We start from the raw sequence: 72,089 nt of genomic DNA on the forward strand, positions 1-72,089 counted from the left end.
TTGCTCTCCTCCAAGTCACGAATACAGAGTCGATGAACACACATACTAACCATTTCATCCTGCTCCTCTGAAGTGGAACTTTGCTGCACGTGGACATTGCCCCTCACGTACTGTATATGCCCATCCCCACAAGTAACCCAGACGTCCTTACCCTTGATTTGTCTGCTACTTCTAATCCTCTTATCTCCCTCATTTTAGCTTCTGGCAACAACTTTGTTCAAAAGACTTCAGGAAGAAGCCACCCAGAATCCCAAGGTTATGGAAGTGTGATTGGTCTTCTACAGGCACCTCCTGGCACTCCTATCAGTGCCCCAGGCACGGCAGTTAAAAGGGATTGAAACACGAAGACCTAACTCTATCATCTAATGGCGCTGCCTGTGTGCCTGTTCCCTTGGCTGTGTTAATTGCTATATCACAAGGCAAGCTGGGGACAAAGCAGAAGCTGACATCCCACAACCTGCTCCTCCCCAGGTGGGACCTATTTCTCAAGCATTCCTGGATGCCCTAAGGTTAAGGAAAGGAAAAACAGATAGTTAACTTCTGAGATCACAATCTTGCAAGACAGAAGTCTCCCTCAGTTTACAAATGTCTTAGCAATTTACAAGAACAAAGCATTTCTATCCATGGCCTAGCTTCTGGAAGGAATGTTGATACAGTTAAATGTCCTTACAACCTGCAGCCCATTGTCAGATACTTGAACCAGGCAGAGCGTCACATTCCTCCAGGAAGTTCCCAGTATCTTCATATAATGCCTTGCTAGAGGGAAAAACAAAATTAACTTGACAAGGTCAAGTCCTCCTGTGAGTGTTTTTGAACATATGAAAATCCTTTTGAAATCTCCCTTTCCTTAGCTCCCCCAATCCCATAGTATATAGTCGGCCACCCCTCACCACCCCTCACCACCCCTGGGCAGCAGCCCTTTCTGCCCACAGGTCCTGTCCCCTTGCTTTAGTAAAGCCACAATTTTGCACCAAAAATGTCTCAATGAGTCTTTCTTGGTCGTCAGCTCTGTACCTCACCCCGCTGAACCTCACCTATATTCCAAAACCCCATCAACAAGACCCAGGGATCTGTTATAAGTTAGCTATTTATTTGATAGCATCAATTTCATTAAGAGATATTTATTTTTATCTTGAAAGCAGAGTGCAATTTTTAAAGTGAATCTGACCCTTTACTCTTTAACTAAAGTAGGGAATGATTCCTTCTCATTCCATCAATCAAAGCCTCACAAACAAAGCTTTGATAGATGAGCAGCCAAGACAGATTAGAATTATGTCATTATTAGAAAACGTCTCATCATCACTTTTTCCAAGTGTATATCAGTGATAGAGTCTTAGAATTTAGATGTAGTGGCCAGGAAAACATCTTCCTGTCCACACCCTTCACACAGATTTGCACCTTTAGCAGTTCACTCTTTCTTTGCTTTGTCCTTAATGGCTGTGATTTTTATACCATTGTATCAACTTAAATAATAGCTTGTGCTTCCTCTAAAGACATTCCTTTTGACAGTCTTCTTAATCATACTTCTGGATTCCTCTAGTACTTTCTAATACAGTGCAACCAACTGAAACTGAAGTGGAGAGAACATTTCATTCCACATCCAAACAATTGTCACTCACGCTAGTTGACGTTTTGAGTCTCATTTTACTGCTTGAAGAATAATTCATGCAATTACTATACACCGTCTCATAATATTTTACCAAAATGCTTCCAAACTGTACGATACAATAAAATTCCTTGGTACTCCACCTGCCAATACTTCCCTCGTTTCAAAGAAAAGCCAATAAAGGAACCATTCATTGCAATGTGCTCCTGAGGGAGGCAGCAAAGCCTGGTGGTGTTTATGGAGGTTGAGCCATAGTGAAAAGTAAATGAGTTTCTGAGTCAAAGAGAATTGTTACATCTTTGATGCTTTTGACACCTTCTCTTTGCAAATTCTCAAAGCACATTTATTTTATTACTGACATTTTTGAGATCTGAAAATTAAAATATCAAATATGTATGAATGCCCAGCATGATTGAGAAACTAGATTTTGCCCATTGAAGTTAATGATAAGGAAAAAAGGAAAAAAAATGTTTTTCTTGCAGGACTCAGTATTAGTATACACTATATTCTTAAATGTTTCAAACTGGACAGTATGTACATTGCATTCCTTTGGTAGAGATAAGTGAAATGCTAAACATTGATCTCTCTTCAACATCTGGGAGAAATTAAAGAGGAAAAGCAGAAAAAAAGTTATAACAAAGTTTCATTGAAGTAGAAATTGTGGAATAGAAAAGAACATTTTCTTTCTGGTTAGATAGAATTTTATTTAACAATATTGAAAGTATTATTTTTTATTTATTTATTTAATTTTCTTATTTGTTATAAACATATATTTTTATCCCCAGGGGTACAGGTCTGTGAATCGCCAGGTTTACACACTTCACAGCACTCACCAAAGCTCATACCCTCCCCAATGTCCATAACCCCACCCCCCTTGAAGGTATTATTTTTATAATGAAAAAATATAGAAGCTATAAAATAGAGCACATGTGCCTTATCACAATGGTAGAAGATAGTTTAATCATCTAAATGCCATATTCTCTCTTTTCAGAAAGGAAAAATAAACCCCATTTATAGAAATCACAAGCTTTATTTTTTTTGTAACTGTTTTCAAAATTACATTTTTAAATAGAGTTTGATGGAGTAAGTTGCCATCAAATAAATCTATATTTATGTGGAAGTTTTGATTTCTCTAGCTTCCTGTAAGCAACTACCTAATTTCATAATTGCTGGGTAAAAAAATTGCTGGGAAGAGGATTCCAGTCATATTTTCAAAGTTAATGAAATTCACTGAAAGGAACATTCTGCTAAGGAAGGACAGGACTTTAGTCTAGTTCCAGATCTTTTAGAAACCTGATTTTCCTTTCCTTTAATTTGTATGTAATATCACTTGCCCTGAATATCTCTCAGGATACTTACAAGCAAAAAACCAAAAATGAAAAAAATATATATAAATGCTCTTAAAAGTGTCTTGTGCAACTCAAGCAAAATTATTTTAATTGCAGAGCTCATCGCCGTTGTTCTGGATTTTCTAACTTGTATAATATCCTGCAGAATGGTTTTAGCATTTATATTTAGCAAGAGTAAAGAAAATTAGATGACAGATAAATTCTAAGGGAGATAACATCCATGCCACACAGCTCTTGTCTGGCTGTGACAACAATATTACATTAGTTGGTGTGGCAGACAGACTCCAGGCCTGCTGCCCAGGGTCCCTGCCTCCCACTGAATATACATCCTTGTATAATCCTTCTCCCTGAGCATGGGTGGGGCTTGTTACTTACACCTAGCCAACAGAACATGGCAATGGTGATGAAATACTACTTTTGTGATTGCATTACTATATATAAGACTCTGTCTTACCAATAGACTCTCAAAAGACACTCCTTCCTGGACTGATGAAGTAAATGGCCATGTTGGAAAAGCCACATGGCAAGGAACTGGGAGTGGCCTCTCTGAATTTCGAGCAACTTCTAGGAGCCTGGTACAGCCTCCACCAGATAATTAGCAAGAAGCCAAGGCTCTTGTAGCTGTACCAGAAAATAAATTCTTTGAATAGCCTTTATGAGCTTGGAGGTGGCTTGACTGTTCCTCATCCCCAACACAGGAATGCAGCCCATCCACATCTTGATGCAGCTTTAGGAGACCTGAGCAGAGGTCTCCACTACTCTGAGGCTGCTTCCTGAGGCCCTGGAACAGTGAAATAATAAATGTGTATGATTCTAAGCTGCTAAACTTGAGATTGTTACACAGTAACAGAAAACTAATACTGTTGGCAAAGGATTTATTATTAACTTGACCTATCTAATGACAACTATCAAACCAAGAGGTTAAATGATATTTTGGGAAGCTACAAACTTGTACTGATTATTATTCTCTCTGAGATACGGATTATAAAAGGAATACCTAAAATATTTGCACTAAATCAATTGACTAAACCCTAACATTTGGAAATATAAATCAAACCATGATTTGCCTTTAACCGTAGCTACATGTTGTTTCTCACTCTAATTGTAAGAGATATCAAATAATATTGTAGACATATGTGAATAAGAAAGAATCCATAAATTATGTCTATTCTTTCCTTATCACTGTCTGTTTCATCACCAAGAAAGCCACCATTAATTGTCTTTTGTAGCTGAAACAATAAAAATTTGTGCTTGTGATTTAAGCAGAGCATGTTAAGTACCACTCAGTACACCTATTTTCTTATAGCAAAGACACGATTTTTATTTCCATTCTCCATTATCTTCTATTATTTTACTCATCAGTGGAGTCTTTACTATTAAGAGGATAATAAGGAATTATCTAACACTAATAATTATTCTTCTGGCCCAACGGGCTCTAAAGAAGTGAGAGGAAATCTTTTGGGTCTTCTTATCTGAGGATTCAATGAGATTAAGTTCCTATCTTTAATGTTAAATGCATCCCCCACCGTCCAAAACCACGTGAGTTAACCCCCTACAACTAAAATAAAAACAGTCATCTAAAACTCCTTTTTTATCGAAGAAAAAAAAATGTAACTTATTCAATTATAAGAAAAGTTTGTTATAATTGGGCATGTGTTGCATGTTTGCAATGCCCAAGGATAGTTCCGACAGTCTACTCACTGACCTATTTTCATCATATGTTCTATCAAGCTGTATTCATCAACCCTCGCTAGTGACTGGTCCCTGGGAATGCAAATGAAGAGTTCAGAATTTGAATCTTTGCCAGTTAGTCAGCATATGGACCTTACTTTCCCAGCAGAGACACCAAAGAGAACTTTAGGTCACTCAACTGGAATGTTTCTATTTAAGTCAGGGTGAAGTAGTGAATAACAACAACAACAAAAAAACCCCTCTTCTCTTCCAAAACAAAACAAAACAAAACAACAAAAAACAAAACAAAACAAAAAAAACCCTCTTCTCTTACAGTAAGAACTCCTCTCCAGCAAGCCAGACAGTGCTCTCCTGAGTCATCTCCCTACATGACCCCCTACTCTTATACCAGACTAAGGGCTGAAACTGTTCAAATGCTACTTTCTAGTGTTTTCCCCCCCCATGGTTTTATGCAGATTCAACTCATGAGTGTCCAAATAAGGACCCAGGCAAGGATTACAGAGTCACCTGTTTGTGAATCCCCAGATCTCCTTCTCGCTCTTCTCCTGTACTGTGCCCTATACCTTCTAGTCACCCTGCCTTCTGATACTCTGACTTCTGTGTTCTCACTGGAGTGATTGCTGGGCTCCTTAGGATCTCTCCCTCACTTGGGGTGCCTCGGTGGCTCGGTTGGTTGAAGCAACTGTCTTTGGCTCAGGTCATGATCCTGGAGTCCTGGGATCAAGTCCCACATCAGGCTCCCTGTTCGGCAGGGAGTCTGCTTCTCCCCTCTCATGCTCTCTCTCATTCTCCCTCTCTCTCTCTCAAAAAAATAAATAAAATCTTAAAAAAAAAAAAAAAAAAAAAAAGGATCTTTCCCTCCTACCTAACCTCCCTCCATGGCAGTCTGGAAACTGCTTTTAGGCACTAAAGTAAGGCAATTGTAAACTAGCCCAATGTTTTACCTTTTCTTGGATATGATAGGTCTGTATTGCCTGTGGTCTAATGTTAAAAAATAATTGTTTCATATATGTCCTTCGGTTCTTCTGGTTGAATCAAAGAAGCGCAATCCTTGGCCAATACCACAAGTCCCCATTTCTTCTTTATCCTATCCTTCACAAAATGCAGGGTATCAGGTGTGACTTGGCCTTATCATAGACAGTGCCAATATCACACAATTGAATCCCAAAGAAATGATAAGCTGGAGAGAGAGGTTTTCACTCTGAGGAGCAATTTGGAGGCTTAATGAACAAGAGCACACATTCTGGGTTTGTATCTTGGCTCACTCTCTATTAGTTACATGACCTTTTGCAAGCCATTTAAATGTTCTCTGCCTCAGTTTTCCAAGATGTCAAATGTGTGTAGCAGTAATTACTCTCACTGGAGTGCAGTGAAGATTAAATGACTTGATATATATGTAGCACAGGTTTATTATTATACGTTACCTATAATTATGAATATTTTTACCACTAGTATTAGTTTGAGAAGATAAGAAAAATGGTGTTGAGAAAAATGGGTGACATGGCTGTTTATTTGGTTGAAGGGTAAAAAAAATACTCTTAAATACATATGAGCTGTTATGTTACCCAGGGCCCTATAGTACTTCGTAAGGATAAAGTTTAAGAAAATGTCTTGAAAGTATACACAGTTGCAGCCAGAGAAGAAACAAATTCCTTGACAGAAATGATGACTGACCATTGAGTCAGAAAGTTTTGTGAGCTGCCCTTCTCTGATGACCTTAAAATAAGGAGGATCCAGGATTCTCTGAACACAATGATAAAGTTTTAATTTTGCCTGACAGCAGAGGGTTGTCCATTCACCATGTGTTTGTTTCTTTATAAAGGGTGATTAGCATCTTCTATGGGAGTTGTTTGAGGTCCTCTTTGAAATGGAAATGAATCAGGTGACCTTACCCTTGAGGAGCTCAAGGTAAAGAAAGATACAGAAGGTAAAGAAAGATACAGAGGTAAAGAAAGATACAGAAACATAACTGCAAGGCTATATAATTAGACTCCTAGCGAGAGTAAGACCAAAATGTAATGAAAGAATCAAAAACTGAAAGGGGAATCCTCTTGCATTGTGAGTTAGAATGCAAACTAGTGCAGCCGGTCTGGAAGACAGTATAGAGGTTCCTCAGGAAGTTAAAAAGAGAACTATCCTATGACCCAGCAATTGTGCTATTTATCCAAAGGATAGAAACATAGTTATCTGGAGGAGTGCATGGAGGAGTGCATTGGAGGAGCACATGCACCCCAATGTATATAGCAGCAATGTCTACAAATTGCCAAATTATAGAAACAGCCTAAGAGTCCATTGACTAATGAATGGATAAAGAAGATGTGGTGTGTGTGTGTGTGTGTGTGTGTGTGTGTGTGTATAATTCAGCCATAAAAAAAGAATGAAATCTTGCCATTTGCAATGACATGAATGAAACTAGAGTGCATTATGCTAAGCAAAATAAGTCAGTCAGAGAAAGACAAATGACATATGATTTCATTCATATGTGGAATTTCAGAAAGAAAACAATCAAGCAAAGGGAAAAAAGAGAGAGAGAGAGGGAAGCAAACCAAGAAACAGACTCTTAACTCTAAAGAACAAACTGATGGTCACCAGAGGAGGGGTGGTGGGGGATGGGTGAAATAGGTGATGGGGATTAAGGAGTGCACTTGTGATGAGCACTGGGTGATGTACTGAATTGTTGAGTCACTATACTGTCCACCTGAAAGTAGTATTACACTGTATGTTAACTAACTGGAATTTAAATAAAAACCCTTTTTAAAAAAGAAGGAATCAAAAACAATCATCTGAGAGGACTTATAACCTTATTTTAAGGTTGAAAGAGACAGTGTTGATGGTCTATTTTAAAAACTTTACTTCACATTATTTTCCTACAATTTCAAAAAAAATAAGGAAAACATGTTTTGATTCATTGATAATGAATGAGTAAATGTATACCAATAAATGTATTTGGTCATCAGCTAAAATTTAATCTCCAAATATTCAAGGATAGCATAAAACAAAGATGAACAATGTTTTCTCCCACTTTGGTATCCCTCAGCATGGATTGTGAAACTCTAGGATTTCAAAATATGAGAATGGTAACTAATTCTAAATACTCCCATAATGATCTTGATCTTCAGGAAATCCATTTTACTTCATTTGTTGACCTAATTTTCATCATGATGAACTGAAGTGTCAAGGTGTGTCAAGGTAATGGGGAAGAAGAGATAAAAAATAATAATTACTATTTTTAAACTCTATGTGTGCCTGGAATTGTTCTAGGTACTTAAGATCACTGACTGCATTTAATTTTCAGTCTGCATTTGAAGTAGGCACTATTATTTTTTCCTTCTTAGGTAAAAGGAAACTAAGTCTCAAGGGCAAGAAATGAATATTGGTTCTGTGGTTCCTAAGTGGTGAAGCTGGAATTTGAAACCAGAGCCATGTGTCTCTAAATCCCAACCTCTTAACCACAGATCTTGCTACTTCCAGACCTGAGTGGCAAATTTGGCCCAAACGACTGGATTGAGTGATAAGTAATGAAGCCCTCAAAGGGACTCTTTCCTGTTCCTAAGGTATTAAGGTACAGGCATAATGGAGTTCTCTAAAACAACAATTCCTTAGGGGTTTTATTTAAATATCTTACAAAAATTAGTTTCTTCCACTTTATTTCCCCCCATCATTTTTCTCCACCAAAAAGATTTAGTATTCTTGTAGAGGAAGAAAAAAATCAAATTACTTCAACGGACAAGATTGATGGGTCCTTGGAAAAAAATAATGATTGAAATTCTCAGCTGCTCTCCAAGATGATTAAATCCTAATTGAGGGAAGGGCCTTGTGTGGAACCCGCAGGCTATAGCAGGATGGTTCTGTGGGCTCTGAAGGAGATACAGTTGGATCTATTGCATTCAGCAATTGCTTTAGGCAGTTCCATATCGAGTGGTTACAATTCAATAATGGGAAGGGCTGACATTATAATGATTTCTACTCTCCCTAATTATTCTGTGATGTTTGTTGATGTGCATAAGCAATGATTCTGAAGCACCATTTAAGAGGGCCCAGAGGACCTTTCATTTAGGTACACAGAGCTCAATTGCGGGGGGGGGGGGTGACATTCTATTCCCCTTAAAATATATTGTATATCCAACATGTGAGCCTAATACCTTCTGGTTGTTTTCATCACTTATCAATAAAAGAAGTCTGTTCAGGTGAAGGAATGACAAAGTCCTCTTAATATTTGAGTAAAAATTTATCATTTAAATTTCCTCCAGATTCAAAAGTTTGGAGAACTTGCACATAGGTTTTCAGGGAAAGGACTTTCCATTTTGCAAACTAGGAAAATGAAGTTCAAAGATGTTGTATGGTTTACTCAAGATAACACAGGACATTAAGAGCAAAATCTGTAAGTTCCATTTGGTTTTGCTTTTGCATTGTGTGCTTTACTGATTTTTAAAAGAACAGTCTTTTTTCTTTGAGTCAGTTTCACTTTGCCATTTTCCATGTAATGGGTAACTAAAAAGTGCTACATTCCAAACCTATTTAACAGATGTTTTTGGATGCCCACTATGTACCAGTGGTACAAACTCAAATGCTATTGCCATCCTTTGGGAGCTTATAATTAAGTGTGAAGAATAACACTGAGCAAGTAATCGTAAGCAAGATTTGGGAACCTTTAAAAACTTCTTATAGGTAATGTGGAGAAAAGCTGAGAGAGAAGGATATTACTGTCTTTTATCAAACTCTTTTTGAGTTTGAAGAAGTAGGGAGAAAAAGGAGAAGGTCTTTGAGGGGCAATCTGGGAAAACATTAAAATTCAAAAGTTTCATTAAATGATCAACTTATATGATTAAGAGTCTGACCCTGTTTTTTATGTTTGACCACTGGCAGCTTTCAGGACCCAACCCTTTTCCATTCCCTCTCATCCCACATAAGAAAGTCTGGTGTTCCCTTGCATGGCACCAACAGGAAAGATCAACATGCAAACCCTGGTCTGTGTTTAAGAATATTCCCTCCACCCTCACTCCTTAACCACAACACAAACCAAAGCCATCAACTGTGACATAACTGAAGCAATCCAAACAAGCTTGGGTACCTGTCCTGTCCCCTCCCATAAAGAGGTCCATTTGGTGAGAAATAAACCTTTTTATCTCCCCTTAGTTTATGGAGGCATCATCTGTCTTCACATCTGAACCAATTTAGGGAAAGAAAATTTGACACCCCCCCACCCCAACCATGGGGGCAAATATAAAACAACTGCTGCTGTGGACAGGTTGATCAGCATCACCCCACCACCTGCAAACTGGTTTTGCTTTCTGCCAGCGAACATGACCTTGGAGTGGCTATCTGCTAGCTAGTGTGCACTTTGAGCTGTGCTGCCACCTGCTAGTAAGCATGGGCTTTGTGCTGCACTATGGTGCTTTTACAAAGTCCTACCAAGTCTTGGTTTTAGACTTATAGACCCAAATTGTAAGTTTCAACAACTGGCATTTAGGGACAGGAGTATGGAATTGAGGCACTTCTTAAAGGGCGGTGTGTCTTAGCTTGTACCTTGTCTCTTGGATTCCTTGTGTCTTGTATTAAATCATGTGTTTTGATTCCAACATAAGTCATGACTGATACCATGCTCAAGGGAATTACCCTCACCCTGTGACCACTGGTTGTTTTAGTCAGGCATTCATCCATTCTGTGGAACTCTTGGGAAATAGACTGATCCCCTGTGCTATATATAAGACTATTAAGTAGCCATGTTTGTGGAAGAAGAGATCTGCACTCCTAGATACATATAAGCTTGGAATCCTGAGAGGACCTACATGCTTCCACTGCTGCTGCCAATGCCTCCATCACCAAAAAAAGGATTTGATCTTTAGAGTTTTAGAAAAAAACACCTATAGCATCCCATGGAACAAAATGTTTTAGTCCTATCCTGTTAAAGAACTGGAGGATACCATACCCTAATGGATAACTGAAATGGACTGACAAAGCCTCTAGGTTCAACTGAGTGTCACGGCTCAACAACATGTCAAGGAGTTAATTCCAACTCAGTTTAAGCCTAAAGGATACCTAAATCTCAATAAAATAATAAGCACCATAGAGAAAGTTCCTAATCCCAACAACATTTTATTTAGGACATTGTGGAGAAAGAAACTTACAGATATGGGAAGGGTAGAGAGGACTTCCTGATGTATTTAGCAAACACATATATCCACACCCTGATACCAAAGGAGAAAACAAATATTGAAAGAGGTCTGTTACTTGACCTAGTTGGAAATCCAAAATTCACTGCACTGATTGGAGGAAAATTGCTTTGAAACCACCTTTCCAAATCACTGGGATCTCAAGTCCATGTTCTACTCAATCTTATTCTATTAGTACCTTAAGAAAGCAATCTTAGAGATGATGGGTCCTGTAGTTCTTACTATAGCAAAGTATGGGTAAGTCCATGTGCTGTGCTTTTCTCTAATCAACTATTTATTTCATATAAAAGTCTTTAATTCCATACAGAATGTGCATGAGTTTCTTTTTTTCATTTTCTTCTGTTAAACAAGGATTACCTTAAACATTAGCTAAACATGTTTTCACATTTCAAATATATGAAACATTGGGTTACTTGAGAGACAACTTTAACTTCAGATAAATTTTCCTAAAAAAAATAAAATATTTGTTAAAAAACTGCTTTTGTTACAAGTTACAAAATAACTGCATGTTATAAGTAAGGTAAAGTGTCCATTATTTTTTTTTTTTCCCCAGAGAGAAAGAGAAAGTACAAATGCCCACAAACTGAGGGCAATTGTGGGAGTGGGGAGGCGTAGAGGGAGAGAGAGAGAGAGAGACTCTTAAGCAGGCTCCATGCCCAGTGCAGAGTCTGACTTGGGGCTCCATCTCAGGATCCTGAGATCGTGACCTCTGAGCCAAAATCAAGACCCAGAGGCTTAACCAACTGAGCCACCCAGTTGTCCCTATTTATTCTTTAATATATATTTATTATTTGCCTACATGTGTCAGGCATTATACTAAGTACATAACCAGTCAAAAGAAGGTCTATGCCTTTAGGAGTTTATGGTTGGCTGCAAGTAAACTAGCTATACACAAGGTGCTATTTTTCCATAGATATGATTAGTGCAGCAAGGTTGCTTCTTCTAACTACACAGTCATGGCCACGTTTTTGCAAATTTAGGCAACCCTAATAAATTGCATCTGTGAGCTTCCCATCAGTGGGTCTTGGAATCCCAATTCATTCCCTCATACATGTACTTCAATACAATGTATTGTTTGCTTTAATAGAGTGGGGGTGTAAAAGAGGAGCTTAAGTCACCTGGTATGCCCGGGAAGACTTCATAGATAGTTGCCTGTGAAGTAGCATGAGTTTATCAGGGATCAGTGTTGCTGGGATGTTATGTGAAAATCAGAGAGGAGTAGCAATTTGACTATGGTTATATTTTCAGTGACTATGATTTATTCTTTCATGTAGATGAATGAGAACCACTGAATGATTCTAAGCAAGTAACATAGTCTGATTTGGACATGTGAAAGGATATTTTGGTGATGTAATAGGAGAATGAATTACAAAGCAATATAGATACTGTAATAGTCTGCTTAGTATTTTTGGCATGCTTTGTGTGTAGACTTTCTATGGTTATTTCTGTATATCACAATTTTAAAAGAGAACATAAAAAGTGTGCTGATGACTCTATACAAAATGGTCACATTTTTATTTACCCAAATTTAGGTGTAACTGGCTTATCTAGATATCCCTCTTATATGACTAGCATTCTTTTAAGAAATAACAGTTCTGCAAACTAGCTTCTCCATTGTACAGATGAAGAAACTGAGACTTGGAGAGGTTAAATCATGTAATAAATAACAAAACTAGGATGTGAATCCAGGTCTATCAAATATGGCTGACACGAAGTCCTTACCTCTCACACTCTGCTAGCTCAGACCCACAGTATACCATACTGTGCGCCAAACACCACCACACTCACGGCTTTTAGATCAGAGATGACAGCTTTTAGATCAGATTCCTAGCAGCTTGGCTGACAGATTTGATGAATTGAAGTTATATACTTTAATGAAAAAGAGAAATGAGAAAAATATAATTACTAACTCATTGTTCAGGCATTCATTGGCAATTGGGTATGATTTATTTTCTTTTTCTAGTAAAGAATGATTAAACTCACAGAGATTATAGAAACAAGGTCTGTGAACACGGCTACCCCCAGTTAAATGGAATTTGCTAAAAACTATCAAACACAGCACTTAGGTTGGAAATTCGGAGAAGAAACAATTACATATACACATAAAAAAGTTGAAGTTTGGTAAATGCTTTGAAATTGAGTGCTTTTCACTTGCTACTTCAAATCACTGCCCTAGAGGCCAAGAACTGACTGTTGGAAATATAATGAAATATCAACATGCACCTGTTTCTTTGGTATATTATGTTTTTGTTTGAGAATGAAACATCCCATTGGGAAACTTTCTTTTAAAAATTAGGCACTGTGAATTTGTCACCTGTATCTCTCCTCATTCCTGTCAGCAGGATGATTTTATCAGTTAGGAAAGGATAAGTGGATTCGAGTTCAACAAAAATTCACACTGAGTGACTAGATTTCAGCAGTGTTTTATGAATTATTTTGAAGAGTCTTATAACACCTGTTAACACCAAGAAAAATATAAATTATTTTTATTTTGCACAAGAAAGGTATCCGGGGAAAAGAGATGTTTTTCTCTCATATAATAACTTGCAGAACCCTAGTTTATGATATATAAACGGGTGACATTTGAGTGCCACAGAAAGATTTATCTAGCAATATATTAGTGATTAATGATCTTTTATTCTTAAAAAGGAAAAAGTTGCCTAGGAAACAGAGGTATAAGATTCATGCTCGGGATACAAATAAATGCCTCTTTAGCATTCACAGAATAATCATGCAAACAACAAATATGTTTGGATTATCCAATATACAATAGTGTTCTTTGTTAGATAATGAGTAGATTAAAAAAAAGAATAAATTATTTTAATTCAAGGAACTGACCTTCTAAGTCAATGATTGAAAAATCTGTGTCACTTCACCCTTTTTGGCCCTAGGCAGTCATGACTCATGAAAGACACTCTGTCACAGCCTTGACTAAGCCACCTAAACTATCTCAACACAATGATTCTTCTTGGCCTCAAATGAATTTAAGAGTTGGCTTACAAACTGGATTCCATTAACCAGCCTAGTGAGTATGTTGAAGATAAAATGATAAGAAAATGAGACCAATATTTGAGGGATTGTTGCATATAACATGGAATTTGGTTGAGTTTAGGTAAAGAAAAAGGACTAGTTCTAGATGCTATCCACTCATGCAGTTGAGGAATGAGTAAACAGAGTCAGGAGAAAACTGCTTAATCCAATACCATCTTTTAGGTAGTCAAGAATAAACCAAAATAGAAATTAATGGGCTTCCTATTAAGTTAAAATAAAAACACCATTGCCTAGTATTTAGCTCAGTTTCCTAAACAATGCCTCATGAAACATTAGCACTGTGGAATGTTCCATAAGGAGAGCTATTAATTCAGCTAATAAACACTGAGCCACCTATTTTGTGCCAAGTACATTTTCAGGTACTGAGGTCCAGTGTTGATACAGTAAAAGTACCTAATTGGAGTATGTTGAAAGTATACAATAACAAAACCAATACACATATATAATATTTTAGGTGATGATAAATGCTATAAAAAAGGCAAGTGGGAATGATGAGTGAAATTTCTATTTTATGTAAGTTATTTAGGAAATACCTTTTTCAGAAGGTGACCTATGAGTATAGAACTGAAAGAAATAAGTTGAGAGCAAAATGCAGATATCCAGGATAAGTTTGTACTTGGCAGAGGGAGCAGCAATTGCAAAAGCTCCAAATTGAGTATGTGTTTGGTGTATTCAAGGCACTACAAGAATGGCAATATGACCAACAGTAGAGTGAGGGATGAGATTAATGATGCTATCTTATGTAGGAGCTTTTAAGCCATTTTAGGAACTTTGGTCTTCAACTAAGTAATATGAGGAAACAGTGGAAGGTTTTGAGCAGAGGACAGATGTTACCTGTTCTACCCTTAAAGGGAGGCAATAAAGACTATGTGGAGAATACACTACAAAAGCAGAAGGTGTAGAAGGCAAGAAACTAGTTTGGAGTCTATTTCAAAAATATAAGTGAGAAATTATAATGGTTTAACATTAATTCTTTTATTATAAATTATGGTATGCATTAAAGAGTTTATAAAATAAATGAACATTTAAAAAAAATAACAAAACAATCACCTAGCTACCTTCTGCCCAGGCTAAGAAACAGAAGATCACTATAAATCTAGAAGCCTCATAGATGTTCCTTTCAAATGCTTCAAATCATCAAAAAGAGTCATGATCATGAATTTTAGGTTAAGCACTTGCTCATGTATAAAGAAACAGATTATCCCTAAGTAATATATTACTAGCCCTGCCTTCTTCTGAACATTAAATAAATGGAATACACACACACACACACACACACACACACACACACACACCTGTGCCTGGCTTCTATTTTGCAACATTATGATTCTGAGGTTCAAGCAAGTTAAAGCATGAAAATGTAATGAATGCCCTTAACCCATGGACCAGCAGTATGTTTTGTAAATAAAGCTTTATTGGGACACAGTCCCACCCACTTGTGAACATGTGTGGATCACACTCACCCTACAACAGCGAAGCTGAGTAGTACAACAGAGACTATATGGCCTGCAAGACTAACATGTTTACCCTCTGGTACTTCACAGGAAAGGTCTACAGACACCTGTTAGAGGAGAGGAAGCTTCCAAAGAGAGTAAATTGACAGGACCATTTTGGAAAACAGTTTGGAAATATAATGCTTTATAAAGGGTTTTGAAATGGATAAGGAAAAGAATGATTGGATTCTGGATATACTCTTTTTTTTTTTTTTTTAAAGATTTTATTTTTAAATAATCTCTATACCCAGTGTGGGACTCAAACTTACAATCTCAAGATCAAGAGTTGCATGCTATACTGACTGAGCCAGTTAAGCATCCCAAATTCTGGATATATTCTGATGGAAGAGTCTTAGAATTTGCTAGTACTTTACTTGTGAATTTAAACAAAATAGAAGCATTAAGGATAACTACAAGTTCACTGGCCCGGGGAAAAAGAAGAATTCACTGTGTAGTGGTGAAGAGTGTGCACTGTGCAAACTGCTCTGGTTTCACTTTAGAGCTTCCACTTACCAAGTGGGAAAAGCTGGATAAGCCATTTAATTTCTCCATGTGTCAATACTCCCATTGATGAAATGGGCGTAATAATAGTGCCAACCTCACAAAGATATTATTAAGGTTAAATGAATTGATATTTAATAAATACCTTGAAATATGTCTGGCACATTGTATGTCCCACTTAAGTGTTTGTTACAAAAAAAAATAATAACTGAGAAATGGCTACTTGGATAAAAAGTTTTGAGGTAGAAGAAGTCAGTAATTCAGCTTAAGATGGCTGTTAGATATCCGAAAGAAGAAGGTGTGTAAGCAGATGAATATAATCACTTAAAATTTAGAGGGAAAGTCTGCCAGATATAAATTTGGCAGACATAAATGTATAGATGCAACATAAAGTCAAGCCCTTAAATAAGATCACCAATAAGGACAGATAGATAAGATGATGGAGCAATGAGCCTGGAGTCATTCAAACTCTGGAGATCAAAGATTTTAGGACTGCAAAGAAAGGACAAATCAGGGTGGCCACGAGGAGAAATTAAGTAGGTTCTGGAAGCCAAGCAAAGAAAATATTTTAGAAAAAGAGAGTGCATTTACTCAGAAAAGGATGTTCTACAAATTATGACACCCATGCATATTAAAAATTCTTAACAGTAGGAATTGCTGGTCACCACCTGAATGTAATGAATTATATGGCAAAATGTATATTAATTAATCCAAGAGACAAAATCTTACTTAAAAAGGAAACAATAATAGCTTTCTCACTAAAGACAGAAAGTAAGGAAAGGATGCCTACTATTCCCACTATTATTTGAAATAGTTCTGGAATGTTAGTCAATGCAAAGAGAAAAGAGAAAGCAAACAGAAGTACTAAAATGAAAAGAAACTGAACTGTCTCTACTTTTAGATGACAGAAATACCTACTTATCATCTATCTATCTATCATCAATCATCTACCTATCTCAATAAATCTTATATTTGTTTATGGATATGTGTATATAGACCTAAAAAATTAAAATTCAAATATGCAAACAGAAGCCAATTATAAGATATTTTAGAAATTAAGATGCCATTTAAAATGGCAACCATAAAAACACAACACTTAGACATAAACTTAACAAGATATGTCTAAAATTTGTATTTATAAAACCATAAAATACTCCCAAAAGAAACATAAATAGACTTAAATGAATAAAAAATGTGTGATATTCTTGGATAGAAAGACTAAGCCTCTTGAATATATTGGTTTTCTCTATGCTAATTTATAAGCTAAGCAATTCTAATTTATCAATTTTGTTGACGTTTTATATTTTTGAAACTAAACTGATTATAGAATTAATTTGAAAAACAAGAATAGCCGAGGAAATCAGTGAAAAAATAAAATCACTGCAATGATAGTCATACTAAAATATCAACACATGCTATAAAGCCTCTGTACTTTAAAAATAAAATCTGCTATCAGTGCATGAATAGGGAGACAGAGCAGAATGGAAAATCCAGAAATAGTCTAATTGTGTATGAAACTCATACACAAGGTAGCACCTCAAATCCCTAAGGATGATTACTCTTTTTTTTTTTAAGATTTTATTTATTTATTTGACAGACAAGAGATTACAAGTAGGCAGAGAGGCAGGCAGAGAGAGAGAGGAAGAAGCAGACTCCCTGCTGAGCAGAGAGCCTAGTGCAGGGCTCAATGCAGGGCTCAATCCCAGAACCCTGGGATCATGACCTGAGCCAAAGCCAGAGGCTTTAACCCACTGAGCCACCCAGGCACCCCTGATTACTCTTTTTAACAGGTGGTATTGATATAACTAAAGATCCTTATAGGGGGAAAAATAAAAAACACGATACAATTGGATGAATTGTAATTTGCAAATCCCTTTGCACCAGAGAATGGAAGATAAGTAAATGAAATTATATAGTGGAAGAAATTATATAGTAGAAGAAAATATGTGATTTTCTCTGTTATTTGAGTAGAGGAAATTTTACTAATTATGACATAAATCATAAAATCCAAAATCAATAAAAGATCAATTTTAATTACATAAAGTTTTAAAAAGAAAATTTCTAGTATGCCAACACACATGTCAGCAAAGAAGAAAAGATAACTGGAAAACTGGGAAATAATCACAACTTCTATCACAAAGAGATGATATCCTTAATATGTAAAGAGCCTCTAAAAACAGAAGACCAACACTACCAGAAAAATAGATAATTCACAGAAAAAGCAATGCAAATCGACCTTAACCTTGAGAAAAAGATGTTCAGTCTTTTTGTAATAAGAGAACTGCAAACTGAAACTACATTGACATACCTGCTGTCAGGTTGGAAAAGTCTACATATTCTCGAAAACATATTCTCTAGGTAAGAAAAGCAAACACTCTTGGATATAGCTGGTTTGTCAACACTTTGCAAAATGAATGTGTCTACTCTATCTGTTGAATCTGCAATTTTTCAGAAATCTATCTAAAATACACACTGGCAGAAATGTGAAAAAGATGTATGTAGAAGGATGATCTTGGCACCATTTACAAACAAATTGCTGACTTGTATATTCACACTGGGCAATGCTGTGTAAACGTTAGAAAGGACTGTTAATTATCTCTGTATATCAGTATGGATATCTTTGTGACACATCGTTAAGTGAAAAAAGAAGGGAGTAAAAGTGGGTGTATAGTATTCTGTTGTTTATAAAAAAAGATATTTGCACTCTACTCTGGAGATGATTGCACTGTAGTGTACAACAGAATACACACACATGAATTCCTGTGAAAGAGTAGCTCAGAGTTCCTCAGAGTTCCTATGTGCATATAGTGTTCAAGTCTTTCCTGAAAGTTGAATCAGGCAAGTAAAGAAATAAGAGGAACTGGGGTGAGACATGCTCTGTGGTGAGAAAATAAGTCATTTCTAGCTAATGCAACAGTGTGGAGTGAAGAAACAGCATTAAAAAACAGATTATTGACTTTCTTAAAAGATCATTTCTGTTTGGATTTTTGATGTATGTACATTAGTCTGCAGGTTTTTATTATCTCCAGCTTCTTAGAAAAAAATAACATTTAAAAGGGTAAAGCAATCCTTTTGCACACTTAAAGAAATCTAATATTTTTTAAAGTTGATAATTATAACATTTTCATTAAAGCAAAGACTTCTCACATGCCAGGCATTAGCAAAGTAATGTTCCTTTATTCTATGTTCTTTTCTCTACTGAATAAGTAATACCTTCTTTACAGTTTTGATAGTTTGCTGGTTAATCAGCTGGAACTAAAATATTTAATGTGTATATAAAAATGATAAAAGTCAGTCATAACACAGTCATATAAATAAAGTAAGTAGTGCATTTTGGTCCCCAGTGGTTAAAGATTTCTTTAGAAATATAAATGAGATAAAATACTGGTGAAAAATTCTTCTCTAACTTAACTGCAAATGAACCTCCTTAGAATAATCTGGATTTCTGAGTTGCATGAGGTAAGTACCTTAAGGAGTGGGGCTTGCCCTGAAATTCTGAAAGGCACCGTGCATTTAATACCATTACATTGGATGGAAATGTATTCCTGTGATAGCTTTGTAAGGGTTAAATTTTATATCATAGGTGTAAAAGAGCTCACAATTTTTTCCCTCAATGTGGTATATTTCCCATACTAGTTGTCCCCTGGTCCTGAGTCAGGCAGTCAGTTGATATTTATTTAGTATAAATGTGTATTTATGCCGGGCACAGTGGCAATATAACGGTAAAGAAGACAAATGTGGTGTGTGTGTTAGTTCAGGTCCATTCCTATACCAAATAACCTCCTGGAATTGGGCACAGGTCTGTAGGATTCCTTTTGGGTTTACCACGCTGTCTTCTGCTGTGCAAATGCTCAACTTGCTTTCCACCTGCCGTTCCACATACTACCATGTCACAGGCCTTTGTGGTTTAATAGCCTTTCTTGTGTACACTGGGGCAGAACTGATTAATTACATCCGGCTTTGTACACAGGTAGTTCCCTAGATTCTGAAGAATCTCACACTGGTTTATTTAGAAGCCTCTATTCACACTATTAAAAGAATCCAATTAAGGCACAGTCTTTGTAGAACTAACATCCTTGATTTTTTTCCCCGTCACGTTAAGTACAAATGCTCTGAACCTGGTTAATGACAGGTTTTGTTTTGTTTTTTCCCCAACTCTTCTTTCTCCACATTGCATTCTGCGACTGACTGCTTCTACCTGGATTCTCTACAAACATGACTTTCTTACAGAGTTCCACTTCAGAATGTTACGACATGGAAGTTGCCAGGAACTCAGTTACTTCCTTAGTCTCACTTTATTATTTCTTATGAAATATAGGAATCCTCCTTTTATGTATGTTATGTACATAGAATCAGAACGCATCTATTCTATTTACTAGGTATGTGCTGGGACACCAGTTAGGTCTGGACCAAGCTCCTGAATGATTCTTATGTAAACTAAAGTTTGAGAATTATTATCTTTGATTGGGGAGTGTCGAACTATGGCCTATGTGCCAAATTTGACCCATTACCTAAGTAAATAAAGTTTTATTAGAACACAGCTTACACTCATTCATTTACTTGTTATCTATGGGCTGCTTTTATCCCAAGATGGCAGAAGTTGAGTAGTTGATACAGGAACATAGGATCCACAAAGGCTAGAATATTTACCATCTGGTGCTTTATAGGAAAAAATTTACCAACTCCCAGAGCATGGCAGGGAAGTGACTTGTCATGTGGAAGAGATTAAATTATCTTTTGCCAGTCCAGATCATAGGAAATGGAACCATTTTCAAAATTTCCAGTTGCATTAATTTTTAAAAAGCTATACACCATGAAGATCTTCTTCCAAGAGGAAAGAAATGAGAAGAGTCCCCTGCAAAGCCATTTCGCCTCATTCTTAAAGGGGAGATTGCAAAGTAAAACCAAATGGGAAATCATAGCTTTATGTTATTTTTCACATTGAAAATTTTTTAAGTGTAGAGTATCTATAAACTTCATTTTCTTTAAGGATAAATTGGCAATAATTGAAATCAAATATAGAATGGGAGTTAATAGGGGGCATTGTGCTCCAAGATTTTAACAGTATTTTGACTGAAGCTAGATGTTAATGACACAGTGAACTATGTTTCAAAAATTATACTCCATCAAAAAAAAAAAATCTGGGGGGACAGGGCACGGGAGAGGGTGGTGGGGATATGGACACTGGGGAGGGTATGTGCTATGATGAGTGCTGTGAAATGTGTAAGCTTGATGATTCACAGACCTGTACCCCTGGTGATAAAAATACATTATATGTTTATTTAAAAAAAATAAACTGACTAATTTCAAAATTATTGTTTCTCACAACATTTCTAGCATTATTCTCTGCTTGGATGCACACAAGAAATAGTTCTGGATGATAAAATAACTGCTCCTGTTCCTTCTGCTCCACACATTTCACCTGAACCTGAACGCTGCTTGGAAAGTCAGAATTCTATGAGAGAAAGTATTGATTTTTATCAACCTGGAAAGTGAAACGAGAGAGAGAATGACATTGCTAGCCATAGGGAGTTTAGTTCAGGTCAACAACCCCTAAGTTTTATGGGAATTGTTCAGAAATTACAAATGTTGCAGTGCTAAAGGACTCTGACATAGAACTGGAAAACACATTTTGACATTGGGTAGTGTTCAGCCTCTGTTCTGCCACGGTCACCGAAATCCAGAGCATATGAAGTACACTGCAGAGGTTCAAATGAGGCTGCTTTTTGGAATGGCATTTGGCCTAGATGGAGCAAAAATTCACATGCAAAGTTAATTCCAATGCCGCAAACTGTATTGTGTAAGTCAGCCAGTTTGCTTCGCTGCTCTCTGTGCGCTTGTCCGTGTTATCAAAGATGTCATTACATTAGGACCTAATGTGTCAGACCCCAACAGATGAAAATGTGAACCAACGGAGCATGGGAAATAGCTTCATAAGCAATCTTTTTATGTTTGTTTCTCTTTAAATCTCTTGGTTTGTCGGTTTGTTTGAACTAAACCTAGTGTTATTGGGGAAATGATAAAGCCATGTTTTAGTTTTGTTTGCTTACATTTTTCTTGTATAATTACAAGTCAGCCTCTGTAATTGGTTACACAAAAGTAACTGACTACGAGACACATTATTTCTACTCTTTTCACTTTGGTGCATTTTATTGTTGCTGTTGTTATTATTATTATTATCACTATTATGATGCAGTGCTCTAACATTGTTGGTTTTTCTTAAATGCTGCCCGTTCCAAGTTTATACCAAAGGAAATTAACACCTCAGTCTGGAAAAGCTTTTCACTCTAATCGGCTTGTAGGATGTCATATTATTTAATCAATGTGCTCTTACTATCTCCTAGTTCATGTGCTACCAGCTCTGCCAAATAATACACTTTCTTACTTATTATAATCTCACCCACTTATCAGACTGTATTGAGTTGATAGCTGAGATGTACAAAAACATTAAGAATGAAAATGTAGGCAATAAAAAAGAGTCAATGCATTTGATGCATTGAGGACAAAAGAGGACAATGCATTTGTCCTTCTGTAAAGGTCAGAATTCTCAAATTTTCTAATCAACCAATAATTTATTTGAGTTAAAGCAAATCATTAAGTTAATGGAATGTGTAACAGGTGGGCTAAATCAGAGAGGGCTCAGAATGGGGATTTGTATTGGAAGCTTTATACCTGTTTAGTGAAAGGGTGATAAGAGTTGCTCCTGAGAATTGGGATTCAGAATTGCTAATTTTTTATTCTAAGACCAACCCTCTCCAAGGAATGTCAGTGTCAAAAAGAAATTGTGTGGTAGATCTCAGGGGCTTTAAAGATGCTCTGAAACCTGGCCTGAGGTTAAGAATCCACATGTATCGTGTGTCCCACAACATTACATAGTACATAGTACAATAGCATATTTGATAGTATATTAATTCAATCCTACTTTGATAATGAATAAAAAAAAGTGCACATTCTTTGGAGGCACTAATCAGTCCAGCCTAGAAAGAAGTGTAGGTAACTACCTAAATACATGCATTTGTTCATTTACATCATGAAATAAAAGAAATGTCTTCAGAGTACTAATACAATTTTTGATGGAAAATATTATATAATTGTTATAATAATAAGTATTATAATAATGAATAGTGGTTATGTTCCATTATATTCTACCATATCATTATAATTTGTGAAGGAAGGTTTTGACCAGAATAACCACTTAAAGAATTACATCACAAAGCTGAGAATTTCTTTTTTCCTTTATACAGGTATTTTAGAGACTTCAAAGAAAGTTGCTATATGGAAATGCAAGAACAATTACTCTTATTCTGATAATGTAAATAGAATCACACTTTCTTCATTGCAATAAATTACCCTAATGATCACGTTTAGATTTGGGTTTTTATTCAAAATTAGTAAAATTTCCCCACAAGAGAAGAAAGCACAGTGAAGCTGATACACGAATAAGTAACAAATACATTAAAAGTAAGAGCATGAAATATGTCAAGCAGAAAGAAAATTTAGTAAATATATTAATTGTTTGGCTTACTTATTGTGAGGGAAACAGCTTTTTTCAGATGAAGTAATTCTAGGCTAAGCCATTTGTTATAATTCCCATTATGAAAAGCATTCACTGATCCTGAGATATTCATTATTAGATTCACTAATTCATTGGACAAATAATAACTGAAAGCTTACTTGTGCCAGACACCATGGTAGAAGCTGAGGATATGAAAATTCAAATGACAAAGAGCCCACATTCAGGCACAGGAAGTAGGTATGTAAGCAAATAATCTAATATACTCAAGTGAGATGATAAGGATGAGTGCTACACATAGAGAGAACATGTCTGGGCAGAGTTGATTTACTCAGATATGACAGGTCAGGAGTGGGAGGGCTCCAACCAAGACTTCACAGAAGAGATTCTGCTGAGAAAAAGAAAACTGATATTTTCATATACTTATAGAAATCTAAGCCTCATTTATCAAATTGACATGCCCAAAATACTGAATATATTAAATATACCTCTTTGCCAGTAAAAATAATTCAGTGGAAAGTTGAAAATTGAAATATGAATATGACTTGTTTTGTATGTTTCCTAATAGTTTCATTTTTCACTGCTGAATTTCTAACAAATGTCAGCCTCTTGCAATATTAATTTTAGTTCAAAAAGCATAATTTAAAGTCTGTTATATGTGAAACACTGAGTAGAGTAAAAGTAAATTAGCCATTCACAAGCTTATTCAACCTGTTAGGTATTGACTGTGTTCTAAGTGCCAGGCATTGTGCAGAGCATTAAAGGTAAAAGGGAAAGTATGAGAAATACAACCCCTGCCAGTAGAGTTAAATCCTCGTGGAGAAAGATAGGCATTAATAAAATAATCAGAAAAACATGTAATTACAAACTGATATGAAGAAATAGTAAAAGGGGTATGTAGGGAATATAAGTGAGTTAGTGTAATTTTAGGGTCAGGGAAGCCTTCACTGAGAAAATGGTATTTAAAGTGAAGCAGAAGTATAAGTTTGAATGAACAAGGAGAAGGAATGTGTGTGTCAGCTTTTAAGAGGAAACAAGAGAAGAGGCAGTGTGGGAGAGGCCATTCCAAACTGAAGAACAACATCTGCAAAGGCCTCAAAAAAGGAGATCATGTGGATTACTCAGAGCCTTAGTGGTCATCATAAGGATTTCACTATCCAGCCTCAGAAAAATAAGTAGCCATAGAGGAGTTGAAGGAAAAGAACTTCTTTGAGTAAGGCAGGAAGAAATTCTATAGGTAATAAAATAGGTGACATAAAGAAGTTCTGATGAGGGCTAAGAGAAGCACAAAAGGGGACACTTAGCTTAATCTGGGGATCCCAAATGCCTCTCTGGGGAATAAAATACCTGAATTGAGTCTTAAAGAATGACTAAAAATTATCAAGAGAAAGAAAGATGGATAGGTATTCCAGACAAAGTAACAAAATGAAAACGTAAAATAAATGGTATAAGTAGAACACACAGATACATATATATACATATTTTTTCATTACCAGGAAATAAAAGGCAAGAATGGAAAAAGGAGTGGAAAGACTTGAGACTGTCAAGAAACTTTATGGGTGGGGCCATTAAACCATAATAGGAGTTAGTAATTCATTCTATAGGCAAGTCATTAAAGGCTGTTCAGCAGGTGATTATATGATTCACATATTATATAGGTTATTCTGAATGGAGTAGTAACGATAGATTTAAGTGGTCAAGAATGAATGCATGGAGACTATTGAGGATGCTGTTCTAATCTAGTAGGGGAAAGGAGCAGAAAGTCTTAAGTAGAATAGTGATAGTGAAACTAGGGAGAAATAGGTTTAACACTGATCTAAGCAGTGATATTGGCAGGAAGTAGTCATTAATTGACTATGGAGGTAGTCAATAACTGACTATTGACTGAGAAATCTAGGAAAACTTACAGTTTATTGCTTGGCTAATTGGCTGTACAGCAGATTCATTTAGTGACATTAATAATAGAAAAATCAGATTTTTGGATAAACTATGAGTTCAGAAGTGGGACTTCTAGAATGGCACTGTGAGAAGCTTGAGGAAACTTAACCCCCCAGAGAGACGTCTATTAAATTAGTCATAATTAGCAAAACCAGTCATTCAGCTTCTCTGGAGATTGATCAAAGAGCTTGCAACAATTCAAGAAACATTAATTCAACATAATCTTTGGAGCCTAGTGAAAAGGATGGGATACCATGGCACTCAAGCTAAGGGCTCCATCCATACCCCTGCAATTTGTGCTGCAGAAGACTGTTCCAGCCGTTTCAATCTCCCTCAGATCCCTGAGGCAGAAGAACTGTTCTGGGTGGATTCCCCAGCCAGTGAACATCAGCATATTCTACTTCCCAGAGCTCTGTGGATTGAATATGGCAAAAATTTTATTCCTATGTATAATAATAATAATAATAATAATAATAGCAGTAATATCAATGTATTAACAGGTGTTTACTAAGGCAGGAGGTGGCTGGATGGTCACTGAAGAGGCTGATGATTTAGTAAAGCTGTTTATCATGGAGGTAGGTGCTGGGATGGGAGGTTTCAGAATTTAAAGGGCAGAATAGTGTAGAAATGTGCCTAAAGAGATGAAAGATTACTGAAGAGTATTATGTTTCAGGTGGATGCTAGCGGGAAAGAATATGAGGCAGGGAGGGTTTAGTTAGCCATAGTCATCTAACTGTAAACTTACTGTCAAACCATGAAACCACACAGCATCGGAGGCTTAGTGGGGTTGGGGGCAGGAGTGGAAGGGGACCTCAGTTTGAGTCTCAGCACTGTCATCCTTACAGAGATATGGCCAGGAGATCTGCAGTGGGGCATTCCAGGCTCAGGTGTTCAACAGTCTGCATAATTTATACCCTATTGTAACATACCTTAAGTAGATAATTTATAAAATTTCTCCCTGTTGTGGGGAGAAGGTAGAGACAGAGAATGAGGGAGAAAGAGAAAGAAATGAAAGGTCGGAGGAAAAAAAAGAATCAAATCATTCTATCCGTAGTTGGATGTAATCAATAAGGGAGCCAGAACCAACTTGCAGAAGGGATTCTTTTTGTTTTCCTGTGAATGTTGACAGTCTTTAAAAATACAAGTTAAGAATGCAGGTGTCCTGTTCAAATATTTGCCTGGTGGCTGTGGGAGAGAAGCTTGGATTAAGGAGTCCCCAAGTATTTATGTTGCTAACATTAAGTTAATCAATGTGGTATAAATCAGGATGCTTATGATTTTGTTAGAATATAAACTGCTCATAGGAAGGATCCAGCTCTTTTCTTACTTAAGGAAGTGTTTTATATTAAAAACTACATAAAAATACCTTCAATAAATGTATTGGATAGCTTGATGATAGTACTGACACTTTAATATTTTTTCATTCCCTAATTCACTACCTTCTAGGGAAATCAATATTTAATCCTAGACTAAGATATGTAGAATCTTCCTTCTGCTGCCCTAGTATAGACTATGCTGCCCTAGTATAGACTGAATCCTTGTTCAACAGCACACACATATGCATGTACCTCACACAAATATACACATATATGCATGCTCCTATAACTACACACAAAATTATACTTTGGTAACTGTATATATGTATGTACATGCAAGCCGTGTTTCTGCAGTTAAACTAGAAATTTCCATGCTTTCTTTCATAGTTATTATATTTTATACTCAGTGACATGTAATGTTACTGAGTATAATAGAGCCTGATTTCTCTTTGATGTGTATAAAGCACTGTTTTTTTCAAGTGGCCAAATAAAGCCACAATTTCATTCTAAGATAATTAACATGGGTGATAGATTCCCCTCACAAGTTTACAAAGCAGCATTAAAAAGTTATGTGTATTTTAATATGGAGGAAAAACATTTATTTAACTTGAGTCTTTGAAATTAAAGATTCATTTTAGAAAGAGTTTTGGTGTTTTGAAAGGTGTATTGACTCCTCAGGACAATGTTATACATTCTTCAGCTATTTCAGACTAAAGCATATTTATATGTCTATTATTATTTACGTCCAATTAAAAAATGGTCTTCTCTTCTGAAAACCTGCTGATTTCTTTTTCTCTCTTGTGGCAAACATGTTGCAACTCTTGATAAGACATTCAACTGAAAAAAATAGCTAGAAATATTATCACAATTCATAATTGATCATCTTTTTCTGGGTCTCATTCTCAACAATTCAAATTCCCTGTAGCATTTGTTTTTGCCATTGTTATTTTTAAGACTTACAGGAACCTGTTGATCAAGACATAGATTTACATATTTTGCTTTTAGTATATCAGTGCTTTACTTCTTTCACATTCTGTACATTTGTGTGTAATTATCTACAGATGTGAAAAATCTCCCTATGTAGTGTGGTATTTGAAAACAGTTGCTTAATTATCCTTTGTGTTGAATATTTGTAGCTGAGTATCTCTTCATGTGTCAGGCTAAAAACTCTCCAATTAAGTGACTCTCCAGAGAATATATACTACCTTGTATTACAAACGTGACATGACAAGAAGGGAAAGACAGGGGACAGAGTTGTCCACAGATCCACAGTGAGTGGAATTAATTCTTACAGATAGGCTTTTTTGGGTGCCCTGGAAGCCAACTCCATAATGGAGATTTAAGTGCTGGTTGGAGGTTTATTAAGGAATGGTCTAGAGAACGATGCCTGAAAGGAGGAGAAAGAAGCAAGACCAAGAAGAAGGTGAGTCCAACTGAGATTCCGTTGCTTAGAGGTTCAGCTGGTCTCCAGGGAGCTCTGGTCCTTCATAGTCACCTCAGATTGAAGCCAGTGGCCAGGACTTTGCACTCTGTATAAACCAGTCACTGCGTGCAAAACTCCTTTGGAGGCAGGGAGAGTATTTGGTGAGGCAGTCTGGAAAGGGATGCCTGTGTGGGCCATCAGCCAAAAGGGGAATAATGGCTAGAATCCCAAAGGTGGATCTCATTAATGCACTGCAGTAGCCACCACCTTTAGCAAAAGTATAGTTGTTATTTTTACCCCTCAGTTTTCTCTGATTTTAAAGCCTAAATAGTGGGACTTCCTCAGATATCACCTGATGGACACTAGTATCATTCTTATCTTTGTCACCTCTTAGAGGTATCAGTATATTCCTATACATTGGCTGGATTTCTATAACATGATTTTTTGTCAAAATCTCAAGATGTAATTCAGAGAAAATTTAAGATAGTGTTTCAAACAATGCTATTATTTCTTTCGTTTAAAAGAAAAAAAAAAGAAAAGAACAACATAAGAAAACACTTCTTAGACAAAAATCAATGTAAGAATTCTACTCATTGACATCTTATTAATAATAAGATTATTTCTAAAATGAGGTCATGCAGCATGATGAAAGTCTTACAAATGTCACAAGAGAGAAGTTTATTATGCACACACTTGATGAGGAAAGGAATTGCCAAAAAAAGCAGAAAAAAAAATTGGGGAAGGGGTAGGTGACTATAGGCTATATTCTTATGCACAAAATATAAGCAGAATACTTAAAATTTAATAGATTTCATAGATGCCACCAATACTTTTTTTGACTGGGAATCATAAAGATAATATGACAATGTTAGAATGATTCTAAGTCACTGAAAGTTTTACGTACAAAAGACACATGAATCCCTCTGTACCTATAAACCTCAGAAAGTGAAGTATCTCACTACTTAGCCAAATATTCACTCACCCATGCATTCAACAAAAATTTAATGAATACCTGTTATGTGTCCGGGATGTTCTCAAATCAGAAGATAGAAAAGTGTGAATAAAAAATGAAGTTGTTAATTGTGTTTCTAGTCTTCCTTTTCTCCTCTCTGATATCAATCTTTTGAAAAAGTTATTTTTTTAATTTTTAAAGATTTTAATTAATTTATATATTTAAGAGAGAGAGAGAGAGACCACAAGCAGGGGGAGGGGCAGAAGGAGAGGGAGAGAATCTCAAGCAGTCTCCCCACTGAGCACAGAGCATGAGGAGGCCTGATCCCATGACTCTGAGATCATGACCTGAGCCAAAATCAAGAGTCGGACGCCTAACTGACTGAGCCATCCAAGTGCCCCATCCTTTGAAAAGAGTGCTCTCCCACTGTGGGTAGAGAATATTTCCTTGGCTCTTGACTTCAGAAATGGCCACATACTTTGATTTGGCCAATGGAAGAAGACAGGCAAGGGTGACAGTGCCTTAGTTTCAACCCTAGTTGTTGAGAAACTTTTCCTGTCTCTACTTGATCTCTTCACCTATGGCCAACACAATGAGAAAAATGCATCTGGACTAGTTTTCTAATCCCAGGCAAAGAAATAAAGACAAATTACAAAGTACTCCGGCTAAACTCAGATTAGATCAACTGACCCCTGGACAATTCAGTTTCAGGAATAATAAAATGCTTATTATTGTATGCCACTGAATATTGGAGTTTGGTAATAGTTGCTAACTGAAAAAAATACTTTCAGGCATTTCATAATTAAATGTGATAGAAAAACATATGGATATAACACACGTTGGTAAATAACATAATAGAAATAGGAGTCTAATCCTGGGAGAAATGAAACAAAAAATAACTGCCTGAAATGATCAAGTACATAAGTATAAAATTATGATATTGTGAGAACAGGCAATAAATTACCTAACATTACAGAGAATGCAGATCCACAGATTGTTTTTAATATAAAAATCACAAAACTGGCACTAATTCAGGATATATAAAAGGATAGGCAACCACTCAGACATCTAATTCTAATTCTGCTAAAAGCAGATCATCCAATAAACAAAAGAAAAAAAAAACAGCATTATTTATCTTTCAGCCAAGTTCATTTCTCAACAGACTGAAAAGGGCAATGAGAAAAACTGCTTACACTGGATTTAATTTTTAACTAGCAAAGAATGGCTTGTTAGTGAACTCAACTATATAAAATAATATGCATATGTTGGAATCTTCCACATTAACTTTTTAAAATATGTGTTTTGTTTAGAATAGTTTTAGATTGTGGAAAAGTTACAAAAATAGTACAGAAGCTCACATACACTCCACAGCAAGTTTCCCTTATCTTTAGCAACTTCCATTTGTACAGTATATTTGTCAACATTAATGAATATTTATAAACTATTATTTTTTAAAACTCCTATTTCTTTCAGAGTTCCTTATTTTTACCTAATATCTTTTTTCTGTTCCAGGATTTGATCCAGAAAATCACATTACATTTGTTTGTCAAATCTCTTTAGGTTCCTTTTGACTATGATAGTTTCTCAGATATTCCTTGTTTTTGATAACCTTGATATTTTGAGGAGTACTGGTCAGGTATTTTATAGAATATCCCTCGATTGGAATTTGTCTGATGTTTTCTTCATGATTAGATGTGGGGTTATGGATTTGGGGAAGGAGATCACACAGATAAAGTGTCATTCTCATCACATCATACCAAGGGTATAAACTATCAATGTGACTTGTCCCTGCTGATCACCTCAACCTTGATCACCTTCCTCTGGCTGAGACAGTGTTTGTCAGGTTTCTCCATTGCAGAATTACTTTTTCTTCCCTTTCCATATTCTACTCTTTGAAAGGAAGTCAATGTGGGTAGCCCACATTTAAAGACTGGGGGGTTATGCTCCACCTCCTTGAGGTCAGAATACGTACATGAAATTATTTGGGATTCCTTATGGCAAATTTGTCTATAATATTTTATTATTTATTTATTTATTTATAATTATTTTTATTTAGTCCTTTATATCAGTATGGAATCATGAATGGTTATTTTACACTTTGGATTATAATCTGATATTTATTTAATATTCAAATTGTTTCACCTTTGGCAATTATATTGGAGCTCTTTTCATTTGGCACCTATATCCCTCTGACATACCATACTGGTGTGTGTGTGTGTGTGTATGTGTGTGTTCATTTTCTTACTTTCTGGCACTACACTGGAGAATAATACTAGAAACCAAGTTCTAGATGCTAGAACATTGTCACTGAAATATCACTGTTTCTAGTGTCTCTCAGCTGAAACTGCAGACAAATGGTTTCAAATCATTTGGGTAAAAATCTTGGGAGTGTGATTGCTGGGTCATATGGAAAAACTATGTTTTCACTTAAAAAAAAAATTAATTCCTTTGTTCCCTTGTTCCTCCATAGGCAAGATGCTTTTGTTGTCCTCTTTAGAGTCTTTCAAAATGTTCTCTTTCTCTTTGGCTTTCTGAAGTTTGAATATGATATGCCATGTTGGTAGGAGTTTTTTGGTGGGTTTTCTGGTCATTTTTTGTTTTTATTTTGCTTTATTTTTTCTATTTATTCTAGTTTGTCAGTGTGATAATCTCTGAGCTTCCCGGGATCTGTTGCTTGGTGCCTGTCATTAATTTGGAAATTTCTCAGCCATTATTACTTCAGATATTTCTTCTGCCCCATTCTCTTTCTTCTCATTTGGAATTCTAATTTTGTGTATGTTATACCTTTTAAACTGTCCCACAGTTCTTAGAAGTTCTGATCTTTTTTTTAGTTTTAGTTTTTGGTTTTTTTGTTATATTGTTGTTTTTTTTCCATTTAGTTTGGAAAGTTTTACTGACCTATTTTCAAGCTCATTGATTGTTCAACTATATCAAATCTACTCATGAGTTCATTAAAAGTATTCTTCATTTCTGTTATAGTGTATTTAATTTCTAACATTTTCTTCTAATTCCTCCCTAGGACTTTTTTTTTCTCTCTGCTTATATTACTCATTTTGTCCTTACATTGTGTCTGTCTTTTCATCTAGATTTCTTAACTTATTAATCATTGTTAATTTCAATTGTTGACTGATAATTCCAATATCTATGTCATATCTAAGTTTGGTTCTTCCTCTCTTCAGATTATGTTTCCTCTTCCCTTTTGACATGCCTCATAAATTTGTTGAAATAAATTGTTGAAAGTCAAATATGTTGTATCAGGTAATGGAAACTGAGATAAATAGGACTTTAGTGTATTCTAATTTGCTTAGATGCTGAGCTGTTTTTAATGTTTGCTACAGCTTTATATAGATGGGTAAGCCTTCAGTTTTCTCTCTTGTCTTTATTTTTGTCCTCCCTCTTGATGTTGGGACTCCAACATCTTCATAGAGAAAACCTGTATCTTATAGCTTTTTGAGCTGTAATCCCCTGTTACTACTGGAGCCATGTTTGCGTGATGATAAAGCATGAATATGTGGAAAAATTACACAAGTTTCAGATTCAATCTCAGTCTTTTGGCTGGCCTATGTCTCTAAACTGTGACCTCTGAAATTATTTCTCCAGTGGTACAGCTCCCTCTAACTTTTTCCTGCCTTCGTGTTCACAGTCTATTTTCTTGTAGCCCCAAGACCTTTTTTTTTTTTTTTAATTTTACTTATTTATTTGACAGAGAGAGAGAGAGAGATGACATGTACACAGAGAGGCAGGCAGAGAGAGAGGGGGAAGCAGGCTCCCTGCTGAGCAGAGAGCCCTATGTGAGGCTCGATCCCAGGACCCTGAGATATGACCTGAGCCAAAGGCAGAGGCTTAACCCACTGAGCCACCCAGGCGCCCCACTCCAACACCTTTTGACTCTGTTTTCCCTGCATACACTTTGGTGAGACACTAAGTTTAGATAGTCCTGAAATGGAAACAATGTCTGTTCCCAAGTAGGACACAGATCTGGTAAAGTCGTCTCCCCCCCCACCCCCCACCACCCCCGTGAGAGCAAGCCTTTGTTATGGAGAAAGCTCTGGGTCCATTCACAGTAGCTTCCTGCAGGAGCTACAAAGACATCCTCTTCCAAGCTTTACCATGGGAACCTTGTAGAATTTCTGGAAATAAAAGTCAAAATAGTGTGGGGAACCCCCCAGGACAAAGGCCCCCAATTATTTCTCACTCTTCATGCTAGCCTACACCTAGTCTCCAGAAATTCTTCAGAATTAGTATTTCATTATACCTACCGGTTTGTGGTTTCAGTGGCTTCTGTTCCAGGTAAGCAAATCTCGGATATGACTCTGGATGCTCCTATCTCCCCAGACTTCAAGGAGATAGTTGGCTCTTTGATCTCAGTTCTCTGATGGGTCCAAAAGAAGTCACTGGTTTTGGGTTTGTCCAGCTTTTTCTTGTTTTAAAGATGAAAGTGATGGCTTTCAAGTTCTTACTATGTCTGATTTCAAGCCAGAAGTCTCAGATAATTCTTAAACAGTCAGAATCTTTCAAAGTAGATGTGGTCCTTAGGAGATTGTGATTTCACTCTAACTGAACAATATAATTTATCATGAAAGGGGGAAAGAAGTGGCATAAATATTAGAGATAATCCAAGTATGAGGTATAAAATTGGGCTATATAATATTTAGAATGTTTTCCAAACCTGAGATTCAATGGTTCTCTAAATTGTGATGAGACAGAGCAAGTTAACCCAAATGAACAAATTCCCCAATGGTATGTTTATTAACAGGAGGATGCTTTAGTGCAGGCAAGGGATTTTAGCTGAAAATCCCTGAACTGAATTCAACATGATGATGAACTTCCTGAAGCTATATAAAAACTGTGCATGTAAGAGTGTCGGTGACTTTTCTCAGACTAAGAGCATCTATAGCTTTAAACAGATTCTAGAAGAGATTTATAAATTAAATTTATAATTAAAAATTTTGATATCGTAGCCTATGTCTAGCTTTGTTCAATAAACAGAACATAAGAGTGGCATAGAAGTTTTATTGCTTTATATTAAGTTATATTCAATTCAGAAATCAGGTATTGCCTATCAGGTATCAGCACTAAGGACTGAATGCAATAGATCAGAATAGTAAGCAGAATTTTCTATCTTTTCGGTAAGAGGTTTAATGTATTCAAAAGTCCAGATATAACAGAGAGGGAACTAAGAAGACGTCTCTGTGTTGTGCAATGTGGGGGCTCATTTTGCAAATAAAAGGATATTTGGGTGGATATGCAAGCAGAGGTCATTTCATAAAAGGCCTTGTGTACCATGCTAAGGATTTAAACACACTGAAATCCATGAAGAGTGACTGGAAGGTATTTTTAGCTGAAGAGAGATACATTGTCCATTTCAGTGATAGAAAATTCATTCTGGCCTTTACTGTGAGGAATAGATACAGTAATAAGGTGGGTTACCCAGACAAAACTAGATTTGAGAAACCAGTCAGATAAATGCTGAGATAATCCAAGTGAAAATGGAGTACTTGAACTATGGATATGTAATAGGATGGGAAGAAATAATATGGATTCCAGAGGCTTTAAGATGAGTACTTCAGGGGTGCCTGGGTGGATCAGTGGGTTAGGCCTCTGCCTTCAGCTCCGGTCGTGATCTTGGGGTCCTGGGATCGAGTCCCGCATTGGGCTCTCTGCTTGGCGGGGAGCCTGCTTCCCTCTCTCTCTCTCTCTCTCTGCCTGCCTCTCTGCCTACTTGTGATTTCTCTCTGTCAAATAAATAAATAAAATCTTAAAAAAAAAAGAAGATGAGTACTTCATATGGTCAGGCGGAGGTGAAAGAAACATGGTCTGACCTTTCTTGTTCCTGGCTTTTGCATTCCCAGGTAGTAATTAGGACTTTTCATCATTAACTTACTTTCAAGTTAATTAATTATTTTTTCAAATAAAATTACCATTTTATTCTAAATTAAAAAAGTGTTTTCATAGATTTTTTTCAAAGCTATGGTGTCAAATGAAATATCAGGTAAATACTTATGAATACAACAGGCACTTGTTTGTATATTTGTTTGATTTGAATTTACTGAAACAAATATGAACGGTGTCTCTGGAACAGACTCTGCCCCACACCCCCGGAACAGTTTGGCACCTTTCTACTTGATTGTTCTTCTAAATATGGTTTAAGCATAAAACACTTGGAAATATTAAACCTGTATCTTTTATCTGTACAGTAAAAAAGAAGACCCATTTTCCTCTGGTTTTTGCTTCTCGAGATTATTTGAAGTGATGGCTAAATCATTGAATATGCTGCTCAGTGATGCCATGTTGTGAAATATTGATGATGTATTACTGTGAAGCAATTTGAGGCACTGATGTGAAAGGTGCTATTCAAACTGAACTTAGAATTTATTCTTGGGCAACACATGGCAAGGTTAACCTGCATCTGTAAGCAGCTAATCTCAAGCTCAATTATACTTAAATTGAAAGAGAGATACCTGCTATCACCATCAGAGGCCAAAGTAATAAGAAAAAGAGGGGGAAAAAAGCCACTGTACTTCTTAATGAAATATCAAACACAGAAAAAACGACTCCAAGATTGAATTTTATCAGCTTGTAGCACATTTTCAACAAAGGATTCCTCTAAGCAACGAGGGCAACGTCTAGAGCATAAGATGTTGGCTGAGGGACTGACAAGAGCAAAGCTAAATTTTCCTGAGCAAATGACTTCTCAGTGGCTGTTTTTTTGTTGTTTTTGTTTTTGTTTTCCATAACATTTTCAGGTCCATACTGCAGTGTCTTTTGTATTACAAATAGGTATCTAGTTACCTATAGAAATACACAGTGTTCTGGTGGAGATATTGAAGAGAATTACAGAAAACGTTTTACTACTTCTTACTGTTCTCTAACTTTGGACCTCAAAAATTAATAGGTCAGCGGAGATAAGACACATTTCCTCTTTCTGGTCCCTTAAAGTAAATGTTTTTTAAATTCCACAGAAGAGTTCATTTTCAGGAACTAAATTATAAAGGGACCCTGGAAAACGTCTCTGGTAGTCCTGCTATAAAGGAGAAGCCCCAAGAGAGAGGGGATTCTGAAGACAATTAATGCTAACATGGACCTAACACTATTACAAACTAGGCTCAAAAGAGGTATTACACACATGTGATAATAACTCCTACCCCCTTTTTTCTTCCTAAGACAATTACAAGCTGTCCTATTTCTCCCCATTTAATTGCTCACATTAACCAGTCTTCACTTCTTTAAAGGTTTTAGATGGTAGGGGGTTGAGATAAATGGAAAGATTCTGCTCTAGCCATCCCACCAGTAGACCATATAGCAAGAATTCTAGAATATAAATGAGTTATAATTTAGAAATCAATAGTAGTTCTACAGATGTTGGTGCTATCCATCCATTTTCTCCATCACCCATGTAATACTCAGCAGCCAATAACCTGGGTGGGGACTTCCTACTTCCTTTGCTTAATCTCTACCTCTATTTGGTGGTAGCCTTCTTCTCAAAATATGCTACAACACAAAATCTCAGAAAACTTGGCTCTTTGTAAACAAGATTTCTGTAGACTGCCTTCTCCAATAGATGACAAAGGACCAGTCTTAAGAATTCTACCTGCAGTAAGAAGTCCACCAATCATATTTGCATAAATTAAGGAATGAAGGAATATGCCCTTAGAATTATAATGTATGATTTTTTTTTCCCTGAAATGCTCTGGGTGGAAATACCAGGTAATTTGTTTAAGAAGTTTAAGAAGTTTCTTTGACCCTCTAAAGACAAATTCAATTTAATTTAACAAAATTTAATTAGTGTCTACTATAAACCATGTGTTGTACTAAGCAAACACATGTGAAAAAGACATGGTCTCTCTTCTCAAATCCAATAGCAGATAGGTATGAAGATGATCACTACACAATATTGTGGTATGTGCCGTAACAAAGGAAGGCTCCAAAACTTCAAACTACACAAATAAGGCATTAGCTCCCTGTGCTTTGGGGATACAGAGAAGACACATGAGTAGAATTAGAGCTGCATTTTGAAAGTTATAGTCATCAGATGAAAAATAGAAAGCAAACAAAAAATATATAAAAATTATATATGCAAAGGTCATTGACAAAAGGAAGAGCAGCATGCTTAGGGACTTTTAAGCAGTATAATGTATCCTATATTCAGCACACTTGGCCCTGCTCTTTAGAGGCAGAGATGATTGGTTGGGTTTTATCTGCATAATGATGGTTTTTGTATGTCAAAAGAAGAGTATGGATTTTATTTTGAAGATAGCTTTCAAGCATGACGTGATAAAGCCAGAAATTTAAAGACAGGGTACAGTACCGGAAGACAGACTAGAACAGGAAAGATATTGAGAAAGAGAAACCATAATTCCCTTTTCTAGCTAAAAGCAATGGGCCCGGGGGCTTAAGTGGGTAGGAGAAGAATCAATGAAACAAGATGGGATTGGGAGGGAGACAAACCATAAGTGACTCTTAATCTCACAAAACAAACTGAGGGTTGCTGAGGGGAGGGGGTTTGGGAGAAGGGGGTGGGATTATGGACATTGGGGAGGGTATGTGCTTGGGTGAGTGCTGTGAAGTGTGTAAACCTGGTGATTCACAGACCTGTACCCCTGGGGATAAAAATATATGTTTATAAAAAATAAAAAAATTAATTAAAAAAAAAAAAGCAATGGGCCCTTCAAATTTCAAAGTAATACATACATACATACATTCAAACATACATAAGATTATAAAATTATTTAGTTTTTTATTATAATAAAAATTCAACATTAGGCATGAGATCTGTGTTTAAAGATGTAAATATAAATAGCCCAAAAGAATTGAGTTTTCTGTCTATATAATGTGATCATTGAAGTATTACCCTCATTACTTCAAAAATGCAATTCTGACTTTAAAGGCATTGAAGAGCAATGCAGGATTTTACTGAATTATCTTGTAAAGGTGATGGAAGGTCAAGAAGAAAGGCAAGGAATTAAACTAGACAAAACCACCAAAATTTCCTTAAAATCTTCTGTACACATCTTTCTTTTGAGAGTCCCTCTTGTCTATCAGTTGCTTACAAATTTATCCCTTTTCCATTTCTACTCTCCCACCTTACGCTCCGGTATTTCACCCACCCATTCCTCAGCCTCCTTCCCCAAAGTACTGTATGCCTTTCTTAATAGCAACACATTAGTTAACTCTCTTGATGGTTTCTTCCAGGTTTCCTCTGACCTCTATCAGCACTAATATCAGATATTAACACTTACCAGCAAAAGCCTGGTAGACTATCAGCAAGATGAATACTCTATCTTTAGAAGACAGGAGATGAGGACAACATTATGAATTCTTCGACATTCATATAAAAGACAAAGAGCAGTGGAAGAGAAGGGAGTTCTGTGTCCCCGCTGTTAATTGAGTGTGCAAGGAGAGAATGGGTGCATAAGCACTCATTCATACTGCCCTTTGTATATAGAAAAAAGATAGAGTTGTAGTTAGTGCAATGAACACTATGTGGGAGACATGAGATTCAATTTCGGTTCCTTTTAAATTTTTGTAATTTTTGCCATCTTGGCCTCACTTTCTTTATCTATAACCTGGGGGTCATTACAGGATATATTGCCAGGGCTCTTCATGGCAAAGCTACAACTTAGGCATTGACTTTGGTGGCAGAAGACCTAGTTTTGAGCTCCTACTCCATTATTATTAACTAACCGTGTGGCATTGGGCAGAAGCTATAATCCCTGCATGGTATATTTACTCCACTGGAATATGGAGAGTCAAGCATCCATCTCAAAAAGAAAACAAAATAATGATGTAAAGCACTATCTAAACACATTACCTACTATTCTAGGACTCAATTCTGAAGGATTCTAAGTTACAAGAGAAATACTGGTAATATTTTTACAAGATAATTTTTTAATCTATCCCCCTAGCCACATATAGACTTCAATTTAAAATGTTCTTGACAGATGAATGACCATTCTTATTTATGTTAAAGTCTTACTGGGAAAATATTACTATCTCTTTCAATAATATAGTCTACTAATATTTAAATCCAGATCATCTTTTTCTGTGCCTACTTGTGATGGAGAATAACCAGTCATCATTCTCTATATAATAACCTTTCATAAGATGTGCTCAGTATAAATTACTTTTTTATTATTATTACCAAGCTGCTGCTGTTATAGTCATGGTACTTAAAACAACAGTTATCCACAATTCTCTTCTCCCTCCGTACAGAATCCATTTACTGCATTGTCTCCCTTCACTGCTGATTGCTTCAAAGGGATGAAGAGAGCACAGGGAGGCTATGTTCCTTGTTAAGATTAAATAATTAATTGAGTAAATAAAATCAAGGCCAGGAAGAAAGGAAACTAACTGCTCCTTATAAATGTTTACTTGGTTTGCCTTGATGCCCACGGGTGATGGTTCTTTATCAAAACCTGGATGCTATTTATGACACAGTAAGATATTAAATGGTGAGAAGAATAAACAAGTGAACAAAACACTGATCTCATTAGCCTTGGTTAGTGAGAGACCATTTTTCAGCATCCTCTGCTGACCATAAACAAATACATGTTGAACGATTTTCTGAACTTGCCTCCATATCTTCATATTGTTTGTACAATTTCATATGCTTTGATCTTAATTTGTATTGCATTACTCATCCCCTCTCCCTGATGATCTACACCCTACTCTATTTTCAAAAGACTTAACAGAATATTCGAATATTCTATTTCACATTGACTTCTGCCTTCTAGCAATTTCCATCATGCCTAACAATGTAGTATCTATTTATATAATATGGTGCATTACCCTTTGTGAAAAGCATATTGTAAATTGTGTTTCTATAACTTTACCTACAAATACTTAATTGAGGAAAGCATATATAACAGATGTTTTTGTATTTCCAAACACATAGGGTACTTAGCCCAGGATTGGCTCTGTACCCAATGCTCTACAAATACATTTATTTGTTGTTTCCAACCAGGATACTATATTATCCAAATTCAAAGGATGTTATTCATTTTTAGCATGCACTGTGAAAACATTAGCACTATGAGAATGGGAGTGGTCAACAAGACCAAATGCAATGGAATAAAATATTGACAAGAACCCTGGAGTCACTCCATGCTTGCAACTGTGCATAGACTACATTAAACATTCTTTGGGGGTGCCTGGGCGGCTCAGTGGGTTAAGCCGCTGCCTTCGGCTCAGGTCATGATCTCAGGGTTCTGGGATCGAGTCCTGAATCGGGCTCTCTGCTCAGCAGGGAGTCTGCTTCCTCCTCTCTCTCTCTCTCTCTCTCTGCCTGCCTCTCTGCCTACTTGCAATCTCTCTCTGTCAAATAAATAAATAAAATCTTTAAAAAAAATTCTTTGGAACTACAGATGAATGATGAAGGAACAGTCATAGTTTTTGTTTTGTTTGTTTTGTTTTGCTTTTGTTTCCCTTGCCTTGAAAGATGTGTCTCACAAGAAGTTGCTGTGTTCAAGGTTGAAGAGGTTGCTACCTGTGTTCTCCTCTAGGATTTTGATAGATTGCTCTCTCATATTTAGGTTTTTCATCCATTTTGAGTTTATCTTGTGTGGTGTGAGAGAATGGTTCAGTTTCATTCTTCTGCATGTGACTGTCCTATTTTCTCAGCACCATTTATTGAAGAGACTTTTTTTTGCATTGTATATTCTTTCCTGATTTGTCAAAGAATAGTTGACTATAGAGGTGAGGGTCTACTTCTGTGATCTCTATTCTGTTCCATTGATCTATGTGTCTGTTTTTGTGACAGTACCATGCTGTCTTCATAATCACAGCTTTGTAATATAGCTTGAAGTCAGGCATTGTGATGCCCCCAGCTTGGTTTTCTTTTTCAACATTCCCCTGATGATTTGGAGTCTTTTCTGGTTCCACACAAATTTTAGAATTTTTTTTCCAGTTCTGTGAAAAATGTCAGTGGTATTTTGATAGGGATCACACTGAATGTGTAGCATTCAAAAAACTTGCTCTAGGCAGCATAGACAATTTAACAATGTTTATTCTTGAGACAAACCATATGAGACTCTTGAATCTGGGAGACAAACTGGGGCTTGTCGAAAAGGAGATGGGGGGCGGGATGGGGTAACTGTGTGATGGGCATTAAGGAGGGCACCTGATGTGATGAGCACTGGGTGTTATACACAACTAATGCATCGTTGAACATTATATCAAAAACTAATGATGTATTATAGTTGGCTGATTGAATTTAAATAAATAATAAAAAAGGAAAAAGAAATAATCATGGTTTTAAGAAAAATGACTATACCGCAATAAATTCAATTTTTAAGAAAATACAGCACCTCTGGCATGATTCAAATTATCCAAAAACTTAAAGTATCTACATTTATGAAATTAGACCCAACTTCAAATTCAATTAATCTAGGAATACATTCTTGACACCTTCTCAGTAACAAAGGCAAAGGGTCATTTCTCTGTGTTTCCCTAACACTCCTATATACTTCTGCTATGGCATTTTATTGCCTCCCATTCTAAATCTTATTTGTTCTCTTCATCAGAATTTAAGCTTGTCATAATTCCAGCATCATCAAGTCCCTTGGGAATTCAGCTTATATGGTCCAGTAGGAAGGAGGAGTAAGGCAAAGTATTGCCCAATCAAGTTTGGGAAACTGATTAAAACTAAGAGAGAAATCAGCAAATCCCCGGGCAATGGCCAGGGCTACGCGGGCTTAGTTCTAGCATGCAGCAAGTGGTGGGAAATATATCATTACTTCAGGTCACCCCAACAGCAGACAGAAGGGCTGCAGTTAGTATACACAGCATTATGGAGAGAAGGCACAGGTAACCAAAACATATAGCTAATAGAAAGGAGGGTTACTAGAGAACTCTAGGAAGAGGTGGTACTTATACCACCTAAAGGAGTAAGATAAGTAAAAAAAAAAAAAAAAAAAAAAAAAAAAGGCATTAAAGATAAGCAAAAGTATAAAGATAAGAGGCAGGAAGGACCCATGTATGTATAAGACTTATAAGTACTCCACAAAAACAAAGAATAAATTCTGGGTTATAAACTATGGACAAAAAAAGCTAGAGGGTAAGCAGAGGACAGATTATAATGGGTTTTGCATGCCATATTATAAGCCTCAAACATTTCCTTGCAGGTAAAGGAAATCATCAAAGCAGCTAGAGAAAGAAAAAATACCCACATGTCTTGATTTACCCAAGGGCTTCAGGGGGAAAATGATGAGTTTCCTGCAGGACATACATATTAAACTGTTCAGGAGATAGAAAGATACTAGAGACCAGCAATTGAGGAAAGGGAAAAAAGAGGAGACATTTGCCAGGGAATACACATTCGGGAGTATCGCTTTGTAGATGTTGGGCATAACTCTGAGACTAGATGAGATCACTAAGTGATCATCTAATTTTTAAATCACTGTAGGACTTTAAAATGCACATTTCTAGGTCTACATAATATCCCTACCCTAGGTATTCTGATTCCACCTTTGGGGTGGGTCCACAACATGTGTAGTCTTAAAAATATCTTCACTTTACTCTGTTGTGCAAAAAGGATCAAGAACCAATGTTTAAAGGATTGAATGAAAGAGAGGAATCTGCCAAGAAAATGGATACGGTATAGCCAAGGGGGTCAATGGAAAAAAAAAAAGAGAATGGAGGGCCCCCAAAAGATAAAGGGATGCAGAAATTTGAAGGAGATTCAGGTTCAGCTCTGACTTAGTAACAGTGTAACCAAGCAATTTACATAATCTCTAACTCTAACTTTTTTATCAGTAAAGTGAGGATAATAATAGTAACTCTCTAGGAGATAGGGGATAGGATGAGATAAGTATAAAATGCATGGTGTAACCAAGACATACCAGACAATGTCAGTAAATGCTTATTTCATTAATATGAATATTATTATGGATATTGTGATTAACAGTCTCAAACATTACAGCTGTCCTTTGGACTTAAGTGTTAGTGAATTATTGATGGTTTTGGCAAGAGTAATTTTGGTAGTGATCTAAGAACAAGAACCAAATTGTAATGGATTGGAGAATGAAGGAAATATTAAAAAATAGAAAGGAGTGGTACCCATTTTTTTTCAGAAGTTTAGGTGACACAGGTAAAAGAAAAGTTAGATGGTAACCTAAATGAAACAGATGGTATAAGCAGGGTTCTTTTGGGGAATAGAAAATACCTGAATATGTTTCTAGACAAAAAGGAGCCAAGAGTGATTATACAGGAAAGATACATGAGACAGAAAAAAAAGTTTGTTTTTAGCCCCAGAAGTGTAAGATTTAAGAAGATAAAGGTCTCAAGTCTCAGGACCTAAAATTAAGGAAGGAGGAAAGATGGATATTGTTGTGTTTGTGGAGACCACATTTGAAGACATTATTTTTTATTTTTTATTTTTTTTTATAAACATATAATGTATTATTAGCCCCAGGGGTTCAGGCCTATGAATCGCTAGGTTTACACACTTCACAGCCCTCACATAGCACATACCCTCCCCAAGGTCCAATAACCCAGCCACCCTCTCCCCACGCCCCTCCCCCTGTGAAGACATTTTTTAAAAACATTTTATTTTACTTTTTTTCATACCTTTTAATCTCTTTTTAAAAATGCTCTTGTATGCTTTATAAAAATGCCCATAGGTCTTGAATTGGTTTTTGCCCCTCAGCAGTAGGTTATGTATTATTGCTCTATGTGTCAAACCCAACTAACATAGCTAAGGAATTCCAGTTGCACTGAATGCAAGATTATCACGTGGAGCATAACTGAAGAATGTAGTTAAGGTTAATATCATTGTTGAGAAAAATGGATGGGGGCACCTGGGTGGCTCAGTGGGTTAAAGCCTCTGCCTTCAGCTTGGTTCATGATCCCAGGGTCTTGGGATTGAGCCCTGCATCGGGCTCTCTGCCCAGCAGGGAGCCTGCTTCCTCCTCTCTCTCTCTACCTGTCTCTCTGCCTACTTGTGACCTCTGTCAAATAAATAAATAAATCTTAAAAAAAAAAGAAAAAGAAAAAAGAAAAATGGTTGAAACCCTGACCAGTCCATGTAAAATGACAGATGATAGGTACTTGAGTCCAGCTAAAGAACATGAATATTTGCAACAGCTGAGAAAAATACAAAACAAAACAACAACAAAAAAAGAATTAGAGCACTAACCAAAGACAGAAATTTTCTGACCAGGTCAGAATGAAAGCGAAGGGGACAAGGGAATTAAACATTCTGGTGAGAGTGTAGCTCAAAAGATTAGTCATTAAGTTTAGAATAGACAAGGAAAGAAGAGAAAGCAGAAAGTGGTTGATAGATTTGGTAGGAAATGGAGCATGCAAACAACTGTGAGACCAAGAAGTAGGTAGAGGAGCAGCAATAAGTAGGGCAGCTTTGATCAATATTCAGTATCCAATCTCCAGATGCATTAGGTACCATGTCTAAAGTAACAAGAGGAATTATAGACCCACTGACTGCTGAGAGCAAGGTAAAGCCTAAAGGATGGGCGGCATCTGCTTCACTCTTTCATTGTAGATTTTGCTTTCCCCAAGGTGATCTCTCAAGGCACAGTTAAAGTGAGACTTCTCTAGTCCTCCTTCTATTTCATCATGTAGGAAAAGTTCTTTCTTTTCAGAAGATCAGAGTTTCAGACTATCTATGCCTAAAACTATTTCCATTAATATGACTTATTTATAAGCTTTAAACAACAACAGTACATTTTAGAACTTGAGACATTGTACCTTCATTACAAAAGAACTCAAATAGTAAAGACTCCTTTGGTCAAAACTCGTGGGGAAATTTGAAACTTCTTGCTCAAAGCTATCCTAAACCCAATGTAACATTAAAGACTTAAAATTCTTTTGGTGTAATAAAATAACCAAGTAGCATATATATTTATTTCTCCAATAGTTGAATGGACTTTTACCTCAATCATTAATCCTCTTGTAAGAGAATAAAATGGAATAATAAATCACCAGTACAGATATGCTGAATTTGATCAATGTTTCTCTTCAAAAGGAGTAAATAATAGAGCAACATCCACTCTGCAGTATTTATGTAGCACAGCATTCTGTCACTCAGGTATAGGGATTGATATGGACTGCTGAGAGAAAGCAAGACCTCTTCTCCCCTACAGAACTGCTAAAGCAACAAGTCATCATTTACAGGGCAAATAACACCTCATTCCAGAGCAGTGTAATATGTTCTCAGGAAACAACTGCCCTAATCCTCAACCTCTTCCTCCCATAAGGAAACTAACAGTAGCTTATTTCATTAATCATTCTAACTGGCAGAAGAAAAGGAATAGCATTTAGAAAGGAACTACTCCACAGTGAGCATTTTAGATATATATATTATTTAATAATCCTTAAAGCACAACTATGAAATTACCGCACCAATTTCTGAAAAGAATGCTTTAATGTAGAAGCTTCATATAAATTCTAATGTCACATACAAATCAAGCCAGGTTGGAATGCTGGTTCTTCTACTGAATGTCCAGTCCCAAGTTTCATCTATCTGCTGTTTGCTATAATATGTTTTTTATTAGGAGAAAACATTTTATTCAAAACCCCTCATTCCAAAATCAAGTGGAATGGGCTATTTCTAGTAAGCGCTTCTTTAGACAAAAAGTCATGTCTAGTAATAAAAACAATGAATAAAAATGTCTATGGCCATGTACCCATCAAGAGACTACCAGAACCGTCAGGAGCCAGTATGTCTATGAGAAGATTCAGGGATACGAGTGTGTATTTTATAAAGTCACCTAGATTCCCCAGGTGTTTTTAATTGTGTTAGTGCCCCTCCTTCCTCTTCAGACCATACTAGCTGAAAAATCACTCTTCCTATGAGCTAGGTAACATGCTGTTAAAATGTTTGTCTCTTCTTCAGGCAAGATAGCAAGTGCAGTAAGGTTTTACTTCATAAAGAGGGTGATAAGTTGAAAAAAGTAAGAGGTGAAGAATAAAAACTTTGTGTAGTTGAAGAGCATGAGGCTGGATCATAAAAAAAAATGAAGTTAAGGCACGATATAAGCATGGTAAGACATCTGTTATCCTTCCCAGAATTCAGGCTCCTTATCTGTAAAATAAGGAATTAGAGGAGATGACTCAAAGCCTGTCCCAACTGATAAGAATCCATGAGGAATGATATCAGAGATTTTGGGTTGTTGTTTGTTTCTTTTTTTATATATATAGTTTAATGAGTTAGAGAATTCTATAGATTGCTTCTCTTTCTAGGATAGCCACAATGCAGAGTAACATTTAAAGTCCCACTCAAAGACCTATTCAATTTTGCTTAGCTTCATTTTTTTCTAAGTATAATTATATTCCACTATTCTAGAGAAACATCTATTCATATTTGAATTATCTGCAGAAAATTTTAGGGAAAGTTAGCTTAGAAAATAAGACTACAGAAAAAATCAATAAATATATATACATTTTTTGGATATTATAGTAGATAAGAGTAGGGGATGATGCTGTGACGTGGGTAGTATAAACGACAATTTCTTAGAGTAATAGTGGTACTGAATAACAGTGTTTGGGACAAGTTTGAAACTCAAATGCCGATAAGGCCTAGAAGTAAATGTACATCAATGAAGAAGAGAAAAATATATGGTGGTAAATCAAAACTGACTTCCACATGAGACAAAAGAAGGAACAGGCAATAGTGCAAACTTTAATGAAGTGGATACTATAAGCTTCCTCTAGGAGGATAACTACTACTGGCCTCATGTATCTGTTGCCACATAGGAATATGGGTGCTCTTTTACCAGTGTTCCCATTTCAAAGAAACTGGAAATTCTTTTCTCTCTCTCTCTCTTTTTTTTTTTTTAATTGACATATAATATATTATTTGCCTCAGGGGTACAGGTTTATGAATCATCAGGCTTACAAATTTCATAGCACTCACCATAACACATACCCTCTCCAGTGTCCATAACCCAGTCACCCTGTCCCTACTCACCCCTCTCCAGCAATCCTCAGTGTGTTTTGTGAGATTAAGAGTCTCTTATGGTTTGCCTCCCTCCTGATCCCATTTTGCTTCATTTTTTCCTTCCTTATCCCTCACAAACCCTGCCCTGCCTCTTAGATTCATCATATCAGAGAAATCATATGATAACTGTCTTTCTGTGATTGACTTATTTCATAAATACATAATACCCTCTAGTTCCATTCACGTCATTGCAAATGACAATATTTCATTTCTTTTGATGGCTGCATAGTATCCCATTGTATATATATACCACTTCTTCTTTATCCATTCATCTGTTGATGGACATCTAGGTTCTTTCCATAATTTAGCTATTGTGGACTCTGCTACTATAAACATTTGGGTGCACATGCCCCTTTGGATCACTAGATTTGTATTTTTAGTGTAAATACGCAGTAGTGCAATTGCTGGGTCTTTAGGTAGCTCTATTTTCAACATTTTGAGGAACCTCCGTACTGTTTTCCAGAGTGGATGCATCAGGTTGCATTCCCACCAACAGTGTAGGAGGGTTCCCCTTTCTCTGCATCCTCACCAACATCTGTTGTTTCCTCACTTGTTAATTTTAGCCATTCTGACTGGTGTGAGGTGGTATTTCATTGTGGTTTTGATTTGTATTTCCTAGATGCCAAGTGATGTGGAGCACTTTTTCATGTTGCTGTTGGCCCTCTGGATGTCTTCTTTGCAAAAATGTCTGTTCATGTCCTCTGCCCATTTCTTGATTTGATTCTTTGTTCTTTGGGTATTGAGTTTGCTAAGTTCTTTATAGATTTTGGACACTATCCCTTTATCTGATATGTCATGTGCAAATATCTTCTCCTATTCTGTTGGTTGTCTTTTGGTTTTGTTAACTGTTTCCTTTGTTGTGCAAAAGCTTTTGATTTTGATGAAGCCCCAATAGTTCATTTTTGCCCTTGCTTCCCTTGCCTTTGGCAATGTTTCTAGGAAGAAGTTGCTGCCTGTATTCTCAAGATTGAGATGGATTCCTTTCTCACATTGAGGTCTTTCATCCATTTTGAGTCTATTTTTGTGTTCTGTGTAAGGAACCTAACCAAAGAGGCAAATAATCTGTACTCAGAAAACTATAAAGTACTTATGAAAAAAATTAAGGAAGACAAAAATAAATGGAAAAATGTTCCATGCTAATTGACTGAAAGAACAAATATTGTGAAAATGTCTATGCTACCTAAAGCAATCTACACATTTAACAAAATCCTTATCAAAATCCCATCTTTTTTTTTTCAATAAAATGGAACAAATCATCCTAAAATTTATATGGAATCAGAAAAGATACTGAATAGCCAGAGGAATGTTGAAAAAGAAAGCCAAAGTTGGTGGCATCACAATTCCAGACTTCAAGCTCTATTACAAAGCTGTAATCATCAAGAAAGTATGGTACTGGTACAAAACAGACACATAGATCAATGGAACAGAATAGAGAGCCCAGAAGTAAACCCTCAACTCTACGGTCAACTAATATTCAGCAAAGCAAGAAAGAACATCCAACGGAAAAAAGACAGTCTTTTCAACAAATGGTGTTGGGACAATTGGAGAGCCACATGCAGAAAAAGGAAATTCTTATTTTTAATGGAAAATTTCCACACTTTCTGATATTGGAAAGCAATTCAAGTGAAAACAATGTGCTTTCCATAACTTGGGAAGCAAATGACTGAAAGATCAGAAAACTTCAGGTGATGCTTGGCTCATGAGCCATCAACCTATGGCTGTCTGAACTATCATATAAACATATTGATCACTTACTATGTGAATCACCATGAACAAGCACAAGTGAGAGAAGGGACAATCTTTTTAATGGGGATTTTATGGTGAGATGATGTTATTTGCAAAAAAAATATCAACTAGGGTTATGGGAAAGTTTGGGGATGGAGAATTTGCTCACAGAGGTTCAACAAAGCTCAGTGGGATAAGCTTGTACTGAGATTGAGAGGTAGTCACAGTTGTAGTGAGATTCACTGAAAGAAGATAAAATGGAAGGAAATGAAATTTGAAATAAAGGAGCCACAGAAATGAAGACATCAAAGCATTCTTAATGAATAAATATTCAGGGTACCATGCAGGTGAGTGGTTTACCAACGATTCTGTTCCTTATAGAGTTAGTATTGGGGGTGGCACAAAATGCTTCAAAATTCCAGTCTCATCCTTTTTGTCAAACCATGATGCTTTAATTATCTTGAAACTATACTTTTACCATAAATTTATTATAGATATATTTAAATAAATGCAGTTTTTGATAACACTTTTGTCACCCTTTTCCAGACCATAAAAATGATATAATAGATTGTCCTTTAAAGCTAACCGCAGGCAGCCAATACTATACATGATAGGATATTAAAATGAGATCCATTGAGTAATTAAATTTTTCTTCAACACACTTAATGCAATTCTGAATTCTGAATCAAGATATAATAAAGCATGACATGAGAAGTTCAGCTAATCCTACTCTTAGCAGTTTTTGAAAGTTATCCCAGATGCATTGCTCCATTGAAGAATGAATGCAGAGTAGAAGAGAAATTGAGGAAATCTCATAAATAGGCCATAGTAGACATTTCCAAATCTTATTGAATAAGAATCACCTGTGGACTTTTTAATAAACATTGATTATAGAAACTCACTCCAGATATTCTGATTTAGTAGGGATTGGATAGGCTGTAGAAATATATCCCTTTATAAAACTACATTTTAAAAACTATAAAATGTAAAAATGTATAAATGTATACTATAAAATTTAAAATGTATACTATAAAATTTACCAAGCTAAACATTTTTAACCATGTTAAAATTTACCATATACAGTTCAGTGACATTAAGTACATTCAATCGCTCTAAAACCACCATAACCATCCAAGTCTGGAACATTTTCATCTTCCCCAAATGAAACTACATAACCATTAAATAATAACTCCCCATTCTCCTCTACCCCCCCATGGACAACTAATATTCTACTTTTTGTCTGTGTGAATTTGCCTACTCTAGCTACCTCATATAAGTGGAACCACACAATATGTGTCCTTTTGTAACTGGCTTATTTCACTTAGTATAATGTCTTCAAAATGCAGTCATGTTGTAGTGTCAGAATGTCTTTATTTTTTGTTAAGACTGAATAATATGCCATTGTATGTATATATTACATTTTGTTTATCCATTCACCCACCAATGGACATTGGATTGCTTCTACTTGTTGGCTATTATAAATAATGTTACTATAAATGTTGGTATACAACTATCTGTTTGAGTCCTTGCTTTCAGTTCTTTGGAATATATATTCAGAAGTGGGATTTCTGGATTATATGGATTATATAGAAGTATTCTAGGTTTAACTTTTTGAGTAGCCACCATGTCATTTTCCACAATGACTGCACTATTTATATTTCTACCAGCAATACAAGGGTTTCAATCTCTCCACACTCTCACCAATATTGTTTTTGTTTTTGTTCCATTTTGGCTTTTTGTTTGTTTTTTACAATAACACTCCTAACAGGTGGGAAGTGATATTTCATTGTGGTTGTAATTTATATTTTCCTAATAGCTACTGATACTGAGCAATTTTTCATGTGCTTACTGGCCATTTATTTTTTATTTATTTATTTATTTTAGAAATATCTATTCAAATCCTTTGCCCATTTCGGTTTTTTTTTAAAGATTTTATTTACTTATTTGACACAGAGAGAGAGATCCTAAGTAGGCAGAGAGGCAGGCAGAGAGAAAGGGGGAAGCAGGCTCCCCGCTGAGCAGAGAGCCCAATGCAGGGCTCGATCCGAGGACCCTGAGATCATGACCTGAGCCGAAGGCAGAGGCTTTAACCCACTGAGCCATCCAGGTGCCGCCCTTTGCCCATTTCTAATTGGGTTGTTCGGGTGTTGTCATTGTAGAGTTGAAGGAGTTCTTATATATTTTGACTATTAATCTTTTATCAGATAGATATATGATTTGAAAATATTTTTGCCCATTTTTTGGTTGTCTTTTCATTCTGTTAATAGAATCCTTTGACACACAAAAGTTTTAATTTTGATAACGTCCAACTTATCTATTTTTTTTCTTTCCTGCTTGTGCTTTTGGTCTCATATCGAAAAAATAATGTTCCCTTACACTTTCTTCTAGGAGTTTTACAGTTTTAGCTCTTACATTTAGGTCTTCTGTTCACTGAGTTATTTTTTATATATGGTGTAAGATAAGGATCCAACTTTACTGTTTTGCATGTGGATATCTAGCTTTCCCAACAACATTTGTTCAAAAAACTATTCATTTCCCATTGAATGATCATGGCACTCTTATCAAAAATAATTTGACAGTATATTCAAAGGTTTATTTCTGAGCTTCCTATTATATTCCATTGGTATATATGTCTCTTTTTATACCACACCATTTTGATTATTGTAGCCTTCTAGTGAGTTTTGGAATCAAGAACTTTTTATTCTTCATTTTCAGGATTGTTTTGGCCATTTAGAGTCTCTTGAGATTCCATTTGAAATTTTGGGTGGATTTTTCTATTGCTATAAAAAGAAAATCACTGGGATTTTGGCATAGATTGAATTACATCTGAAAATCACTTTGGGAAGTACTGACATTTTAACAATAATAAATTTTCTAATCAACAAACAGGATGTCTTTTCACTTATTTTGTGCCTTTTAAAATTTCTTTTAGCAGCATTTTGTAGTTTTTGATGTGCAAGGCTTTCACATCGTTGATCAAGTTTATTCATAAGTATATTATTCTTTTTGATAGTATTTTAAATTGAATTGTTTTCTTAATTTCCATTTTGAATTGTTCATTGTTAATGTGTAAAAACACAACTGATTTTTGCATGATAATATTGTATCCTATAATTTTGCTAAATTTGTTTCCTAGTTCTATAGGTTCTTTTGTGAAATTTTCAGTTTTTTACATTTAAGATAATGTCATTTCCAAAGAGAGATTATCTTACTTCTTCCTTTCCAATTTCAATAACCTTTTATTTCTTCTTCTTGTCTAAATGCTTTGGCTAGGACTTCCAGTACTATGTTGAATAGAAGTGACAAAAGTGAACAACCTTGTTTTCTTCCTGTTCTTTTTTTTTCCCTTCCTGATCTTAGAGCAAAAGTTTTCAGTTTTTCAGCACTGATTACAATGTTGTCATGGGTTTTATATAGACAGTCTTTATTATATTGTGGTAATTTTCTTCTATTCCTAATTCTTTTAGTGTTTTTATCATGAAAGGATATTCAATTTTTTATTAATTATTTTTATTAACATATAATGTATTATTTGCCCCAGAGGTACAGGTCTGTGAATTGTCAGGCTTACACACTTCACAGCACTCACCATTTCACATACCCTCCCCAATGTCCATAACCCAGCCATCCTCTCCATACACCACCCCCCCACCAGCAACCCCCAGCAACCCTCAGTTTGTTTTGTGAGATTAAGAGTCTCTCATGGAAAAAATGAAAAGAGATGGGATCTGGAGGAAGGATATTCAATTTTTTTTTTAAAGATTTTATTTATTTATCAGGGGGCGGGGGGAGAGCGAGCACAGGCAGACAGAGTGGCAGGCAGAGGCAGAGGGAGAAGCAGGCTCCCTGCTGAGCAAGGAGCCCGATGTGGGACTCGATCCCAGGACGCTGGGATCATGACCTGAGCCGAAGGCAGCTGCTTAACCAACTGAGCCACCCAGGCATCCCAGGATATTCAATTTTATCGAATGATTTTTCTACATCAATTGAAATGATCATGTGTTATTTTCCCCTTCATTCTGTTCATTCAGAGTAGTCCACTGATTAGTGTTTTGTATGTATGAACACTGATTAGTGTTTATATGTTGTATTCCAGGAATAAATACCAATTGGTCATTGTGTATAATATTTGCAATATGCCATTGTATTCAGTGTGCTAGTATTTTGTTGCAGATTTTTGCATTAGTGCTCACAAAGGATATTGGTTATAGTTTTAATTTCTTGTAGTGTCTTAGTCTGGGTTTGGCATTAGAATAATATTGGTCTCATAGAATGAATTTAGAAATAAAATTGTATTTTAATTAAAATTCATCTGTTGGTTCTGATCCTCAGCTCCTGTAGAAAACCATTTTTTCTATTGACAGATATATGTTAATATTATTTACAATTCCTTTAAAAAGCTTTAACAATAACATTGTTAAGAAAATCATCCTTATGCTTGTATAGGTTTTAAAATGTATTAAGCAGTTTCACAAAAAGTTTGACTTCCCAGCAATTACTCAAAAAAAAAAAAAAAAAAAAAAGTTCATTAGACTCTTATTTTACAGATCAGGAAATGTTGATACAAAGAAATCAGCTTTAATCTTGCACAAATGATAGAGCTGAGAGATGAATCAAGGACTGAATTGTGGTTTAAAATCCATTAAATACTGTGGCCCTATAAAAATAACTGGAGTAGAGGAAAAATGTAGAATTAACTTGTAAGGTATGATTATATTGTATGGACAATTTAATTGTGATGATATATATTAAGTTTACAAAGTTGTCTAATAGTTACAAATACCATGGATACTACAGAGCACCTTAAAATAGTAAATAGAGTTTTAATCGATCATTTTCTATAGTATTTTCTCAAGTTGGGTTTTTTTAATTTATAATGTTTCCTACAAAAAGAGTGATGGTTTCTATTGCTGGTTGGTTTCTTTGAAACACAGGTTCTGAGAAGGACTACCATGTGCACAATATTAAAGGATAAGGAAGGGAAGGAAAGAAAACATAATCAGACAGGGAGAGAAGTTGAGTTGTTGTTATGAACTGAATTTTTGCATGCTCCCAAAATGCATGTTTTGAAGCTCTAACCCCTAATGTGATGGTATTTGGAGACAGAAACTTTGAAAATTAATTAGATTTAGATTAGATCTTAAAGGTGCATCCCAGGATTGCATTAGTAGTCTTCCAAGAAGAAGAGGCCAGAACAGGTTCAGGGTCTCTTTCTTCTTCTCATTCTCTCCTATCTGAGGGTTCATTGAGAAAGCAGCCATTTGCAAGCCAGGAAGAAAGTTTTTAGCAGGAACCAAATCTGCCAGTATCTCAACCTTAAAATTCCCAGCCTCCAGAACTGTGAGAAATAAATGTCATATGTTTAAGCTACCCAGTCTGTGGTATTTTGCTATATCAACCCAAGCTGACTAATACAATTGTAAATTAGGTCTAACAAACTTGGAAAACTCAGACAGGGTTCTGGAGCTGGAATAGCCTTTCGGAATTGTCCCTAGTTGGGCTAAAATCAGGACTTTATAGTTCCTAAAAATTTGGGTATTGATGTGAGCCTCAGTGGAAAGGGGTATGACATCAGGCAAGGTAGCTCTCTGAAACTAAAGAAATCAGTCCCTCACTCAAAGGTTCTAATGTGTCAGACTGTGCTTTCAATGAGCTTTTTCCAGTACTTATTCAGCTGTATTTTCCTATCACCTGTTAGTTTTACATTAGCATGCTTTAAAATTGAATCCTCTGAGGGTGCCTGGGTAGCTCAGTGGGTTAAAGCCTCTGCCTTCTGCTCAGGTCATGATCCCAGGGTCCGGAGATGGAGCCCTGCATCTCTCTCTGTCAAATAAATAAATAAAATCTGAAAAAATAAAATCGAATCCTCTGTTTTTGAAGTTGTACACTGAAGTTTCTATATAGGTAGAATGTTATAATTTTATAGAATATACTTGGCAAAATGCCCCATGTTCATTATCTTAAGAACATTATTTCCTGTTCAGGATGTCAATGAGGGAAAATGTGGTTCATTTACTTACAAGTTTTTTCTTTTTCTTTCTTTTTTTTTAAAGACTTTTTTTATTTATTTGACAGAGAGAGAGAGAGAGATCACAAGTAGGCAGAGAGGCAGGCAGAGAGACAGGGGGAAGCAGACTCCCTGCTGAGCAGACAGCCCGATGTGGGGCTCGATCCTAAGACCCTGCGATCATGATCTGAGTCAAAGGCAGAGGCTTTAACCCACTGAGCCACCCAGGCACCCCTATGTTTTTTCTTAAAATAAACTGAACCACATGTGGTTTGTCAGGCATAATATGCTTTCTTTTCTAGAGACTGAGTTTTTAGATATTTTGTGATAGGGGATGTTATACCAAAACATAAGTTTTTCTCTATAAAAAGAGAAGATTATGACTTTTTCCTTTTCCAAGGAAATAGTTGGTGAGACTTCAGAAAAACTATAAAGATTGCTTTGTCCCAACAAAGTATCCACACATTTAGATATTTTTTTCATAATTTTTTCATTATATGTTTTCTTATATTCTTTCCACACAAATTTCACCTATTATTTAGTATATATCAGGTAATATACTACATATTAAAAGCGCACATGACTCAATCATATAGTCCTTTCTCTCAAAGAGATCACAGTCAAGTTAAAGAAATATACAAAAACAAAAGCAAAAATGCAGTGCAGAACACTATAAATTGACTCACTGACATAGAGATGGTGGTATGAGAGAGGAAATTAACTAATAACACCTGATAATAACGCAAACCATGGAATTGTTTCAGAATAAATCCAAAGAATAATAGATTATACAAATCAACCATCTGACACTTGAGTACCTTCTACAGTCCCTGCTCAGTGATGGTTAAGCTTATGTTGATGATTTTCATTGACAAGTAATTCCAATTCCATCCACAGCTAGCTCTGATGTTAACACAAAAATTGAAAAGAAAAAAATATTAAGATGGACTTTGTCCCTCCAAAGTTGATGCTCATTAGTCTTTCTTCATCCTCTGGAGAATGAATATAATCTCCTTTCCATATGTCAGCCCTTCAAGTACTATAGGAAATATTGAAAGCAAAGAAAGAGCCTAAAAGTAGTAGATCAGAAAGGAACAGAGACAATCTACAGTAACAGTTACCTTACAGGCAATACAATGGCACTAAATTCATATCTCTCAATAGTTACCCTGAATGTTAATGGGCTAAATGCCCCAATCAAAATACACAGGATATCAGAATGGATAAAAAAAAACAAAACCCATCTATATGTTGCCTCCAAGAAACTCATTTCAGACCCAAAGACACCTCCAGATTTAAAGTGAGGGGGTGGAAAACAATTTACCATGCTAATGGACATCAGAAGAAAGCAGGAGTGGCAATCCTTATATCAGATCAATTAGATTTTAAGCCAAAGACTATAATAAGAGATGAGGAAGGACACTATATCATACTCAAAGGATCTGTCCAACAAGAAGATCTAACAGTTTTAAATAGCCATGCCCCCAACGTGGGAGCAGCCAACTATATAAACCAATTAATAACAAAATCAAAAAAACACATCAACAATAATACAATAATAGTAGGGGACTTATCACTCCCCTTACTGAAATGGAAAGATCATCCAAGCAAAAGATCAACAAGGAAATAAAGGCCTTAACTGACACACTGGACCAGATGGACAACACAGATATATTCAGAACATTTCATCCCAAAGCAACAGAATACACATTCTTCTCTGGTGCACAAGGAACATTCTCCAGAATAGATCACATCCTTGGTCCTAAATCAGGTCTCAACCAGTATCAAAAGATGGGGATCATTCCCTGCATATTTTCAGACCACAATGCTCTGAAGCTAGAACTCAATCACAAGAGGAAATTTGGAAAGAGCCCAAATACATGGAGACTAAACAGCATCCTTCTCACGAATTAATCGGTCAACAGGAAATTAAAGAAGAATTGAAAAAATTCATGGAAACAAATGATAATGAAAACACAATGGTTCCTCTCAGGACAAAGGCAGTCCTGAGAGGAAAATATATAGCGGTACAAGCCTTTCTCAAGAAACAAGAAAGGTCTCAGGTACACAACCTAACCCTCCACCTAAAGGAGCTGGAGAAAGAACAAGAAAGAAACCCTAAACTCAATAGGTGAAGAGAAATCATAAAGATCAGAGCAGAAATCAATGAAATAGAAACAAACAAACAAACAAAAAAACAATAGAACAAATCAACGAAACTAGGAGCTGGTTCTTTGAAAGAATTAATAAGATTGATAAATGCCTGGCCAGACTTATCAAAAAGAAGAGAAAGGACCCAAATAAATAAAATCATGAATCAAAGAGGAGAGATCACAACTAACACCAAAGAAATACAAACAATTATAAGAACATACTATGAGCAACCCTACGCAAAAAAAATTTGACAGTCTGGAAGAAATGGATGCATTTCTAGCGACACATAAACTACCACAACTGAACCAGGAAGAAATAGAAAACCTGAACAGGCCCATAACCAGTAAGGAGATTGAAACAGTCATCAAAAATCTCCAAACAAACAAAAGCCCAGGGCCAGACGGCTTCCCAGGGGAAATCTACCAAACCTTTAAAGAAGAACTAATTCCTATTCTCCTGAAACTGTTCCAAAAAATAGAAATGTAAGGAAAACTTCCGAACTCATTTTATGAGGCCAGCATCACATTGATCCCAAAACCAGACAAGGATCCCATCAAAAAAGAGAACTACAGACCAATATCCTTGATGAACACAGATGCAAAAATTCTCACCAAAATACTAGCCAATGGGATTCAACAGTACATTAAAAGGATCATTCTCCACGACCAAGTGGGATTTATTCCAGGGCTGCAAGATTGGTTCAACATCCGCAAATCAATCAACGTGATACAACACATTAATAAAAGAAAGAACAAGAACCACATGATACTCTCAATAGATGCTGAAAAAGCATTTGACAAAGTACAACATCCCTTCCTGATCAAAATGCTTCAAAGTGAAGGGATAGAGGGCACATACCTCAATATCATCAAAGCCATCTATGAAAAACCTACGGCAAATATTATTTTCAATGGAGAAAAACAGAAAGCTTTTCTGCTAAGGTCAGGAACACAGCAGGGATGTCCATTATCTCCACTGCTATTCAACATAGTACTAGAAGTCCTAGCCTCAGCAATCAGACAACAAAAGGAAATTGAAAGCATCCAAATCGGCAAAGAAGAAGTCAAGCTATCACTCTTTGCAGATGATATGATACTATATGTGGAAAACCCAAAAGACTCCACTCCAAAGCTAGTAGAACTTGTTCAGGAATTCAGTAAAGTGTCAGGATATAAAATCAATGCACAGAAATCAGTTGCATTTCTCTATACCAACAAGACAGAAGAATTAAGGAGTCAATCCCATTTACAATTGCACCCAAAACCATAAGATACCTAAGAATAAACTTAGCCGAAGAGGCAAAGAATCTATACTCAGAAAACTATAAAGTACTCATGAAAGAAATTGAGGAAGACACAAAGAAATGGAAAAATGTTCCATGCTCCTGGATTGGAAGAATAAATATTGTGAAAATGTCTATGCTACCTAAAGCAATCTACATATTTAATGCAATTCCTATCAAAATACAATCTTTTTTTTTCAAAGAAATAGAACAAATAACCCTAAAATTTATATGGAACCAGAAAAGACCTCAAATAGCCAAAGGAATATTGGAAAATAAAACCAAAGTTGGTGACATCACAATTCCGATTTCAAGCTCTATTACAAAGCTGTCATCATCAAGACCATATGGTACTGGCACAAAACAGACACATAGATCAATGGAACAGAATAGAGAGCCCAGAAATAGACCCGCAACTCTACAGTCAACTAATCTTCGACAAAGCAGGAAAGAATGTCCAATGGAAAAAAGACAGCCTCTTCAATAAATGCTGTTGGGAAAATTGGACAGTCACATGCAGAAAAATGAAATTGGACTATTTTCTTACACCACACACGAAAATAGACTCAAAATGGATGAAGGACCTCAATGTGAGAAAGGAATCCATCAAAATCCTTGAGGAGAACACAGGCAGCAACCTCTTCGACCTCAGCCACAGCAACTTCTTCCTAGGAACATTGCCAAAGGCAAGGAAAGCAAGGAGAAAAATGAACTATTGGGATTTCATCAAGATCAAAAGCTTTTGCACAGCAAAGGAAACAGTTAACAAAACCAAAAGACAACTGACAGAATGGGAGAAGATATTTGCAAACGACATATCAGATAAAGGGCTAGTGTCCAAAATCTATAAAGAACTTAGCAAACTCAACACCCAAAGAACAAAGAATCCAATCAAGAAATGGGCAGAAGACATGAACAGACATTTCTGCAAAGAAGACATGCAGATGGCGAACAGACACATGAAAAAGTGCTCCACAGCATTCGGCATCAGGGAAATACATCAAAACCACAATGAGATATCACCTCACACCAGTCAGAATGGCTAAAATCAACAAGTCAGGAAATGACAGATGCTGGCGAGGATGTGGATAAAGGGGAACCCTCCTACACTATTTGTGGGAATGCAAGCTGGTGCAACCACTCTGGAAAACAGCTTGGAGGTTCCTCAAAATGTTGAAAATAGAACTACGCTACGACCCAGCAATTGCACTACTGGGTATTTACCCTAAAGATACAAACGTAGTGTTCCAAAGGGGCACGTGCACCCGAATGTTTATAGCAGCAATGTCCACAAGAGCCAAAGTATGGAAAGAACCTAGATGTCCATCAACAGATGAATGGATAAAGAAGAGGTGGTATATATATATACAATGGAATACTGTGCAGTCGTCAAAAGAAATGAAATCTTGCCAATTGCAATGACTTGGATGGAACTAGAGGGTATTATGTTTAGCAAAATAAGTCAATCGGAGAAAGACAACTATCCTATGATCTCCCTGATATGAGGAAGTAGAGATGCAACGTGGGGGGCTTGGGGGGTAGGAAAAGAATAAATGAAACAAGATGGGATCGGGAGGGAAACAAACCATAAGAGACTCTTAATGTCACAAAACAAACTGAGGGTGGCCAGGGGGAGGGAGGTAGGGAGAGTGTGGTGGGGTTACGGACATTGGGGAGGGTATGTGCTATGGTGAGTTCTGTGAAGTGTGTAAACCTGGCGATTCACAGACCTGTACCCCTGGGGCTAATAATACATTATATGTTTATAAAAAAAATTAAAAAATTAAAAAAAATGTCTATACTACCTAAAGCAATCTAAACATTCAATGCCATCCCAATCAGAACAACACAAGCATTTTCACAGTGCTAACACAAATAATTCTAAAATTTGTATGGAATCAGAAAAGACCCTGAATACTCAAAGTAATGTTGAGAGGGGGAAAAAAAAAGCAAAGCAGAAGGCATCACAATTCTGGACTTTAAGCTATATTACAAAGCTGTAATCATCAACACAGTACGGCACTGGTACAAAAACAGACACAGAGATCAATGCAACAGAATAGAGAACCTGGAAATGGACCTACAACTCTATGGCCAACTAATTTTCAATAAAGTAGGAAAGAATAGTAGGAAAGACACTCTCTTCAACAAATGGTGTTGGGAAAACTGGACAGTGAAATACAGAAGGACGACACTAGACCACTTTCTTATAGCATACGCAAAAATAAATTCAAAATTGAAGAAAGACCTTAATATCAGACAGGAAACCATCAAAATCCTAAAGGAGAACACAGGTCAGGAACCTCTTTGATCTCAACCATAGCAACATTGTATTAGACACGTCTCCAGAGGCAAGGGAAATAAAAGTAAAAATGAACTATTGGGACCTCATCAAGATAAAAAGCTTCCACATAGTGAAGGAAACATCAACAAAACTAAAAGGTAACCAACAGAATGGGAAAAGATATTTAGAAATGACATATTGGATAAAGGGTTGGTATCCAAAATCTATAAAGAGCTTTGCAAAATCAACACCCCAAAAACAAATAATTCAGTTAGGAAATGGGAAGTAGACATGCAGAGACACTTTTCCAAAGAAAATCACGAGATGACTAACAGACACATGAAAAGATGCTCAACATAACTCATCATCAGGGAAATACAAATCAAAACCACAAGATACCACCTCACACCTGTCAGAATGGCTAAAATTAACAACTCAGGAAACAACAGAGGTTGGCCAGGTTGTGGAGAAAGGGGAACCCTTTTTCATTGTTGGTGGGAATGCAAACTGGCACAGTCACCCTGGAAAACATTATGCTGGTTCCTCAAAAAGTTAAAAATAGTATACTACCCAACAATCTAACAATTGCTCTACTAAAGTATGTATCCAAAGGATACAAATATGTTGGCATGAAGGGGCATATGCACCCCAATGTTTATAGCAGCACTATCAACCATAGTAAAAATACAGAAAGAGCTCAAATGTCCACTGACTGATGATGAATGGATAAACAACACACACACACACACACACACACACTAGAATATTACTCAGCCATTGAAAGAATGAAATCTTGTCATTTGCAATGACATGGATATGGATAGAACTAGAGTATACAATGCTAAGTGAAATAAGTCAGTATGAGAAAGACAATTATATGATTTCACTCATCTGTGGAATTTAAGAATAAAAACAAATGAATATGGTGGAAAGAAAGGAGAAATAAGATATATGAGACTTCTAAATATAGAAAACAAACTGCGGGTTGCTGGAGGGGGATGGGTTAAACGGGAAATGGGCATTAGGAGGGCACTGGTTGTGAAGAACACTGGGTGTTCTGTGTAAGTGATGAATCGCTAAGTTCTACTCCTGAAACTAGTACTACACTATATGTTGCCTAACTTGAATTTAAATTAAAAATATACTTTTACAGAGAATTTTTATTGTTAAGCAGCTTTATTTTCATTTCTGATGGTAGACTGATACACAGGTGAATTCATCTTTTTTAACTTCAGGAGATATATTTATTTATTGTTTTAGCTTGTGTAAAAAAGCTTTAAAAATAGTAATCACTCAGCTTCACACTCAGTTTTACCTGCTTTCATTCTATTGTTTAATACATTAGTTACAACAACTGTGACTACTTCAGCAAAGTTTATTTAAAAGCCTAATGCTAGAAGTGGAAATGTTTTCTTCTCATTTATATTCAATCTTGAAAGTCTGCAACATTCATTTGCATTTGAGTTTATTCCTCAAGTTATCTTGCCCTCAGATACAATAAAAATATAAACTATAGATCACACTTGATTTAGTCTTGTCATTATTTTAATAATGATCTTTGATGAATCAGGAAAGTATAAATTATAAATATCACAATTTTCTTTCACTTTAGTATTATTTTTTTCAATCATTTGCAAACCCATGTATTTGATCTTGAAGAATGGTCTTAAAACTCAAGTGTTTTCCTTGAGAACATTTTTCTAAGCCTGAGTGTTGTATATAAATGTTCCAAAAGTACAGAAGTCCCCAGCCATTTGCATCTGATCAGTTCCCTTGGTCTCAGCAAAACGATCCAAAGGTCCTTTTCCTTTAGACGATCACTTGGTTGGCCCCTTTATCTTTGCGTTAACTTATTCTCAGAAGTGATTACCCCAATCATGGTATCCTTAGATTACATGATATGCTTTGCTAAAAAATATTTTTTTAAGGGGAATCATGATCAAAGACAATTTAGAGTTACAATGGAAAAAGTATATACCTAGCTTGAGGAAAACATTATTCACCACTGACAATGCAGCTTTAATAAAAAGGCAGAAGTTGAGTGTCAGCTTACATAGGAAATTCAGGCCAAAGAAGGGAAGGCCTGGACTAGCTATGCAGACCAGAGATGTCCCTGGAGAAGGTGACTCCAAAACCATTTTGAATGATTTCAAAACCATTTTGGATTCCATAAAGAACTTAGAATTCTACAGTATATTAGGATTTTTCATTAATTAAATATAAATATAAATATATTTGTCAAATATAAATATATTTGTGTAAAAGAAGTGCTGCTTTTGACCCATGACTAGAAAAAGAATATCAGAAAAAAAAGTTTAGGAATTTATAGTCACACTTATTATTCTTTTCCAATAGCATGAGATTTGGGGGTAAGGATTTAAAGATCTTACAACCAGTTCTTTATCAAAATAGTACTAACTACAAGATTTATTTTAATTTAGACATTCTAAGCTTTCTAAGATTTGGCATAATAATATAGAACATCAGGGAAGTAGGAAAGCAATGTAATATATTATTTGAAGAAGAAAAATGCATGTGGTTTTAAAAAAGATTTAAGATAAATTGTAAATTTCCATATAATAAGAAAATAAGGATGTAAATCTTTTTAATGTATTAAATATACATGTTGTAATATTATTTGAAAATTAAATAGTAAAAGGCAGAATTTAACTGGAATTAATATATATTATATATGGCATTATTTTAATAATGATCTTTGATGATTGTTTATATAAAAACAATCTAAAACATATACTATATAATAAATATAATATGTAATATTATAACATAACTATTAATTGATTCATTATAAAACTATATATCAGTAAGTATTTTTTAGTGGAAGATCAATAAATGTTCCTGGTTTTATTTGTTTTGTATCTAGACTATATTTCTTGACTCACTAATTCGTTTCAACTCAAGTGGTCCACATACTGGTAGGACAGTGAAACAGGGTAGTCGAGGATAACAACGGAAGAGTGAAGTGTTTGGAAGACTGATATATGGGCTTTGGATTAATTATAGATTATTGAATCATGTCTTTTTCTTAAATTAAATTTATTTATTTTCAGCATAAAGGTATTCATTATTTTTTCACCACACCCAGTGCTCCATGCAATCCATGCCCTTTATAATACCCACCACCTGGTACACCAACCTCCCACCCCTCTGCCACTTCAAACTTGAATCATGTATTAATGTAATCCCATTAGAATATATTTCAACTTGATTTTGGAAACATTCTGGAAATATGTTGATAAATATATTGTTCAGTTTGTTATACATAGTAACACTTATATATGAAAGCCCTCAAAAGAAATTCATACCTGATTTTAGCATTAATTATAGTTGTGCTTTCCCTAAGATACCAAATTGCTCTTAAATTTATGGACAGCGAATTATGTGATTTACCAGATTCCCCTCTTTAAATTAGCTAGAAGAACCAAATTTGTCACCAATAGCTATCAAGATCATAGATACTTATGAAGTACTTTTTAATAAGTACATTTGGTTTCACTTATTTGCTTTTAACTTTTTTGTCACAATTACTTCTCATTTACATTAATTTGGTTTTTAAATATCTTTGCAGAAGCCACTTGGTGTCTCCTTTTTCTTTGGAAGGAGATATTTAATTATACAATTAAGAAAATCAATTACAGAAGTGCTGGTATGAATACAGTGAATGAATCTATTTCATATATATGTATGCACTTACATATGACTCCTATCATTCTTCATTAATCACTTCTTTTATTGTTTCATGTTCTTTGACCAAATTTAAATCAGATAAGCTAGTTATTCCATGTGAGTGACTTATACAAATTTGTTTACGTTGTCCAATTGTTATTTTTAAGAAACACTGAATTTTCCTTTAGCAGCAACTGTTTCATTTTTGTAGTAATTGTCTCTGTTCAAGACAATTAGGAGTGATGGGGGCTTTATTAGTTAATTAGTAAGGCCTGAGGAACACTGTTCTACGAGCTTAATTAAATCCATTTTAAAATACACAATATAAACCATAGTTGGTTGTTAATGATCAACACATCTTGTCTATTTGCTTTTATTTTTTTCCTCTAAATCTTTTTTTTTTAAACCTGTGAACTTCCAGCTGTTCCCTCAAAACAAAGTCAAACAGCTGCTGATAGATACTAATTCAAACATCCAAAAGACATTCAATACCTTCAGATTCCCTGTTTCCTGTACTGCTATTTTGGCATTCACTTTTAAATGAAACTTTTTTTTTAATGTTGCCATTTTTCCAAGTAAAATTTTTTTCCCTAAAATAATGAAATGAAATGAAAATAATGAAATGAAAATAAATAAGGCACTCCTTTATCTCCTTCTTTGAAAAAATGATAAATTAGTTAACTATATTGATTACAAAATCCTTTTCGACTTCTTCTTAATGACTGAACAACTGAACATAAAAATGTCCTATCCTTTGGCTATTATTTAATTGTAACTTAGACTTTCTCATTTGTACGTTATTTTGTATTCCTTTCTTTTTATTTTAGTTCCCTTTCTCCTATAATTTATATCTCTTGTGTGTGTCTACCCTGACATCTTGGTTTGCCCTTGTTTATGCAGATATATGTATAACTTATTTGAGCCAAAAAGAGAACAGTGAATGAAACAGAATGGAGATGCTCTTTATACATAAGATATGATGACCTCTAAAGAGACTGAAAGAAAAGACAGAAGAGGAAAAAATAGAGAAGAAAGGATAGGCATTCCAGCTATGGTCTGGGAATCCTTTTTTAGGTCCTGGGCTATTTCAGTTAACAGCCAGACAGGTACTAACAGATCAGTCTAGTTATTCTGCATATCGTGGTTTTAGAAAGGAGAGTCAGAGACAGCTAGCTGTCTACCAATAGCCACTGTATATTTTCCTCCACAAATACAACCCTGAACACATGCTGTTGCAGTATTAATGTGTGTAACTGAAAACTACATTATTCAGCCTGCCTTACAGAGAGTGGTCATATGATTAAGAACGGGCCAGCAAACCATAAGAAAAAGGTTTAAAAATAACTTCTAATGATACTCCTTCAAAAGAAAGAGACTAGAATATGTCTCTTCCCTTTTCCCTTCCCTTTGCCTCAAATGTAGATTTGATGGATAAAAATTCAGCAACAGTTTTGTGACCAAATATATTTGTCCACTGCTGTATCCCAGCCTCTAGAACACTGACTAATATGGGCCTCAAAAATATGTGCCAAATGAGGGGCACCTGGATGGCTCAGTCAGTTAAGTGTCAACTTTTGGCTCTGGGTCCTGGGATGAGCACCAATGGGCTTTGAATTCTCTGCTCAGCAGAGAGTCTGCTTCTTCCTCTGCCTTTCCTGCACCCTTCTCATGCTCTCTCTCTCTCTCTCTCTCTCAAGTAAATAAAATCTTTAAAAAAAAATTACCAAATGAATGACTGAATCAGCCAATCAGTTGATAAATGAAGGAGAAAGGTATTTCTTCCTCAATAGCTGCCTCATCTTTACCCCTTCCTGAGATTTCTCTTGTTAGTTTTGAAGATCAGCATTTTTAAGGCCAGATTTTGGAATGGCTGGCTCTATTTATTTGCTACATGCCCTTTAGCAAGTCATTTACTTTTCATAAACTTTGGTTTTATCATATATATACTGTGATAATAATATCTATCATGCGTGGTTGTTGTAAAAACCCAAGATAGCTTATTATATCCCTGCCTTGTTGCCCTGCATATTATAGTTTCTGAGTAACTCATCCACAAATGTCTTGTAATTTATATCTCTCCAATAAATTCGCTAATGAATATAATGCAAAATAACTAAAATTTTATTGAATTCTTACTGGTTGACATTTTATGATAGGTACACAGAATTTCCTAACTAGATACACCTTCCATTTAAGCTACTTTTTATTTCATCATTACCATACACCCATTTCAGAATGTCATTATGTAATGTTAAAAATATAAAATATAAATAAAAGTAGCATCTTGGATAATCTTCATTGTTCTCTTATATTGTTTTCTATTGACAAGATAGAAATTATAGCTACATCATTAAAGTATAGTTTCATAGTAAGGGTGGAACACTCAAGGAGATTTTCTAAAGTAGAGGAGATAACCATGATATAAGATAAAATACAAATTCTATTAGAGAAAGAAAAAATACAAAAGAAATTCAAGGGAGCGAGAGATTTCTTTTGCCTGGGAACATCAGAAAAGGCTTTGGAAAAGAGGCACCACATTAACCAGGGTCTAACAGATGGAATAAGATGGAAGAGAGGGCACACGAACTGACAGGACAGCATAAGACAACACACAAGACATGTCTAGGTAGCAAGCAAAAAATTGGCTTGTTTGGAAGACAGAAGGAAAGAATAGAGAAATGTAAAAGAAGTAGTACAAGATAAACTAGAATGGCATCAACTCAAAACCTTAGTTGGATAAAAATAGTTAACCATTTCCCCCCAAAAAAGATCAATACTCATATACTTCACTTAATAGGAAGGTAAGTTTCTGGAAATGGGAGAGGTGACTGAATCAGAGCTATTAATGCTTGTGACGATGCAATCCTAGAGTCTTTCACTTGCGTTTGTTCATTCTTTCCTTTAATCACCTGAACCCATGATAGGCTCCAACTCCCTTATCTATAACTGGTCAAACAGCCCTAGATGCAGAGATATTTCAGATGCATTTCCTAGTGTTTCCAGAAATCACTGCTGTCCTTACCTTCTTGTCCACTTCCTGGAGAAGTGTGCCTCCAACCTACCCACCTGATATATTTCTTTTGGTCCTTTTAACAGTTCAACCCTATCACTTAAATCTCTTGTGGCAGATATGATGGGTCAAAACAACTCACCAGGCCACATAAGATTCAACAGCAGACATTACAGAACACATACCAACAGGAAGGGTACATTGTCTGAGAAAGTATTGCCACAGCTGGGGGAAAAAAAAAAAAAAAAAAAACAGAAACAAGCAAAAAACCTTGATTTCAGGATATGTATATTTTTTTTCACTAGAAATGAATTTTTCTTCTTTCTAGAGCCTTTTTTCCCCATTTCATAAACTGATATCTTGTCTTATCCAAGAAAGTTTGGGTTTTTTTTTTGTTGTTGTTGTTGTTGTTGTTAATTTAAATGCTCTATTCTTAAGGTAGGGAAAAGAAAAAAAAAAGGAAAAAGAAAAAGAAAGAAAGGCATTACATAAGCTAGTGGCCCCACATCTCCTCCAAGTCTCTTTTGATAGTGTGTCTGACAACTAGAACAATGCATGTGGAAATAGTCTTCCTTACACTCAGTCTGCTTCTTTGTCAACTTCAATAGCAAGGTTCACTGAATGGTCTGTCTCATCGTCTGTAAGCAACTCCAGAGCCCCTTAAAACTCACCAGTCAGGCTGGGAGAATCAGTAGACATTTGGCCTTTTATCACAGGCTGGATCCGTAGCCTGACATGCCAATTAAACTGGGTAGACTAGGAAAATGCGGTAACTTGAGCAAATCTCATCTGTTAATGACACTCCAGCCTTCAGCTGTTCTACAGCTTCTAAAATGTCAAAGGCTGAGAAATCATCTTTTGAGTATCTCATTCACTGGTGGAGGCAGGTAGCCTCAAATAGGATGCAAATTGCTTCTGGGGCATGGCATGGAGCAGTTTACCTCCTGCTTTTTCACACACTTTGTGGGACTTGTTAATCAAACCGCTGGACCCTGGACATGAGGAGGTAGTCACAGCTCTTCAGAAAGTATTTGAAAAGTCAAAACTAGGAAAAACTATGGATAAAAAATGCAGTGGAATCTTTCATCTGTCGTAGCTACTGCAGCAACATCTAAGGGCAGACTTCTTCATGCTGAGTCAATTGAAAGGATTCAAAGTCTGAGAAGATTCAGTTTATTTATAACTAAAGGCAATTTGGAATGGTTTATAGTTCATTGAATATTAAAGATTAACAGACCCCTAATTAAAAATGTTTTGCTGGTATAATGAGCAGTGCTTTCATTCATGAAATAGACATACAAGAATAATTTGAAATATCCTCTCTCCTTTTTTTTTTTTTTTTTTTTTCACTTTTACTACCTTCTATTTCATGTGGGTGCTGTAAATGCCAACTCTCTTTTATGGCGACATGCTGCCCTCCTACCCAGATTCTTTTTAGAAAAGGCTTATTTTTCAGTGCTGAGGTTTCTGAGTTCTTGACAGCATTCATATCAAATACTGTTGAATCTTTAACGAAGTCAACCTACTCTGCTCTCTAATCTCAATCAGTAACTGAATTTGCCTATATGCCAGTGGTTTTTTGATGTTTGTTTGGTGGCATAATTCCCGCAGAAATATGGAGAAGAATATTTGTCTCCAAGGAATGTGATAACACCTTCCTGGAACTACTGGACTCTTTTTGTTGTTTGTTTTATTTCTGGTGGTTGATGGAAAAGATATTCTAAAGGGCAGTATATGTGGTAATTAGCTATAAAAATGTTAGAGGCACCCAAACATGGGTTTAAACCCTTTATTCAATATCTATTATTTGCATAATTTTGGGTGAGTTACTTATCTTCTTTGAGTCTCAACTTCCTTATCCTCAAACAGGCAAGATCTACATTACAGAATCAAAATGAAAATATAAAAAGATAGTAACATGAATGGTTTTCACACCATGTCATATACATACATAGTATGTACTCAGTAAGAGATAGTGTGCAACAAAGAAATCACTGCCATTCATCATTTCTGTCTGTAAGGCTGTAAAAAACACATCAGGCAGCTCATAAACTATGATACCATTGTCTTCTCAAATCACTAAAAATCATCCCCTGCCAATCTTTGTTTGCCATAATATATGATAAAGAATCTCCTAAATAGGGTCACATACGCAAGGCCCCCAGACCATCCTAATGTCCCAAAAAGGTCAGACTTTGATCTAACAGAGCCAAGGTGGAAGAAGGAGAAGCCAATGTTACCGAGCTCCCAAAATTGTGGTCGATGAGGAACAGGACAAAGCAGGATGGTGCCATGACAGAACCCTGTCTCCCTCTACACTGAGCACATTTCCTTTCTAAATAATACTTCTATTTTTTATGAATTAAGTATATCGACCTTGAAGGAAGATGGATTTATGAAAAGCCATCAAAAGAGGACCTCATAAAATGGCAAAGATAGCCTGTTCTCTCTGTTACTTTCAATTCATTACAGCCAAGTGAAGGTTACATACAAGATGTCTTGAACCAGTTTTGGAAACCCATGCTTATCATATAGTAAAGGGAGATGCTGCTCTACAGTATCGCCACTGATCTTGAAGCCACTGATTCTTCCCTATAAGGCTTTATAGCACTCTCCCTTTTCCAGTCTCTCACTTCAGTTTTTTTTGAGTCTATATCCTTGATCTTTGCTTTGGCCAGGAATGTTTGGTTCTGCTCTCCTGGTTTTGTTCTCTTCTCTCACTGTAATCACTCTTTTCTATGCAGCCCCTAGGAAAATAGTAAGTTTACTTTTTTGAATCAAGATTTTACTTATTTATTTACTTTAAAATTTATTTATTTATTTATTTGAGATAGAGGAAGCAAAAGATAGAGCACAAGCTGAGGCCAGAGGCAGAGGGAGAGGGAGAAGTAGGCACTCCCTGTGCAGGAATCCTGATGTGGGGCTTGATCCCAGGACCCTGGAATCATGACCTAAGCTGGAGGCAGATGCTTACCTGACTGAACCATACAGATGCCCTTTATTCATTTATTTAGAGGGTGCCAAAAGAGGGTAGGGAGGGGCAGAGGGAGAGGGAGAGAGAATCTTAAGCAGACCTCATGCTGAACATGGAACCCAACTCAGGGCTCTATCTCAGGACCCTGAGATCATGACCTGAGTCAAAATGAAGAGTCAAACAGCCAACCAACTGAGCCACCCAGGTGCCCCTACCTTTTTTATTCTTAAACACTAATTTAACCAAATCCTTTTTGTGATAACAAGAAGCAAGTAATTCTATTTGTTACTAGTGAAGAAGGTAAAACCCAAAAATGTTAAATGATTTCAGCAGAGGCATCTGAGGGAAGCAACCAGAGTTTAAAACAAAACTTGAAGCCTTGACAGAGCTGTCCTTTAAAGAAAGGTGAGCATCTGTTTTTAAATTTACTTCTTTTTATCTTTTACTAATAAAATCGAGCATGTAAAGGGCATGTAGCCCATTACGGTTTATGATAGTATCATCAAATACATAGTTGTTACTAACGTCCAGAGCAACTCTTTGAGGAAAACTTACTTCTTCCCATTTTACCTGGGAAGCCCTGATTGTAGACACTTGGCCAAGGTCACATTACGATAGTCGTGTCTGAATATTAATCTAAAGCTACTAACTCCAAAAACCAAAACTATGTGCTCTTTCCCTATGATAAGTCACATGACCAAGGTTAACTCCATGCTTAATGTTCTTCCAGGGATTTCAGAAAAGAATCTGTCTTCTAAACTATCTCTTCACTAATGCCTTGCAGTGGAGCATAAATACTGAACCTTACTAATTTCCTGGCATAAAAGCACAGAGGAACCTGTGATGTACAAAGTGGCAACATACCAAGATACCCTCATTTAGTCATGATCAACCAAATTTGGCTGACTTTATTAAATAAAAGCAGCAGGTATATAAGTTTTGCAGATAATGAATACCAAAACCAAATAAAAGGAAGTTGCATGAAAGTAAGTTGCAAGTCAGGCATGCTTGTGTCTAGCCCCTTGAGGAATGTGGTAGAGAGTAGATAGTTATCAAGTCCCTGCATTGTGAGATGCTGGTGTCCAGGAGGGAGAATGATGTCTCTACTAGAATGACACGGAGGTTTCCTTGGGTGTTACTCCTGGTGCCATGGTTTGAGTCTGATTCTGATTAAAGCAGATAGTAAGATACTTCCAAAAATTCCCTTCTAATTTAAACAAATTGTAGCAAACACTGCTGGATGCTTAATGAACACATTTCTTTCTTTTCCATTTTAGGAAATTACTGTGGGTTTTTGGAGTGGTCATGTGCCAGATTAAAACCCAAATATCCTACAAGCCCCATGCTGTCTTCACAGCCGTCTCATCGTCCGATGAGATTCAGCACAAGTCTCCCGGAGAAAGAGTCTCCCAGAGACTTCAGCGAATGTGTTGTCTTCCAAGTATAAGTACTGTATTCCCCCTTATTCCTTCCACTTCTTCATTCCTGAAAATTAGATGGAAATCTGTAAAATGGGTAGGTTTTTTTTTGTTGTTGTTGTTGTTTTAGATTATGAGGAAATCAGGAGAACTAAACTACAAGCTAGAGAGAGTTGAATAGAAAAACAGTAGGAGCCTGAAATATGAATGTTTTAAAGCTCCCCTGTCATCACTATACACTTATTTGCAGACTTACTGATGTAAGAAACATAAGTTTTCATTTGGTTAAACCACCACAGTCATTTTTTTCATCATTGTAGGTGATGGACTATCCAAAAGATTTTTCTCTCTCTTTTTTTTTTTTCAATTAGGAAATATTTACAACCCACATACATAGTCTGAAAATAAAAATGTGTGTGATTTATTGATATAAGTCTTTTTTCTGCAACTATTAGACCTAGGACAAGTGATTTTAACTAACAGGATCCTAGCATCCAAAAGCGAGGTAGTTGACCTAAGTAATATTTAAGATAATTTTTTTCTTCTAAACTCTAGAATTTCAGGAAATTTCCAAATGGAATTGAAAAA

The sequence above is a fragment of the Mustela nivalis genome (assembly GCF_964662115.1).
Source record: "Mustela nivalis genome assembly, chromosome: 4".
NCBI lineage: Eukaryota > Metazoa > Chordata > Mammalia > Carnivora > Mustelidae > Mustela > Mustela nivalis.